The sequence below is a fragment of the Macadamia integrifolia genome, unplaced genomic scaffold (genome assembly GCF_013358625.1).
Source record: "Macadamia integrifolia cultivar HAES 741 unplaced genomic scaffold, SCU_Mint_v3 scaffold_260A, whole genome shotgun sequence".
Taxonomy (NCBI): domain Eukaryota; kingdom Viridiplantae; phylum Streptophyta; class Magnoliopsida; order Proteales; family Proteaceae; genus Macadamia; species Macadamia integrifolia.
The window spans coordinates 165,253-237,341 of record NW_024870658.1 but is presented as its reverse complement, the minus strand read 5'-3'; the positions used below and the strand labels follow the sequence as shown (position 1 = coordinate 237,341).

Sequence of the window (72,089 nt, the reverse complement as noted above, 5' to 3'; positions counted from 1 at the left end):
GCTCCCTAATCTACCTTCGGCATTGCCATTAGCAGAAGAGGAAGTCAAGACTAATGGAAAGAATATGAAAATCGAAATCTTGGTTTCCCAATTGCATCCCATTCTGTCTCTTCATTTGTGAATCTTGGTTGCCTATCCCATATTGTCGAGATTCTATTAGCCACTGCATGCTTTGCCAAATTATCAGCCACAACGTTCACTTCCCTAAAGCAATGCTGAATCCTCCATTAAATGTTGTCCAACTAGTTTTCTGTTGCAAATTTTCTAGGAAATTTTCGAGAGGAGTGCTTTTGAAGTGCTAGCTTCATACTTGACCTTAAGGGAAAAAAAAAAGAGTGTGATACTAATCACCAACAATTAAATCCATGACAACAACAATAATACTAGAATTAATAATAATAATTATAAAATAATAATAGTTGTAGTAGGACCAACTTATGTTTTTGAGCTTCAAACTAATCACATTTTATTCAAAACTTGCCAACAATTGGTCCTGACCATGCTTCGGTCATACATGGCTGAAACAAAAATTAACAGCCAGCTCCTCGGTGCTCTATATTCATGCTGAAGCTCTAGGGCTTTAGGTAGAGCCAGAGTATAGAATCATCGTGCTCAACTACTGGATGGGTGGAAACATCTTAACTATCAATCATAGAAAAGGGTGAGCCTGTTAGAACAAACACCAAGAAACACGAATAATAAAGAGACAATAGATCCGTACGACACAGAGATTTAACAAGGTTCACACACTAGGGTGGTGTGCTACGTCCTCGGGCGAAGAAGAAGATGATTCACTATGCAGAAGAGAGATTTACACCCTAGCAGCGGCAAGAAAAAACTCACCCTGAAACAGTAGCTGCGTGAAAACCCTAGAATACAATGACTTTCTGAACAAGCAACAGTACATTATATATACTCCAAAAACGTGGGTCGACCCATCGGGTCACGGTCGAACCATACAGCGGGGGCTACGCCCCCGCACCCCCATACGAGATCAATGATGGGCTCTAGGCTTGGGCCTATTGTTCCAACCCTTCTGCTTCCATCACAAATCTCAGAATTTTTTCATTCGGGTCGCCACCAAAAAATTTCGGATCGGGTCAATCTTCAAAACGGGTTAAGAATTCGAGACAAACTTAACAAATCTCCACCTTGCCTTGAATTCTCCTCCAACAGATAAACAAATAGCTAATATCTTCATCTTCTCCAATAGCCCTCCAAAGGGCTGAACTCAAACACGACAAACACCAAGTAAGTTCAAGCAATGCTCAAACTTACCAACACATAATGGCTTAGTCAACATATCAGCTGGATTGTTTTCAGTACCAATCTTCAACACTTGAATATCACCTTGAGCAATTATCTCTTTTATGAAATGATACCGAACATCAATGTGCTTTGTCCTCTTATGATACATTGAATCTTTAGTCAAGTGAATAGCACTCTGGCTATCACAATGGACAACAGTCACCCCATGATCCATGCTGAGTTCTCCCAACAAACCTTTAAGCCAAATAGCTTCTTTAATTGCCTCAGTCACTGCCATATACTCTGGTTCAGTGGTAGATAATGCAACTGTAGCTTGTAAAGTAGCTTTTCAACTAACCGTACTTCCTCCAAGAGTAAATACATAGCCTGTGAGTGACCTTCTCTTGTCAAGATCACCTGCATAATCTGAATCAACATAACCAGATAAACTATCACCATTCCTCCCAAACTCCAAACAAACACCAGAGGTCCCTTTCAAGTACCTAAATATCCACTTCACTGCTTCCCAATGAGCTTTACCTGGACATGACAAATATCTGCTCACCACACTGACTGTAATATCCCACTTCTTAAACCCGGTCTGATTTCGCGGTTGAACCGGTTTAACCATGCAGGAACCGAGCCAGAGGATGTTAGAGCGGGTTCCTTATGGGCTATGATGGCACGGGTGACCTTAAACATCGGCTGGCCCGACAAGTCCGAGCCAGTGCCGGAAGAGACGGGAGTGCCCAAACCGTGTACGTGCACCTACCATAAGGCTATGTACGGATAAAACAGGTATTATATCTATATTTTAAGATATATACGTTGGCTACAATGTATGCCTGGGGTGGGGTTTGAGCCGAGGTCCGAGCCCGGTCAAAATCCCAAGTTTTGACTCTCGGGTGGGTATGACAGGTGGGTACCCCACCCACCTGAGTGACCCATCCGACACTATTCATTTAAATAGGAATAGTATATAAAGCTTTATGACTTCTTTTCTTTCCATTTATTACCCCCGTACGTTTGGTGAGAAAAGTAAAGAGGAGAGAGAAAAAGAAAGGGAAGAAGAAAGGAAGAGGAAGAAAGGGAGGATTTCAGTGGCGCCGAAGCTCGATCTTGCCATTCCGGTGCCGGGAGAGAAATCTTCAACTCGAGATCTACGGTTGGAGGTAAGGAAAAGTTGGGTTTCATGAACATTCACCATAACCACGCTTTAAACCCTTGATTCGAGTATGGTTTCTTAAGATCTTGTAAACACCCTTTAAAATGATGAATCTAAGGTTTAATAGATGATTTATGTGTTGATCTTGAAGGATTTGAAGAGATATTGACAAGGTAGAAGGAGCATTGTGAGTTGGAAGTGATTTGGTGGGTTTGAAGTCATTCTTGAGCAAAGAAGGTAAGATGGTTCCCCTCACTTGAATCTAACTTAGATCTAAGCTAGAACCATCCTATAGGACTTTAAAGGTGTGAAGAATGGGTTGAGAAAAGCCCTATTTGGGTCCCCAAGGAATGGAGGAAGTTGAGAAGAAACTGGGGTTTTTCCGCCAAAACCGGCGGGTAGGACCGGTGGGTAGACAACCCACCTGAGACACCCACCTGAGAGGACCAGGGGGGTTCTGGCCAAACCGGCGGGTAGGACCGGCGGGTCCTACCGGTGGGTCCATACCCGCCGGTCCCAAACCGGCGGGTAGGACCGGTGGGTAGACAACCCACCTGTCCGACCCCCCTGTGTGGCCCCGAGGGTGATCCGGGGGTCCGATTGAGCCCAAATCGGACGTGTGACCTTCTTTCGACGTTCTAAACACGATTTTGAAGTCGGATTTCATTAATTTTGATTCTAAAATGGTGAAGTACTAACCCCGCTCAATTATGTTAGGTTCACCAAATCATACCCGATTCGCTCCGGATCTCGCCCGTACCGAACGAGACTTCGTGTACGCTACAAGTAAGTGGAGAGAGGACGTTTGGCCTTGTTTCAAGGCATTTGTTTGGCATTCATATAACTATATCCAATTTAGTCATGTCATCATGAATATGCTATATAGATTAGTCATTCCACTCATTGATGTGCATATATGCTATGTTTACTTTCAATTGCAAATTAAATGAGATGTTATATGTTGAATGTGGACATCATGTTGCATAATGTATTGATAGATTAGATGCCGTGGTCGGCTTGGAAACGAATGCATTGGTGGCCCGTGGTATGGGACACGGAGGCACTATGCAGTCGTACTGCATATAGGAGCATGCGGTATTAGGATTCTCACCATCCCGTGCTACGACCCTTCCCAACAGGGGTTGAGGTGTTGGGTTGCCATTTGGGGGGAAGCAGGGGTCGCGGTTGTCGGACACTGTGGCGGTTAGGCATTACGCCCGGCGAGTCGTGTAGGACAGCCGGCAACCCCGGTGGTATTTCAAGAGGGCCAATCGTACTGCTTTTAAATTGCTGGAGTCAGCACTGTCATTTAATTTATTTACATTTCTGTTGAGAGCCGGTGGACGGCATTGTCTTTATTTTTTCCGAGTACTCACGGTGGGCCTTCTCCAACAGCCCTATGGGCGTATCGCGGGAGGGAGTTCGCGGCTCGTACCCGGAGTATACGCGCACTGTGGTTGTAGTAGCACTAAAACCAAAGACTTAGTAATGTTGATTAGGTGTATGTGATCTAAAATGATTTGCATGGCATGTAGTGCATATGATGTGTTGTGTTGTGTGGACTGTTGTGTGTGGTCCACCTCTCTACTTATTGAGCTAGTGAGCTCATTCCACGTGTACACCCCTTTTTAGATGATTTTGCAGGTCATGCATCTGAGGAGCTTGGGGTGGGTCCCGCAGTCGAGTTTCCTGATGAGGACTGGTGGACCCCTGATGAGTTTGAGCACGACGTAGGCTGCGCGTGTGAGAGCTGTGTTGCGGGGCAGCGGTTCTGAGGCCGAGCTGAGCTCCAGCCTTGATACCGATGCCGGGCTGCGTACTCTGATGTTTTTGATAATTTCCTGTATATAATTGATATTCAAACTTTATTCTTTTTGTGTATATATATCATGCCTTCGGGCCCAAATGCATATAATTATGGTATCGCCATTTGGGTATCAGGTATATGGGAATTATTACAGGTAAAACTTAGTCTTCCGCTGATTTGATGAGTTGATGTTAGTGTGTGTATGCTGTGGTGGAATACAGTGTCTGATGATCCTGGCAGGTTTGGGTTAACCGGTGTTAACTCGGTCACCGCTCCGGTTCAGTGCGAACGGGGTGTGACACTGACAGCTTGTGAAGTGTCAGGACGAGTGCAAATCATAGCATACATAACGGAGCCAACTGCACTAGAGTATGGAACACGTGACATGTACTCCACCTCTTTATCTGTCTTAGGTGATAGAGCAGTTGAAAGTCTAAAATGAGATGCAAGAGGAGTAGTTACAGGTTTGGCATCTTTCATGCCAAAACGATTCAATACCTTCTCAGTGTACTTTTGTTGAGATAGCCACAGCTTCCCTGCTTTTCTATCCCTCTTGATCTCCATACCAAAGATCTTCCTTGCTACCTCCAAATCTTTCATCTCAAATTCAGAACTTAATTGTTCCTTCAACCTATTGACCTCATTCCTATCTTTTGCTGCAATCAACATATCATCAACATAAAGCAACAAATATATGAATGACCCATCAGAGAGGTTTCTGAAATAAACACAACAGTCATATTGACACCTGGAGTATTCAAAACTAGTCATAACTGAATCAAACCTTTTATACCATTGTCTAGGAGACTGTTTTAAACCATATAGGGACTTCTTCAACAAGCATACATGGTCCTTCTTACTTTCAATAACAAACCCTTCAGGTTGATGCATATAAATCTGTTCTTCTAGTTCACCATGCAAGAATGCTGTTTTCACAGCAAGTTGCTCCAACTCCAAATCATGCATAGCAACTAAAGCAAGTAGGACATGAATAGAACTATGCTTAACAACAGGTGAGAAAACATCATTAAAATTAATTCCTTGTACCTGACTATAGCCCTTTGCAACCAAACGTGCCTTGTACTTAGCATTTTCAACACCTGAGGTAGATTCCTTCTTCTTGAAGACCCATTTGCAACCAACAATTTTCTTCCCTATTCTCGGCTTCACAAGCTCCCAAGTCTGATTTTTATGAAGAGATTCCATCTCCTCATTCATGGAAATCAACCATTTTGTAGAATCAATTGAAGAAACAGCTTCAGAATATGTTGCAGGCTCACTATTTTCCATTGTATCTGTAACAGACAATGCATAAGCAACAAATTCAGCATGCCCATACTTTTGTGGTTGTCTAATATTCCTCCTTGGGAATGCTGTACCGCTTTTCTTCTTGATTCTCTTGAGCATCATCTCCTTCAGTAAAAGTAGGCAACTGGACTAAAGTAGATTGTGCTTTGTTTGAAGATGAATCACCAATTTCAAACTCCACATTCTCTCTAGATTTTTCTTGACCTTCATCACAATGAATAGGAGCTTCTTTCCTAGGATGCAACATAGCAGATTCATCAAAAGTAACATCTCTGCTAATAAGAAATTTTGGAGACTTTGGATCAGAACACCACAATCTGTATCCTTTCACTCCAGATCCATACCCAAGAAAAATGCATTTCTTAGCCCTAGGTTTCAACTTCCCTTCATTTACATGTGCATAAGCAGGACATCCAAATACTTTTAAATTTGAGTAGTCTGCAGGTTTACCTGACCAAACTTCTTCTGAAGTCTTGCACTCAATAACTGTGCAAGGAGATCGATTCACCAACAAGGTTGCTGTGTTAACTGCTTCTGACCAGAACTCCTTGCCCAATCTTGCATTTGATAACATACATCTCGCATTTTCTAACAAGGTTCTATTCATACGCTCTGCCACTCCATTCTACTGGGGTGTTTTAACAACTGTATGGTGTCTTGCAATACCTTCATTTTTGCAGAACTCATTAAAGTCACCTTCACAAAACTCTAGGCCATTATCGGTTCTCAACCTTTTAATTTGTTTCCCGGTCTGCTTCTCAAGCAAATTCTTTTATTGTTTGAAAGTGACAAATACTTCATTTTTGTACTTCAAGAAATAGACCCAAACCTTTCTAGAGAAATCGTCAATGAAAGTAAGCAAGTATCTTGCACTAGCCCCCTTTGAAGCAACCCTGGAGGGCCCCCATAGGTCTGAATGAATGTAGTCCAAAGTTCCCTTGGTCTTGTGAATAGCAGTACTGAAACTAACTCTTTTCTGCTTCTCAAACACACAATGCTCACAGAACTCCATTGCTCCTGTACTCTGACCACACAACTACTTAATGATGCCATCCCTCTTTCACTCATATAGCCTAACCTCATGTGCCATAAATTTGTGACATCTGATTCAGACATAGATGATGAAGCTGCCGCAACAGACCCAGTGACTGTAGTACCCTGCAACACATACAAACTGCCAACCTTGATTCCTTTCATCAATAAGAGAACACCCTTGCTAATCTTCATGACTCCACCTTCAGCTGTATACTTGCACCCATTTGAATCAAGAGTGCCTAAACTGATGAGATTCTTCTTCAAATCAGGGACATGTCTGACATTGGACAAGGTTCTGACAATGCCATCATACATCTTGATATTGATCGTTCCCATTCCAATAGTCTTACAAGAAATATTATTTCCCATCAACACAACTTCACCTCGAACTGATTCGTATGTGGAGAACCATTCACGATTGGGACACATATTGTCACACCCCGTTGACACCGAACCGGGCCAGTGACCGGGTTAACACCGGTTAACCCAAACCTGTCAGGATCATCTGATACTGTATTCCACCACAACATACACACAACTAATAAAAGATTTTTAGATTAGCGGAAGACTTGGTTTACCTGTGAATATTCCCATAATACTTGATACCCAAATTGTGATACAATAGTTATATACATGTGGGCCCGAAAGCATGATATTTACACAATAAAAGTACAATTCACATATCAAGTACATAAAGGAAACCATCAAAAATCAGAGTACACAGCTCGGCTCGGTATCAAAGGCTAGAGCTTAGCTCGGCATCAAAGGTCGAGCCCAGCTCGGCATCACATGGCAGAGCTCAGCTCAGCCTCAAAAGTGGAGCTCAGCTCGGCATCAGAACTGTGGTCCCACAGCATAACTCTCGCACGAGCAGTCAGTGCCGTGCTCTAACTCCTCAGGGGCCCACCAGTCCTCTTCGGGGAACTCGACTGTGGGACCCACCGCGTGCTCCTCAGATGTATGACCTACAAAATCATCTAAAAGGGGGTGCACACGTGGGATGAGCTCACTAGCTCAGTAAGTGGTAAGATGGACCACACAGCAGTCCACACAGCCAAACACAATCATATGCACTATATGCTATGCAATACATTTTAAAACACATCCACCTAAGCAACATTACTAAGTCTTTGGTTTAGTGCTACTACAGCCACAGTGCGCGTATACTCCGGGTACGAGCCGCGAACTCCATCTCGTGATACGCCCATAGGGCTGTCGGAGAAGGCTTACCGTGAGTACTCAGAAAAATAAAAACATGCCGACCACCGGCTCTCAACAGAAAAGTAAATGACTGAAATTAAAAGTGCTGACTCCAGCAATTTAAAAGCAGTACGATTGGCCCTCTTGAATATACCACCGGGGTTACCAACTGTCCTAATGACCCGTCGGGCGTTATGTCTAACCACCACAATGACCCGACAACCGCGACCACTGCTTCCCCCCAAATGGTAACCCAACACCTTAACCCCTATTGGGAAGGGTCGTAGCACAGGAAGGTGAAAATCCTAAACCGCATACTCCTATATGACAATAGTACGATTGCATAGTGCCTCCGCGTCCTATACCACGGGCCACCAATGCACTCGTTTCCAAGCCGACTACGGCATCTAGTCTATTAATGCATCATGCACAATGATATCAACATTCAATCACATAAGCATCTCATCACTTGGCATTTAGTAAGTAAACATGGCACACATGCATAACAATGTGAGGATGACTAATCTACATAGCATTTTTATGATGGCATGACTAGACTAGATACAATTAAATGAATGCCAAATAATGCCTTGAAACAAGGCCAAACGTCCTCTCCCCACTTACCTATAGTGTACAAGGATTCCCGTTCGGTACGGGTGAGATGCGGTGTGAGAAGTGTAGGATTTGGTGAACCTAACATGAGTGAGCGGAGTTAGTATTTCACCATTTTAGGATCAAAATTAATGAGATCCGATGACAAAACCATGTTTAGAACGTTAAAAGAAGGTTGCACGTCCGATTTGGGTCCAATCGGACGTAAAAATCACATTCGGAACCTCTCAGGGGGGTCAGACAACCCACCTGTCTGGCCCACCGGTCTGGATCGGCGGGCAGGTTGGCCCATCGGTCTGGCCCGCCGGTTGGGCCAGGGGGCCTGCTAAGATCGGCGGGCAGGGTGGCCCACCGGTTAGCCCGTCGGTCTGGCCCGCCGGTTGTGCCCAAAGGCCCTGCCCTCTCAGGCGGGTGCCCATCTGGCCCACCGGTCTTGGCAGGAAACCTGCTGTTTCTTCCCAACTTCCTCCATTCTTTGGGGATTCAGATGGGGATTTTCCAAACCCATTCTTCACACTTTCAAAGTCTTATAGGATGGTTCTAACCTAGATCTAGGTTAGATTTAAGTGATGGGAAGCCATCTTACCTCCTTTGCTCAAGAACACCTTCAAACCCCCAAAAATCACTTCAAATCCACAATGCTTCTCCAACCTTGTCAATACCTCTTCAAATCTTTCAAGATCAACACACAAATCATCTATTAAACCTTAGATTCATCATTTCAAAGGGGATTTACAAGATCTCAAGAAACCCTACTCGAATCAAGGGTTTATGCTTGGGTATGGTGAATGTTTAAGGAACCCAAATTTGCTTACCTCTAAATGTAGATCTAGTGTTGAAGATCACTCTTCCGGCGCCGGAATGGGAAGATCAAGCTTCGGCGCCGCTGAAATCCTTCTCTTCTTCCTCTTCTTTCTCTTCCCTTCTTCTTCCCTTTCTTTTCTCTCTCCTCTTTACTATCCTCACCAACGTACGAGTGTCATAAATGAAAAGAAAAGAAAATCATAAATGCTATATATATACTTCTTAAATAACTAAATAGTTCACATGGATGGGTCACTCAGGTGGGTGGGTGCGCCCACCTGTCCGCCCACCTGAGGGCCAAAACTTGGGATTTTGATAGAGTTCGGGCCTCGGCGCGAACCCCACCCTTGGCATACGATGTAATATACGTATACACCTTAATATATGGCAACATACCTGCTTTATCCGTACATGGCCTTATGATAGGTGCATGTACATGGCTTGGGTATTCCCGTCTCTTCTGGCACTGGCTCGGACTTGTCGGGCCAGCCGGTGTTTAAGGTCACCCTTACCATCATAGTCCATAAGGAGCCCGCTCTAACACTCTCCGGTTTGGGTCCTGCATAGTTAAACCGGGTCAACCGTGTAATCAGACCGGGTTTAAAAAGTAGGGTATTACATTTACCCCCCCTTCTGAAAAATTTCGTCCTCAAAATTGTGTACCTGGTTGATAAAAAATATGAGGGTACTTGGCTCGCATTTCATCCTCTTCTTGGCTCGCATTTCATCCTCTTTCTCCCAAGATGCCTCTTCAAGTGAATGATTAGCCCATCGCACCTTTACATAGGAAATGGAGCGGTTGCGAAGGGTTTTCACCTTTCGGTCCAAAATTTCAACTGGCTGCTCTGTATAGGTCATGTCAGCTTCAAGGTATTCTGGCTCCACGGGTAATACATGAGAGGGATCATGAACGTATCGCTTCAGCATGGATACATGGAATACATTATGAACATCCCCAAGTGAAGGTGGCAGAGCAAGCATGTAGGCTACTGAGCCAACCCGGGCTAAGATCTCAAATGGTCCAATGTATCTTGGGCTCAACTTCCCCTTTCTGTGAAACCTTTGTAACCCTTTAGTAGGAGAGATCTTGAGAAATACCTTTTCTCCTGACTGAAATTCGATGTCTTTTCTGCGGTTGTCCGTATAGCTCTTTTGACGGGACTGAGCTACTTTAATCCGTTCTCGAATAACGTCGACTTTGTCACAAGTCATCTGTATCATCTCAGGTCCTAACATTCGACGTTCACCTACCTCATCCCAATACAAGGGAGTTCTGCACTTCCTGCCATATAATGCCTCATGCGGAGCCATCCCAATTGTAGCTTGGTAACTGTTGTTATAGGAAAACTCCATAAGAGGTATATATTCTTCCCAACTGCCACTCATCTTCATTGTACATGCCCTGAGCATGTCCTCTAATATCTGTATGGTTCGCTCCGACTGACCATCAGTCTGTGGGTGGAAGGCAGTACTCAAATTCAACTGCGATCCCAAGGCATGCTGTAAGCTTTTCCAAAATCTGGAAGTGAACCTTGGGTCCCTATCTGATACAATGCTCACTGGCACTCCATGTAATCGCACTATGTTGTCCATGTAAAGCTGTGCTAATTTGGCCATGGAGAACTTGATCTTGATGGGAATGAAATGAGCAGTCTTGGTAAGCCGATCAACGATCACCCATATCGCGTCCATTCCCTTAGGTGTACACGATAGTCCGGTGACGAAGTCCATTGTAATCCTCTTCCACTTCCATTCTGGTACTGGAAGTGGCTGAAGAGTACCATAAGGTCGATGCCTCGCAGCTTTTACTTTCTGGCATGTGAGACAAGTCGCCACATACAGAGCTATTGTGACTTTCATGCTTGGCCACCAGTAATTTTGTTTGAGGTCTTTGTACATCTTGGTACTTCCTGGGTGAAGTGAGTACTCGGAGCTATGTGCTTCTCGCACTATCTTGTCTTGTATATCCAAATCATCGGGTACACACAATCTGCCTCGAAACATCAATGCCCTATCACTAGCTAAAACAAAATCTGGGTCATTCATTGTTTGATCTTGAACCTTAACTCTGATCCGCTGCAATTCAGGATCCAAAGGTTGTTTCATTATTACCTCTTTCCTAATAGCCGGATGCACCTGTAGAGCCGTCAATGATACAATCAACCATTTAAGGTTTTTTGGTTGACGTTCCAATTCTAAGGCTGCTCCTTCATATAAGAGGGCTTCCTCCATTAGCGTCGCCTCTTGTATGAGTGGTGGGCTGATTGCTAAGTATGAGTGACACAGTCTGTGCCTTCCGACTCAACGCATTTGCTACTACATTAGCTTTGCCAGGATGATACTGAATGTCACAGTCATAATCCTTCATGAGCTCAAGCCATCTCCTCTACCTCATGTTCAAATCCTTCTGGGTGAAAAAGTACTTAAGGCTCTTGTGATTACTGTACATCTCACACTTCTCCCCATACAAATAATGTCGCCAAATCTTAAGGGCAAAAATGACTGCGACTAGTTCCAAGTCATGAGTGGGGTAGTTCTTCTCATACTCCTTTAGTTGTCGGGATGCATACGCTATTACCCTACCGCGTTGCATGAGAACACAACCCAAACCAACTTTGGAAGCATCAGTGTAGACTGTCATTCCACTTGTGCCTTCAGGGATGGTCAACACCGGGGCCGACACCAACCTCTTCTTCAATTCCTAGAAACTCTTCTCACATTCCTCTGCCTAGTTGAATTTCACACCCTTTTTGGTTAACTTAGTCATTGGTGCTGAGATTCGGGCGAAATTCTCAATGAAACGCCGGTAGTATCCAGTCAAACCCAAGAAGTTTCTAATTTCAGTGACATTCTTGGGTCTTTCCCATTCTACCACTGCTTTCACCTTATCGGGATCTACTTCGATTTTGACCTTAGACACTACGTGCCCCAAGAATCCAACTTGTTCAAGCCAGAATTCACACTTGCTATGCTTGGCAAACAACTGTTGTTCTCTCAACCTCTGTAACACCATTCTCAAGTGTTGAGTGTGCTCCTCTTCAGTCTTGGAGTAGATCAAGATGTCGTCAATAAAAACAATTACCCATTTATCGAGCACATCCTAAAATACTCGATTCATTAGATCTATGAATGCTGCCGGTGCATTGGTTAACCCGAAAGATAACTCTAGGAACTCATAGTGACCATATCGAGTCCTAAATGCTGTCTTGGGTATGTCGCTGCTCTTTATCTTGAGTTGATAATAGCCTGACCGAAGGTCTATCTTTGAAAATACCCTGGCTCCCTGCAACTGGTCAAATAAATCATCAATGCGTGGTAATGGATACCGACTCTTAATGGCTAGCTTATTTAATTCCCAATAATCGATGCACATACGCAAGCTGCCATCTTTCTTCTTGACAAACAACACTGGGGCACCCCAAGGTGAAACACTTGGGCGAATAAACCCCTTTTCCAATAATTCCTGCAACTGCATCTGCAACTCCTTCAATTCAGCTGGTGCCATCCTGTATGGAGCCTTAGATACTGGAGCTGCTCCAGGAGTCAAATCTATGGCAAACTCCAACTCTCTATCAGGTGGTAAATGCATTAGATCATCTGGGAAAACGTCGGGAAACTCTTTAACCACCTTTACCTCTTCTAGAGGTGTAATCCTTGCATCAACATCAAGTACCGATGGTAAGTAACCCTGACATCCACTTTCTAGCAATTTTACCGCTTGAAGAGCAGAGACAAGGACCTTCCTCAGCCGCTTCATTTTATCTGCTCGGTATACCAATTCTTTCCCTTCGTCATCCGTCACCCTAATCAGCTTTTCAGCACACATCACATTAGCTCGATGAGCCGACAACCAATCCATACCCACTATAACATCAAAATTCTGCATATTGAACTTAATGAGTTGTGCCTCAAAATTCTTTCCACTAATTTTCACTGGGCACGGCCCATACACCTCCTTCAACTGTGTAACTTTACCCGTAGGCATACTAACAATCATTCCGTGATCTAGGATCCTGGGTGGCATCCCAAGTTTCTCTGAAAATCTCTTAGATGCGAATGAATAAGTAGCTCCTGAATCGAATAAAATATAGCCTGGTATGCCTGATATGGGTAGGATACCTAGTGTAACAATGCATATAATTTCAGCAGGTCATCAATATTTAACATAATGAATTTCTTAATTTAAAATGTACCTACTACTACTTCTGTACTGGCCTCAGCTTCCTCGGCTGATAGAGCATACATCCTTCCCTACAGTTGATTCCCCCGAGCTAAGGGAGGTCGGTACGCAGAGGGCTGACTGGAGGGCAAGGCTGGTCTGACCCGACAGTCTTTTGCATAATGCCCATATGAATGGCAGTTAAAGCAACGAATCTGAGATGTCAAAACTGGGGCGGGGCCCCTCTGCACTTGACCCGTTGCAGATGGAGGTCGAGGTGGCCTTGGAGCTGTAGGTGCCGCATTAGTGTTCGGGCAAAAAGCTGTGGAGCCCGAACCACCAGCTGGTCTAGGAGGGTAGCCAGGTGGCCTATAGGGCTGCCTATACATAGGCCCAGAACTGTACGATCCGCGGTATGCCTTGGAGGAGTTCCCCATATCCGGAAATGGGTTTGTTCTCTTCCACAGTCCAGGGGTGAGAGACTATTCTCCCCTTTGCTTATCCTCCATGGTCTTGGTCTTCTGCACAATCTGACCATAGTCAGTCAAATCCAAGACCTCAAGTACAGACCCAATGGATGCTTTTAGGCCTTTTAGGAATCTCGCAGCCTTCTCTTCAGCTGTCCTCATATGTCTTGGGGAAAAATGGAACAAGCTCTCAAATTGTTGTTGGTACTCAAGGACAGTCTTACCTCCTTGAGTTAAAGCCATAAACTCAGTCTCCTTGCAGTCTCTGAAGCTGTGCGGGTAATGATTGTCCAAGAACAATTCCTTGAACTGTTCCCAGGTGGGTTCTGGATGGGCAGCCAACAATATGGGCTTGGAGGCTTGCCACCAAGAATTTGCCTCCTTCTTGAGTTGCAACCCAGCACAAATGAGTTTCTATGCGTCTGTACACTCAAGCACCTCAAATATTTTCTCTAGTTCTTGGATCCATTGGTCCGGTTCCAGAGGATCACTCCCCACCTTAGAGAATACAGGTGGTAAGTTCCTCTTGAATGACTCCACTACCTTTGACGTATTATTCGTCGACGGGAAGTTAGGAGCATAAGCCGGATAGTAAGAGTATGGAGGAGGCACCCCATATTGAGGAACACTGAATGGTGGAATTGGAGGTGTACCTCCCACTTGTGGTCCCCTTCCCGACCCTACAGGCGGGTCCTATGGAGTAAGTATCCGGGGAGGATGACCCGATTGAGAAAGGTCCAATTGTTGTTGAATAGCAGTCATAAATGCTTGCTGTTGCTGAAGCATTTATTGCTGAAAAGCCTGTTGTGACTGTTGAATTATGGTAGCAACATCTCCCGGAGTAATAACCGGTGGAGGGTCCGGGAGTGTAGTCATAGGTGGGTCCCCATGTGCCCCACCCTGACCAAAGGTCTCTGGAGGTGGTGGAGGTGAGGTTTGCCCCACAAAGCGGGACCTCCTGGGATTCGGTGGTCGACCAACCGGACGAGGACCGCGCTAGGTACCTCGGGCATTGCTACAGGATCTAGTACGTACCATCGTATCCCTGTACCTGGAATATATCACGCACCACATTGGTTAGACACCATAGAATTGATTTCGGCACACAATTATATGCCATTACATGGGGTACTGTAGTGCATGATAGTCTGCAATTAACCTCAACTTAATTCCAAGATACAAGGCTGGTGCTCCGACAAGTATGTCAATGGTCCTACTTGACCATAACACATTAACATAGGAATAATAATAATAATAATCAATATAAACATATTAGTAATATATAAAAAGAAAATGTGCATTTCTTCCCAAGTTTCCATAACCGGTGGGCTGCACCGGCGGGCAGGGGCCCGCCGGTCCCAGAACCTCAACCGGCGGGTGAAGCCGATGGGCAGGGTGGCTCGCCGGTCCTGGCCGAGTGAAAAACATGAACATGGGCATAAGTGCCCTGTTCTGTCTTCCCTCCCGCACTTCCTCTTTCTCTCTCTCTCCCTCTCTTCCTCGGGCGATTTTTGGAGATCATTTCAACGCTTCCACTCGCGACTCCACTCATCAACTCGGCGCTTTTTGAGAAGATTCACATCTCCCACTTCCAAGTAAGTTCTCCTTCTCTTTTCTCAGAATTTTCTCTTGGGGGGTAAAAATGCATGGGTAGACTTTAATCTAGGCTCTCTTTCCATATTTTCTTCCATAGAATAGTGTTGCCATGTGATTGTGATGTTCCTCTTGTGGTCATTCCTAGTTTATTAGGATTTATCTTCCCATTTTGAGAGAAACCCCAAATCGTGCCCTAGTTTTCTCAAATTTGGGGATTTCTTCAATTCTCGCTCTTTTTCTCCAATTAATTATTCATTTGTGATGCATTACACTTGATTTGTGCTTAACATGCTATAGAATTCATGAAATGTCTCTTATGCTTGGAATCCCCATGTCTTCCCATGAAAACCCCTCTTTTGTATTGGGTTTCCTTGATTTTTCCTGTACATACTTGGTATTTGTAGACCTCCATAGTCTATTAGAGTATGTTTTTGCATGTTCATGATCTCGCTACCATGGCATTTCCGTCTTAGACCTATAGTTTCAAGTTTTACTCCATTGTGAATGAATTTGCGCATTGAAATTGAATCCTCTCATATTACATATGCTCCTTGCTATCATTTTGCTGTTTTATCATGACTCCACTTTGTCACTTACCGTGCATCTTGTCCATAGGCTCCCTATCATTCCTAGCTTGTCGCCTTTTCTATTTTGCGAGAAATTTGAGTTTTGGGGCTCCCCCTTATTGCTGTCATTTTCCTTTCCTTACTCACTCTGCTTTCCTCTTTTCTTGCTAGGATGTCATCTCGCACCGGTAAGGGGCCCTCATCTTCTGGCGCGACGTAAGACTACCGCTTCTAAGCGGAAGAGTGCGGGAACCAGCTCTCCAGCCCCCCGCATAGGGAGACCCAGACCTTCCTAGTTTGACCCTTCGGACTATGACGAGGAGCTCTTCCACAGTGCAGAGGCAGCAGCCAACTGGCCGGCTTTCCTGAAGAGGTCGGTGATGATGGAGAAGACCGTGGTAGTCGACGACTTCCACAAGGCTCGGCTTCAAGAGAGGTTCTTAGCACTGGGCTGGGAGTCTATCCTTCACGTAGACCGTCCATGCTACGAGCAGCTACTTCACATGTTCTACTACAACTTAGAGGTTTCTTATCCGTACGAGGAGTACACCATAGTCAGCTTGGTGAAGGGGGTAGACATCCAGCTAACCGTGGATACCTTGGCCAACATCTTGGGTATATCGACAGCCAGCCACCGTTACTACAGTCCTCCCAGGAGTAAGCCCCTGGGACCATTCATGAGTTTGGAGACACCGGACTTCATCTACGAGACCATCTGTGGCAGCAGTGCCCGTTCGAAGTCCGAGACATCCTTCTACCCCGAGGTTCGCTTGTTTGCCCGTTTGGTCCAGTTCAACCTGCTCCCCAGAGGAGGTCATTGGAACCAGGTGGGTTTCATGGCGGCCTTCATCACTTTCTGCATATACACGACCGTAGAGGGAGGTGTCGAGCACTTGTGCCTGTCGTACATCATCCTCAAGACGATGGAGCACCATACTTCCCACCTTGAGGATGGAGGATTCCCCTATGGCAGGATCCTCACTAGGATCTTCTAGTTCTTTGGGGTGGACCTGAGCGGCGAGGAGGGGAAGACTCCAGCTGATAGTTTCGACAGGGGTAACCTCTTGAGGATGGGTCTCCATACCCTCATGGATACACCTCCGAGAGCAGGAGCTCAGAGAGGTAGGGACAGGAGGGCTGCCCCTATGGAGGAGTCCACATGGAGTAGGAGTCCAGCGAGGAGGATGAGGACTATGTTCCTCAGAATGAGGAGGATGATCTGGTGGGTGATGACATCCCTGAGGAGGTGCCTCAAGAGTCGAGAGGTCCCGACCCTAGTTCCTCCAGAGCTGCAGCCGCACAACATAGAGCCCCACCACCTGAGAGTGGTGCATACGATTTTGAGGGCATGATGTCCACCATTCGGGCCGTGCAGGATGGCCAAGTTCAGCTACTGAGAAGGCTGGATGAGAGTGCTTCCAGGGAGGAACGCATCCTGGAGAGGTAGGCTACTTTGGAGAACTCCTTTCTCCAACTGGGCCAGGACTTGAGCACCATGACCAACGCCATGTCAGTAGATTTTGGCCAACTACGGAGGGCGGTACGGCTGGTGAACGCGAGGTTTGACTACTACGACCATCACCTCGACGTCAACTCTAGACCTCCGACGAACGTAGTGATCATAGATGACGACGACGATGACCAGTGAGGGCTTAGCTCGCCCACACCAGCTTCTTATCTATTCCCCTTTTTTTTTTTTATTGGACCTTGTTGTATATTTCATTTCTTTTCTCATTCCTTGTATTTGCACTGTAACTGGAATTATTTGTGGGATAATATGTTTTGATAGTGGTTTGTGATGCATTTATTTATTGAATTCTTGTGTAGTTTGGTTGTAATGTTTATTGTTACTTTTTTATCATTGTTATATTATATATCTGTTGTTTATCAGGTGTTTGTGTATAAATTTTTGGAAATCCCATTTTACGCCGTTATGTTGCCGAAATTTTGTCAAACTAATACGCGATAGGTTATAACACCAACTTAATTACCTTTTTTCTGCACTCACGCATGCCATGAATGCAATACCTAAATGCAACTCTTTTTATACTTTCTTTCTTTGGCTTTTAACTCCTTAAAGCTTTTACGTTAACCCAATCCCATTTTCTTATTATAGATTCTACGGGATTCTAATGGTATGCTGTGAGTGGAGCAGAGCATCACGCTCTGATACCACAGTTGTCAGACCCCGTTCACACCGAACCGGGCTAGTGACCGGGTTAACACCGGTTAACCCAAACCTGCTAGGATAATCTGATACTGTATTCCACCATAGCATACACACAACTAATAAAAGATTTTCAGATCAGCGAAAGACTTGGTTTACCTATGAATATTCCCATAATACTTGATACCCGAATTGTGATACAATAGTTATATACATGTGGGCCAGAAGGCATGATATTTACACAACAAAAGTACAATTCACATATCAAGTACATAAAGGAAACCATAAAAAATCAGAGTACACAGCTCAGCTCGGTATCAAAGGCTAGAGCTCAGCTCGGCATCAAGGGTTGAGCCCAGCTCGGCATCACATGGTAGAGCTCAACTCAGCCTCAAAAGTGGAGCTCAGCTCGGCATCAGAACTGCGGTCCCGCAGCACAACTCTCGCACGAGCAGTCAGTGCCGTGCTCTAACTCCTCAGGGGCCCACCAGTCCTCTTCGAGGAACTCGACTGTGGGACCCACCCCGTGCTCCTCAGACGTATGACCTGCAAAATCATCTAAAAAGGGGTGCACACGTGGAATGAGCTCACTAGCTCAGTAAGTGGTAAGATGGACCACACAGCAGTCCACACAGCCAAACACAATCATATGCACTACATGCTATGTAATACATTTTAAAACACATCCACATAAGCAACATTACCAATTCTTTGGTTTAGTGCTACTACAGCCACAGTGCGCATATACTCCGGGTACGAGTCGCGAACTCCATCCCGCGATACGCCCATAGGGCTGTCGGAGAAGGCCCACCGTGAGTACTCGGAAAAATAAAAACATGCCGACCACCGGCTCTCAACAAAAAAGTAAATGACTGAAATTAAAGGTGCTGACTCCAACAATTTAAAAGCAGTACGATTGGCCCTCTTGTATATACCATCGGGGTTGCCGACTGTCCTAATGACCCGCCGGGCGCCGCCACAGTGACCCGACAACCGCGACCACTGCTTCCCCCCAAATGGTAACCCAACACCTTAACCCCTGTTGGGAAGGGTCGTAGCACGGGAATGTGAAAATCCTAAACCGCATGCTCCTATATGACAATAGTACGATTGTATAGTGCCTCCACGTCCCATACCACGGGCCACCAATGCACTCGTTTTCAAGTCGACTGCGGCATCTAGTCTATTAATGCATTATGCACAATGATGTCAACATTCAATCACATAAGCATCTCATCACTTGGCATTTAGTAAGTAAACATGGCACACATGCATAACAATGTGAGGATGACTAATCTACATAGCATTTTCATTATGGCATGACTAGACTAGATACAATTAAATGAATGCCAAACAATGCCTTGAAATAAGGCCAAACATCCTCTCCCCACTTACCTGTAGTGTACAAGGATTCCCGTTCGGTACGGGTGAGATCTGGTGCGAGAAGCGTAGGATTTGGTGAACCTAACATGAGTGAGCGGGGTTAGTATTTCACCATTTTAACATCAAAATTAACAATATCCGATGACAAAATCATGTTTAGAACGTTAAAAGAAGGTCGCACGCCCGATTTGGGTCTAATCGGACGTAAAAATCACATTCGGAACCTCTCAGGTGGGTCAGACAGCCAACCTGTCTAGCCCATCGGTCTGGCCCACCGGTTGGGCTAGGGGGCCTGCTAAGACCGGCAGGCAGGGTGGCCCGCCAGTTAGCCCACCGGTCTGGCCCTTCAGTTGTGCCCGAAGGCCCTGCCCTCTCAGGAGGGTGCCCACAGGCGGGCCAGATGGCCCACCGGTCTTGGCGGGAAACCTGCTGTTTCTTCCCAACTTCCTCCATTCTTTAGGGATTCAAATGGGGCTTTTCCAAACCCATTCTTCACACTTTTAAAGTCTTATAGGATGGTTCTAACCTAGATCTAGGTTAGATTTAAGTGATGGGAAGCCATCTTACCTCCTTTGCTCAAGAACACCTTCAAACCCCCAAAAATCACTTCAAATCCACAATGCTTCTCCAACCTTGTCAATACCTCTTCAAATCTTTCAAGATCAACACACAAATCATCTATTAAACCTTAGATTCATCATTTCAAAGGGGATTTACAAGATCTCAAGAAACCCTACTCGAATCAAGGGTTTATGCTTGGGTATGGTGAATGTTTAAGGAACCTAACTTTGCTTACCTCTAAATGTAGATATAGTGTTGAAGATCACTCTTCCGGCACCGGAATGGGAAGATCATGCTTCGGCGCCGCTGAAATCCTTTTCTTCTTCCTCTTCCTTCTCTTCCCTTCTTCTTCCTTTTCTTTTCTCTCTCCTCTTTACTATCCTCACCAACGTACGAGTGTCATAAATGAAAAGAAAAGAAAATCATAAATGCTATATATATACTTCTTAAATAACTAAATAGTTCACATGGATGGGTCACTTAGGTGGGTGGGTGCGCCCACCTGTCTGCCCACCTGAGGGCCAAAACTTAGGATTTTGACAGAGTTCGGGCCTCGGCGTGAACCCCACCCTTGGCATACGATGTAATATACGTATACACATTAATATACGGCTACATACCTGCTTTATCCGTACATGACCTTATGATAGGTGCATGTACATGGCTTGGGTATTCCCGTCTCTTCTGGCACTGGCTCAGACTTGTCGGGCCAGCTGGTGTTTAAGGTCACCCTTGCCATCATAGTCCATAAGGAGCCCGCTCTAACTCTCTCCGGTTCGGGTCCTGCATAGTTAAATCGGGTCAACCGTGTAATCAGACCGGGTTTAAGAAGTAGGGTATTACACATATGGTAGGAACAACCAGAGTCAAGAATCCATTCATCCTGTGATCTAACTTTATCATCAGTCACCAAAAGCATATCAGACTCACTCTTATCTTCAGCAATTCTAGCTTCTGCAGAATCATCTCTTTTCTATTGATTTTGAGCACCACCACCTACCTTCTGCTTATTTAAAAACTTATAGCATTCAGATTTAATATGCCCCTTTTTCTCACAGTAATTGCAGGTTAAATTCTTGTGCTTAGATTTTGATCTAGCCTTCTTTTTGTCGCCATCTGAACCCCTTTCATTCGTTCTCCCTCTAGCTACCAAACCAACATCATCAGATTTATTGGTAGTTGTCAACTCATCATCAATCTTCTGCTTGCTTTGCAGATTCATTTTGACATCCTCAATAGAGATTGTCTCTCTACCATAAATCATGGTATCCCTAAAATGCTTATAAGATGGAGGCAAAGAACATAACAATAATAGAGCCAAATCTTCATCGTCTATTTTAACATCTATCCTTTTCAAATCAGTAACAATAGAATTGAACTCAGATATATGGGATTTAATAAAAGTACCTTCACCCATATGAAGGGTATACAGTTGTTGTTTCAATCTCAACCTATTGGTGAGGGATTTGGTGAGGTAGAGGTTCTCTAACTTCACCCATAACTCTGCAGCCGTTTTTTCTGAGAGAACTTCCTATAGAACATCATTCGAAAGACACAATTGAATAGCTGAAAGGGCTTTATCATCTAAATCGCTCCAATCATCATCGGACATAGTTGCAGGTTTCTTAGCCTTCCCAAATAGTGTTTTCTTCAAACCCTGCTGCGTGAGAACAACCATCATTCCAACCTGCCATAAACTAAAACTGATGTTACCGTCAAACCTATCAATATCGTATTTCATCGAACCCATGGATCGAAGTAACCCAGAGCTCTGATACCAGTTTGTTAGAACAAACACCAAGAAACATGAATAATAAAGAGACAATAGATCTGTACGACACAGAGATTTAACGAGGTTCACACACCAGGGTGGTGTGCTACGTCCTCAGGCGAAGAAGAAGATGATTCAATATGCAGAAGAGAGATTTACACCCTAGCAGCGGCGAGAAAAAACTCACCCTGAAACCTTAGCTACGTGAAAACCCTAGAATATAATGACTTTCTCAACAAGCAACAGTACATTATATATACTCCAAAAACGTGGGTCGACCCATCGGCTCACGGTCGATCCGGTCGGACCATACCGCGGGGGCGTAGCCCCCACACCCCCATACGAGATCAGTGATGGGCTCTGGGCTTAGGCCTATCGACCCAAGCCATCTGCTTCCATCACAGATCTCAGAAAATTTTCCATTCGAGTCGCCACCAAAATATGTCAGATCAGGTCAATCTTCAAAACGGGTCAAGAATTCGAGACAAAATTAACAGAGCCTCATCAAAGTTGAATTGAATGGGGAAGATTTACCAGCTTTTGATAGAGTAAGTAGCATTTTGGTCCCCGATCGCTTCCCTTTCGAGATCTATATAACTAGCCAGTTTACCCGATTGTCACAGTCAAAGGGCACAACAAGTAGGAGTAGACATGAAATGTAAACATGTCAACTCTCATTGGCTGTCATTGACCAAGAGCCAGTCGACGTCGATTGTGCCTTAACTAGGATCAACACAAGGGCATCCAAAATCGACTCTGAGGTTGTTCACTATGAGAATGTTTTGTGTGAGTCCAATATACACTTTAGTAGTGTTTTGGGAATCTTAGGAACTGGTTACACTTTTTTTTTCCCCGCTAAGAAGTCATTAGTATTAAAATTTGGAAAAAACGAAATACAAGTTGGGTCGGAAAGGACAACTAGAAACAAAGAACAAAATGGAGGGTTTAGAAAAACTGGGATCACTTCCCTATCCTTTGCATGGCCATCAGCAGGGGAAAATATCCACTACTCCATCAAATGAAATCTATGTGAATCGAAATCTTGGACTACTTTCAGCATCTATCCTAAGCTCTTCGTGAATTGAGTGAGGAAGAACAGAACAGGTCACTGAAAGATCACTTCGAATTGCCAATTTTGCTAGAAAATCCTCAATTGGATTAGCCTCTCTATAGAAATACGTTAGCTTCCATTGGATGGTTGTGAGATAAGGGTAGAGGTAGCACTCAATGATGAATTCACACTCAAAATTTTCATGCATTATAATATCTCATGGTAGGTATTAGTGCATGCTAGCATGTTGTTGTATGTTGGGTTGCATTGCGCCTATGTGTGCTGTAATTGTTCATAGCATGTAGTTTAAGTATAGTTTTCAAGCCTTTTGCAATCTAGGGTTTAGTTTTGCATCTTTCGTAGTTTAGGTTTGCATCTAATTAGGGTTTGTGTCCGTACCATGTTTAGTTTTTGTTATGAATATATATGGTCGTTGTCCATGCTAAATATGCATATGATTTAATGTTTGTCTTATTATTACATATCTTCATATCGTTTATATGTGTTCTAACCTTTTCGCTCCTTGTAGCACATTCAAGGTAACATCTGCATAAGTTTTATTTTTTCTGTTATTTCATTCATCATATTCATGTTAATGTTAATCGCAAAAAGACTCACACTAAGCTGGGCAGACCAGGGTGCATGCCTAACACCTTCCCCATACCATACTCTGACCTATTTCCTAATGATGGTTTTATGAATCCTCATTGAAGTCATATATATGGAGTTATTTATTAATGGATCCTTGACCCTAATCTATGTGATGACTTCCAAACCTTTATTTTCTCTCTTATCCTTTTGAGGGTTTCATAAATGTTGAATTTCTTGTACATTTTTTTCTAATTATATTATTATCTTTTAGCGAAAAACGGAAAGAGGGGCAACATGCGAAAAAGTTTTTACACAAGAAAAAGTATATTCATTGAACAGTTAAGATAATTAGAACATAATATGTGGACTCAACCACTTGAAGAGTCTTTTCACCAAAAGAAAAAACCAACGCATTAATACTATTATTATAAGCCTAAGCGTTGGTGCAATCTAACGCTAACAATTCTTCCATGTATTTTCTTAAAGGGAAAATTACGTCCCCCTTCCCTATAGTTTATTGAAATTACACGTGGATCCAAGGGTTTGAACGAATTACATCCCCCTCCCCTAGATTTTCTAAGATTCTTACAATTAGGTCCAATCCGTTAGTTCCTGTTAAATTAGGATTATTAGTTGATGATGTCACCTAATATCATAACATTTAATGCCCAAAATACCCTTATTATGGTGAGATTCCTTCTATGCCCTTACTATGATTTCTGGTTTTTTTAGCTCTTACTCTGTCGTACCCACATCGGAATCTGCCGGTGATAGGTGTTCAAAGGAAGAAAGGATACCAAGAGAGTGAGGAGTGGAAAGTTGAATGTCGTTGATCCCGGCGAGTGTAAGAACGTTATGAAGGATTTTCATGGCTGAAAGGAGCTTGGCAATGAGGTATTTATCACCGGTGGCCACGATTTCGTATCCAACAGCGATGTGGTTGATGAGGGTTTGTGGGTGAAAAGGACAATGTTGGCAGCGACCCAGGAGCGAGCAGTGGCAAGATTAGTGAGAGAAGGGGTGTCTCCGTTGCCGAAAGTGACTGTGACAGTGATTCCGGTTTTGACGAAAGCACGGAGGAAATCGGGGTTAGCGTTGAAGAGCTTAACCCTATCAATGATAGTGTTCTGTTTGAGGAAAGACATGACTTGGCTGAGAGATGGGATGTTGTTTCCATTTGCGCCGTAGTTTAAACCTATAGCAGCTGAGTCATTGTCGAGAAGGGATGCGAGGAGGAGAAGCCCACAAGGCTTGGACATGGTTTAGTTGTAGTGGGGACTATAGGTGATAAGCAACTCATCCAATCCATCCGCTGAGTCATTTTCAACTGCAATTGGATTATCAGGGTCGCTCTCCAAAATAGTGCAATCAAACATCCCCAGAGACCGGTTTCGCTCTGTCCATAGGCTTGGAAATTTGAATCTCGCCCACAAACACCACATCGTCAGAATCTTCTGTTTCACCGCCATCGGGATCAAGTAGTTCCAAAATCCAATCGAGATTATCGTCACTGCCTTCATCCTAAGTGCCGTCTTCGTCAAAGCTAATTTCAAGGATTTCGGAATTAGATCTATAATAACTCTAAAAAGCAAACAAGGGTCGGATAAAAACTAGATTTCCTTTCATGGGTATCCAGAAAAAATAAAGGGTTCTGCGTAATAAATCCTCCTTGAATAGAACACGATGGGGTTATAGAGATTCAATATTTTATTCAAAAAGCCACTTGATTTTTGGGCTTTTGATGCTTTCGAATTGCAAAACTATTCTCAACATCAATATCAGGGCTTTGATTTTGAAGGGATGCGAGGAGGACAAAGGTGAAGAGGAGGAGAAGCCCAGAGTCTTTTGGTTATAGGATAAAGTGGTCTTTTGACTTTTAAAATTAATGGTAGACTAACACCGTTAAGCTCAGGGGAGGGGGACGTAATTCGTTCAAACCCTTGAATCTACGTGTAATTTTGATAAACTACATGGGAGGGGACGTAATTTTCCCTTTCTTAAATATTGAAGAGTATTTCCTTAATGAGTCTTCACTTCTTTAAGTCATTCTTTAACTAACAAAAAGGGAATATTTCTCAAATTGGAGTTCCAAGTTCCAAAACATATTATTTTTAGTTCTCATTCATGATTAGAAGAGGGGCCCCTCTCCTCTTCTCTACTTATTTTATATATGTTAAAATACTCATTGCATCCGCAACTGCTAAATTTTTAACGACCCTCATCATTAATCTAAAAATATCTACTTCTTAGCCACTCTCTTTAACCACCAAGAATAAATAAATGCTTCTCCACCTTTCGCAGATCCAGAGGTCTAGAAGCATCTTCATTTTGAACCTTTAATCTGAACCGTTCCATGGAAGGGCCTCTAGGGTTTCTCTCGTCTTATGGTAATTTCAACGTACTTAAGTGAGGCAACTCTTTATCAAGTTTCACAGTGAGCCTATAGCAGCATAGCATTATGAATTAAGGCTTTTAATATTATTAATTCATCTCATGGAATCCACACTTTTTTTTTTTTTTGTTAGAAATCTGATGGAATCTACACGATCATTCTACATGGAGAGTTGAATGTTTTAGACCTTCACTGAAAAGCTGACTCAAGTGAGTGAGAAAGTGAGAGAGAGAGTCACATGCATGGCATCATGAGAACTTATATAAGAATAAAACAACACAAAGCCTAAATGTGCACCATTTGCGGCAGCAAATTGCCTAAGAATTTCAGAAGGCTCAAATTAATAGAATTTCTGAACCTATTCTTTGCTCACTAGGCTCAATACTGTATCAACTAAACTTCAATAATCTAATAAAGAATTCAAATCCAAGAATAATTATCAGTGAGCATATCTCCATAGAGATCTTCTGGTTTCTTGTCATATGTTCTGAACATGATGAAATCCTAGTGACAATCATTTGATCAGGAGATTAGTATGTCTGGTCAACATATTTCAGGGTCCGTTGTATTGCAATTCAGGAAAAAAAAAATAGAAAATATTTTAGTCTTTACAATTAGCAGAAAACTAATTAACTGTTAAATCTTATCCTTAGAACTCAATTTAATTGAATTTACTACCATTACATTTAATTTTCTAATTCTTATTGGGGATAATCTCCAGGCCTAGGCTGTACTATAGCTATATAATTCAAAAATATATCCATGAAGTACTTTTATATACTCATTCAAGCAAGAGAAATTAATGAGTGTTTATATGTATTATTTCTCCAATAGGTTACTTAGAAAATCCATAAATCCAAAAATGCCCATCAATTAAACATTACCTATGAACTAGGATACTGTGAATTGAAATATAAATTCACTTAAATAATAAAGTAAAAGTTTTATTTTTATTTTTTAGAGAAAGGGGTGGGTGAATCAGGAAGAATTAGAATTTAGGGTTATTGTATAAATTGTTAATCTTCATGATCCCTTGTGTAATTTCTTTGTTGAATCACATGTTACCATGGTAGAACCAACCCAAAAAAAAAAAAAAAGGAAAAAAAAAGTAGGGTTTATGAATAAGAAACTAATCAAAAACCCATTAGTGAAGGATAGTTTAAATGATTGAGCAAGCTCGAAAGTGGATGACCTCATTGTCTTCTGATTTCATTCCTTCTTCTGATCAGTTCCCAAAGATTAGATTCTATTAATAGGGTCGGTAGAAACGGTTTGAATGAAGTAATTAGAAGTCACCCTTATATTCTTCATCTAGATACATAGTCTCAGGGGCTGCACCTGGCACAACCATGGCCTTGCATGTGGCATTAATGTGTATATTTTATTTGAGGTTTTCAAATTAAATGGGATATCTTACCTCTAGATGCCGCCCTTTCCATGCCTTTAGCACGCAAACACACACATAACACATCAGATTTTAGTCCTTCAAGTAGGAATATAGGTAGATTATTAACTACACAAATCTCAAGTTGGGGCTTGATTAAAAAGGAATTAGGGAAGAACATGTGGTACTTCTTAATAAGATGTGTTTAATTTTTATAGGAGTCTTCTAATTAATTTATCTAAACCAATTTACTATGCATCTCACATGGCTTTAGGAAAAATAAATAAATAAATAAAAATTAAAAAAAAATTGAAACAAAGAAAGAATTCTCAGGTCGTGTGGCTTCTACATTAGTATGGGAACCAATGAAGTGACATATAAAAGCATTCATAGGGACAGGTATTTTCTATTTCACAGAGACAAGGCCATTATTTCATCAACTATATTTGGGTGTAGAGGGCCACTTTATCAGGGAGTATTCTTTTCCCAAAAAGGAATTATGGCAGAACATGTGGTGCTTCTTAATGAGATGTGTTTAATTTAGCGGAGTCTTCTGATTATTTAACTAAACCAATTTACTATGCATCCCATATTGTTTAAAAAAACCACAACAAGAAAAAAAGATGATGCTCACTTAATTAACTTCATTCGCCATAAAAACTTGCCTGATCACGTGGCTTCTATATAACAATAGTGCACAAAATTACCACCCTACCTCATGTGAAATAAAACATTACATTCATATTGATGTCCTTAAGCATGCTCTCATTGGTTCTTGTACAAATGTATGGGCCACACAACTAGGCATCAATCTCTTGCTTAAAAAATAATTAATGTTTTGATTTGTTAGAGTGATTTCGAGTCGTGTGATACACCAACAACTAAAGTTTTTTTTATTAGTCCATCAGTTTCAGTATGAGAGCTATCATCTAATTAGAACTCAGCTAGCAATCCTTGAAGACTACTGGATGTGATACCTTAGCTGCACCCTTTGGCCATATTCAGTGGTCAAATACAGAAGCTTCAGTCATAAGACTCATAACACATTTGACAATTTTAATCTATACATCAGTTGAGATTAGGGTTAAGGTGCAACCCTTTCAAGACTTGTGTACTGACATTCTCATAATAGGTTAATGGTTTTTTCTTGGGATTTGCTGACCGGGCTTGTGACTCTCATTGCTTTCACTTCTTTTTTTCACTGAGGATTCAAGAAATTTTATTAAAAACAAAAAAAAAAAGGAAAAAAGATGCAAGAGTGGAACTGAAAATTCACCAACTTTGGCATTGCGATTAGTAGGAAAAACCCAAGCACTAATCATGAAATCTGGACCGAGGCACTAATTTTGTTCATGAATGTATAGTTTCCTTCTTTGTGGTTCCCCTTGCCTTTTTTTTTTTTTTTAAAGAGACCTTTTTGTCCCTATGCTTTGTTTAATATATTGATTATTAAGAGAGAAATAAAATGAAAATATAATATATGAGAATGTTATAATCAGACCACTAAGGGTGGAAGATTTAACTATGTCATAAACAAAAAAAATAATAAAGGGCAAGAGAATCATATCCACTTGTGTGACCATTACACCAATGCTCAAGCCAATGCTGTGCGGAAGCGTCTAGGCTGGAGGTAATATTGTATTTTTTATATTCGCTTATGTTTGCTCATAAGAAATGAAACGGACAGATTTTTTTTGCTAACGATGGGTATCCATACCTTTGGCTTGTCTACTCCCATGGGCCCATACTGACCCCAAATCTGCATAGACCGGGTCATACCGGGGTTGAATGAGAACCATTCAACTTTCACTGAAAATAGTGAAGAGCACTAAATACCCCCGTGTGAGTGACCCCAATGAGGTAAGAGGAGTCGAACTCAAAGTTCTTTTTTCCATAAATTAAATATATGAATCCCAATGTTCCTTCCTCTAAGTGGGAGCAATGAGGAGTTCAAAGTAAACACGGGGAGTATCTATGCTTATAACTTTATGTTGATTAGATTCATGCATTTCGCATAGATTATATTAGAGCTCGATTTCCATAAGTTGATCCCTCCAAAAGATGGTACATTTAGGAAGTAAATATTTTTCACTATACCTTGTTCTTGAGAACCTAACTGTATCAGAAGAAATGTTTGTTTGGAGGTTTACTTCCAATGAATATAGCTATTCTATGAATAGAGACACCAGATTTTTGAACGGTTGGGGTGCCAAACAGCACATGCTCTGCACTAAGGTAAGTGACGCGGCTTCTTGAAAAGTGATCATAACAACCATCTTTAATTACATTTGATGATTTGGTGTTTTGATGATCCCTATCTTATTGGCTCTATGGGTGATATTCTCATTAGTTCGAGTGAATATGGAAATGTGTGTAAAAATACTAATAAATGTGAGATTTTTGTCTTTCATTAGAAACGGGGTAATCATTTTATCCCATGTTTGGGTACAGGTTCCATGCTTTCAGACTTATTCTTCCATTTACTCTTATAGATATTGATTGATGATATTCGTGAATGTAAAAAAAAAAAAAAAGAACTTAAAATGATCTAAATAATAATAATAATAATAATAATAATAATAATATAATAATCACACAATACAAAATAGTTTACGTAGTTTGACAAGATTATTTATGTCTACATTGAGATGAAAGGTTGATTACAGAGAAAGAATCCTCGCTAGAAATTTTTAACGAAACTTTATACAAGCAATTTACTAATATACCCATATCCAAGCAATAAAAATACAAATCATATTCATTAACAAAAAAAAATTAATAAATAAATAGAAGTCATGAACGTTGCTGAAAACAAAGGATCAGAATCCATGGCACACTGCTATCTAAGTGATCATCAGTGGGAATCACTCAATGAGGGTAGCAAGTGTTGCACCACGTGGGTGTGCCAACAACCTAATATACATATATATATATATATATATATATGAGACCGACCAAACAAATATAATCACTCAAATGTGGGTAACTTTCATCAGCCATTAATCTCATCTTGCTCATGGTTGGTTCTGATCAGTTTGATTTTGTGCTACACCTCATTAATTAATATGGAAGCCCATGATCCATGGAACAGTTTGGATGACTCGGTCAAAGACTACCCACGTCCATGAATCAAACAATAAATGCATCTCGCTCTCTCTCTCTCTCTCCCCTAACTAACTAACTTTCTAACTGTCATAACTATAAGTGTATAAATAATTCAAGAATATTTCCAGTTCGTCCCACACTCATTCTACAAGATCTTAAGAACATGCAGAGAAGAAACCATAGAATCTTTCATTTTTGTGTCAATGAAACAAAAATTTGACCAAAGCATATATATCGTGAGAGGCGAGCCATTAAAGAGAGAGGAATGGAACACATGAGACCACATGGAATGGCCATCATAAATGCATCTTAAAATAATACTTCGGAATATTTAGACCTTATTGAGACCGTTAGAGAAAACGGTCAATGACCTCTTACATCAAATATTTAAATAGCAGACTAACATGTGCACCAAATAATCTGATTAGGTGGTTTGGGTTCACTGAGATATCTCTATAATAATACTACTCTTGAGTCTCAACCATATTAATTTATTTATTTCTCTTTGTTTTTTTTTTTTTTTTTTTTTTTTTAATTTATTAATAATCACCATGCAACAAAGAGCAATCATCTCTTATAGAAACAGAAATTTAAAACGATGTAAAAAAAAATTAAAAATGTAATAAATATTTATATAATATAAAATTTATGTGATTCGGTAAGATTGTATATATCTATGGTAAGATGAGATCTACTTCACTATTAATTGAAAATATTGTTAGAATTACTCATTCTCACACTTTTTTCAAATTACAGAGAAAGCCAACTTGTTTCAAATATGTAATGAAACGGCATGTATTATCGAAATACCCATGTAACCTTAAAAAAAATTCCTAGTCTTGGGCCTTTCAGGCCCTATAGCCTCTTAACAACCCTCCAGAATCAATCCACAAATGCAGACATCGGAATACAAGACATTGCACCCGCAACACTATCAACTACCTCCTGCTTGTTCTTGGAATCCCTTTCCCTCTTTTTGACATGTCTAAAGGCGGTTTTCTGGGATTGCCTCTAATTGTATTTTATCTTTTTCTTTTCTTTTAATTAATAATACTTACCTATAAAAAAAAATTAAAAAGTTCAGACGCTTATGGTTTGGTGTCTTGATATCAAATCAAATATTGTTGTAGTGCTACATGTATCCATTAATCTTGTAATTATTTAGAGGGTAGGCCAGATTTAAACTCACAATTGTAGATTATGACCTTGTATGCAACATTTTTTCTTGTTGAAGTTTGGACATATGGCCTCTATGGCTAGCAAATCTTGGTTCAAACCACCTATCCACTATAGAAATACATATCTAAAACGATGTAGAAAGGAATGGAAATCAGAAAACAAACAATCACACAATTGATCAAGGATTTAGGTGGTTTAGCAAGATTGCCTACGTCGATGGTAAGATGAGATCTGCTTCACTATCAATAGAATAAAGTTATAGCCACTCGTGCACACGCTTCTTTTAGACTAAGGAGAATGAACTCGTTGCAAAATCATAGAAATATTACATAGGCACAGTTAACTGAAGCACTCATACAACCTTAAAAAATTTCCTCAGGGCTTCCGCCCCTGAAACCAAACCCCCAATTCATCAAAGCCACAATAACAAAGATTACACAAAAGGTAGACCAATTCCTTTGACCCTCGAAGCCTTTTAATAACCCTTTTGGACCCTACGAATTTTTAAATGACTCTTCAAAATCAACCCATGAATCCATATGATGAAATCCAAGATATCATGACAACCGGCCTCCACCCCCCCCCCCCCTCCACTTGGTTATTTAACTTAGAGCGTGGCAGATTCAGACCTAACAATTTCTGATGCATCCCAACACATTGGCAATCCTTGAATCTAGCATTCTGGCTAGAGATTAGAAGTGGTTGATGTTGGACCTGACTATTATGACATCTTTAAAATTAGTTTTGGCTTCTTTCTATATGATTTTCTATGTACTAAAGTTTCGAACATAATCGTACATGAATGCATGTACAATTTCAACAAAGCTAAGGAGCACCTTGATTCTGGTAGAGTACTCTTTTATCATCTTGATGAAGCATCTCTGGTGGCAGTGAAAGACATTTGTTTGGTGACAACAGTGACTCACTTCTAGAAAAGTGGATTTCTAGGGTACCACATCTCCAATGCATTCCCAAGTAGACCTGATCGCATCTGACAAAAGAAGAAATCCATCTTAAAGGGTTGAAATCGTCTGCAATTCTGATCTCGTACAATTCCGTACAATACCACCTTCAGGCGGTGACACGTGTATTGATACCAATACAATGGCCCAGATCTGGTACAACTAATAAAACATTAAATCAATGAAAAGACATTTAAATCAGATATGGACCATTGTATTGGTATCAATACACGTGTCACCGCTTGAAGGTGGTATTGCACGGAATTGTACGAGATCGGAATTGCAGACGATTTTTTTCCACTATATTGCTCTCTTTTCTTGGCGTAATGATGATTTAAAGATCAATCACAAATTTGTCTGGATGAAAAATCATATTTGTACCTGAAGCAGGATAGTCCATAAAATTAGGGTTCTATGAAATAATGGCCAAACTGTGTCTTCTTGGCACCAAATTCTGGAATTAACCTCTTTATGATGAAAATATGTTATCCTAAAAGTTCCAGGAAATTTTGATGAGGTCTGGGCATCCAATTCACCCCAAGGACAAAATGGTTATTTTCTACCATAAAACTTCCTACGGCAATTTCAAGCTTTTTTTATTGCTGCCAATGGGATCTTTGAGGTGAAAAAATTCAGTATAATGTGGAAGTAGAAAACAATGCAACATTGCATAAGGCTAAGTACCCTCTAAGGATGATGGCTCCTTTTAGCTTGCACAATTGTTTGGCATATAATTATGTTTGATTTCTATCATCTTTTTTGGTAATGAATAAGGGTGCTCCATAGTAGTGATCATAACCCCAAGACAAGCCCGCGTATGGCAAACAACACTTCCGCAGGACCAATGAGCGATAGCATGCCAAGGCTTGAACCCACAACCAGCCGACTCAAGCGGTGATGGATTAAGGGCATTTTCACCACTAGGCTACCAACCCCATTGGTTTGATTTCTATTATCACTTACATAGAATCTAAAAAATTCAAACATGATTGCAAGAGTTATCTGTTTGCATAGATGTAAAAAGTAACTAAGCAATGGAGCTTTGTCAATTGAAAGTGTAATTGAATCTAGGGACTCCTGGTTGTACTTAAGAGTTCACTGCAATCTTGTTTCAAGCTTCCTAATTAAGTCACTCCTTAGATGTTAATGATAAATTTCTATTATTACTCATGCATTTGAATAACAAATCCATATACAAGTGAGTGAATGAAATAACACAAATGGATGTGCAGCCAAAAGGGAGGATATATAACTCAACACATTAATGGTAACCCTAATTAATCCCCACTACTTGGTTCAGCCATGCAAACCTTTTCTGCTATGTCCCATGTCTGTGGGTAAGTAGTACTTGCAGGAAGTACATTAAAATCTTAATAGAGCTTCTATAATCCCTTAATTTTTGTTAGAAATCAGCAAAGAGAGTATTAAAAGAAGAGAAGAATGATAAACAAAAGAGGTTTAGACAAAGCTAAACATGAAAACAAGGAAATTTAAGCATGGCTCCACCTACAACATAGCCATACAATAGAAACCAAAATTCCAAGACAAAATTTTACCTCATCTTCGATATTGCCATACAAGAAAAAAAATTAATAAAAACTATTTAAAATGAAATCTAGGTCTTGAGCGTGAAAGTCATCTATAGCCACTGCATCAGTGTAATGAGCATCGGGTGGCTTGGAGCTCCTTGGAGTGTATGCCTAAATGCTCTCAGCTGCTGAATGTTCATTGTACCTCAATGTTCACTGCAAACAATTTGAACTCTTTCCTTGAAGGTCTCATTCGCCTAATTACTCTCATGATTTGATAGGGATCGAAAACATATTTGTCAATCATATCTTGGTACTCTTCATTAGGTAGATGACAAATGACTCACTGCTAACAACTAATGGCTGTAGCTTTTTGTGATGGAGACATGTAGGGGAATTCATTTCTCGTGCAGGAGAGACATTGATCTGCTCGGATTATTAATGATGTTGTTAGTAGCCAGTTCCTTATAACTAAGCAAAAAATTAATAAATAAAACAAAAACAGAGAGAACCGAAATAAAGATAAAAATATTTCAGAAGGTTTCTCTATTCCTCAAATTTGTCTTGAATACTATTTGTAGAGAGGCAGAGACTTAAGATACTCCACTACCGTTTAAGTTGTATTTTTTACTGTAGGTGAAGGATATGATCCTCCAACAAAAGGGCCCTCTGATAGATCGGATCATTGAGTTAAGTTGGAGTGCGCCATCAACAGGATATCATAAGCTCAATTTGATGTATGTTCCTTGGGAAATCCAGGTTGTTTAGGAGCAAGCGGTATCATAGAAATGAAAATGGAAGAAATTAGGGTTTCTATACAATATATGAAGGTATGGGGACCAACTTCATGGCAGAGTTTGCAGCAAAGTGACCAAATTATGGATCAAAAGTGATTCTCAAGCAGTGATGACTTATATAAAAAATCAAGTCATTCCTTGGTGCTATCACCAACAGTGGTGTTCTTACAAAGGATACTTGGATAACATTTCATGGATGATCTCTCACTGCTACAAAGAAATAAACACGGTGGATGGCAACCTGGAAGCATCAAGAACTTCAATTACCTAGGATTTGGCTCCTACATTCATCACTTTTGATCTAGAGTGGGATTCCCAGCATAGGCCAAGTTTTCGTTTCATGTAATTTTTCGATTTATTTAGTTTTGGATTTTTGTTCTACTGATGGCCATGCGGAAGGTGGATCAGAGATCTAAAGGCTCTTTTGTAATCTATTACTTTTTTTTTATAATATATTTTGCTGTCCTTTAGAAAAAAAAAATGTAGAAAAAGAAATACCCTTAGGAAAATTTTAAGCAATCAGAAATTAGCTGGGATTCATGCCTGAAAATTTAGAAGCCTTGAGCTTCAATGGATTTGTTAAGATCTGAACCCAATTATTTGTAGAAACATAAACCCTAAAAGAGATGCAGAAGGTGATGAAAAAAAACAAGAAAAAAAAAGCAAACAGATTTATGAGGTTTGGCAAGATTGTCTACGTCCTCAGTGAGATGAGATTCTGCTTCACTATCAATGGAGAATAGGGTTACCGTGCTAATCCTCACACATCTCAGAATTTCTTATAGAGAAAATAACTCTTACTACAAATATATAGAGAAAAACCTTAATACCAAAAAGTACAAAATTGTCCTCAAATAAAAAGAAATCAGTACTCCCTAAATTAAATTGTGATAAAATACAAGTCAACGTAAAAAAAGAAAAAAAAAATTGTGAATTCATTTCTTTTGGATGGCTTAACCTTGGAAATAGGATATCATACTTTCACTACATCAACTGACGAGTATAGTGGAATTATGTCTAATTCGATGAATTAAGGCAAGTTTTGCTTTGGTAATGTGAAGAATTCACTTTCAAGCAGGCTATGTACGTTGAAAGAATTTTGAATAACATTGTCGGCTGTTCCAACATCATACAAATATAGTATTGATATGAAAGAAGTCAATTTTTAACAAAAGAGAAAAACATGAAAAAAAGTGAACAAGTCTTATCCCATCTACTTGTGGTTCATGTTCTCCTATTTAAAGCCATATCTAGTAGCTATTATTGCACATTTGCACTTATGTCCTTACAGGTCATCTCTGGCCTTCCCCTTGTCCTTGCAAGGTTAACCCCGTGTATGCCTTAAGTGTGCATTGATAAAGAGTTTGATCATCAAGTCGGCATTGGATTTTCTGTCAATCCCAAACTTGGATAAAGGAGGAAGGTTAATGTCTCAAGTCGGTAGTCGACACCAGAAAAAATTCTAGTCAAACCCTTTAACATGAATTTTAGAATCTTATATTATCAATATTATGCTAGAGTGTTCCTTATCATTTTTTTTCTGACCCCATTTAATTGGGGTAAGACTGAATGATTGTTGGTCCTTACATATTCATCCCGTTGAATGGATCACTATTGTCAATCATTCTTACAGGTCCTATTGACATAGCTAAAGAATTAATATGGCCCATCGTTCTTTTTTTCACTAAAGATCAGGATTTTTATTGAAGATAAGATAAAAAACACAGCTCAAAAAAACAATTTATAGACCTCCATCTTTAGCAAGGCCATCAACAGGGGAGAATAAATTGAATAAAGATATAAATACTAGATAAACCAAAACCTAGGTCTCAATTCTACGTCATGGGCAATCTCAAACCAAATGTGAGATTGGAAAGAGATATTAACATCTGAAGACCTTGATTTTGCTGCCTCCATCTGAATATGGCCCACCATTCACCTATGCATGCCATTTAATAAAAATCATTGAATCCAACTAGTTAATGACTTTGGCCTTAGATCAATGTGTCTGACAATGGAGTGAACCTGCAGGTTGGGCACAGAGATATTCATACTCATGAAGAAATAGAGGGGCCAAGAGGGCAATTGGTGTTTTTCACTATCTTAGTCAAAACAATGCAACCTTGACCACAACTTCAACAAGAGCATGATAATGTTTTTTTGCTAAAAATCCAAAACTTTATTAAAGAGAATAGAAAAAAATACAAGAGTGACTTCAAGTCCTTACCTACGGCATTGCCATCAGTAGGGACCTAAAATCATATTAATCGTAGTGTTTTTATCATTCACTAGCTCTGCTCACATATGACGGGGTAAGATTGGATTATTCTCAGTAATTGACATCTTTGCTGTTACATTTGCAAGGTAATTCACAATTGGATTTGCTTCTTTATAGCAATGAGAAATCTTCCAAGCAGTTTAAGAAGGGCTCAACCACATACTAGTCCTGCAATGCAAACCACATAATTGCTTTAACCTGAACTGTTGTCACAACCACTGCTGAATCCGATTTGATCCGTAAGGCCTTAACATCATATTTCATGGTGTAATAAATTTCCTCTATCAGACCTCGAAATTCAGCAACATAGGTAGTCTAAATTCCCAGGAAAGTCTTGAATGATGCAACAATTTCCCCATAATGGTCTCTTAATACCGCTTGCATCAGCTTTCCCTGGATTACCTAGCCGATATCCATCCACATTTAACTTTATCCATCCAACCTCTGGCTTACACAAACAAATTTCCAGAATCAATTCCTTTGCGACCCGGATTGACTTGCAGCCCAAGCCTTCTACAGCAAATTAAATCATTCACTGACTTCAGTGTACCCTTCAAATTCATTTAAACATCCTGCAAGTCTCCAATGACCATTTTCCAGATTTGACTGCTGAATAGATTGCGACCATCAAATCTTCTTCCATTCCGTGCCCTCCAGATATTGTCCGTCACAATGATGAAACCAACTGCCTACGACTCCTTGACCGCCAATATCCTTCTCTTTCTTATCCACCATTGCGCGCCATACAAGAGCATGACAATATATATATTTTTTAAAATATTTTGTTATAAAAATCAAATAATATTAACTTATCATGTACATCATGAGAAACAATACTCATATTTAGTTTTTCTACTCTTACTTGTCTAGCTAATTTATCAGCTACCGACACCATTTTCCAATCCCTTTAAACAAAAACTATTTCTCGAAAAGTCTTGATCAGTAGATGTATATCATGGATGAGATTAACAAGATCTCAATACCAATACTATCGCCTACCCTCCTTAAACCCAGAAATTAAGACCTCACAATCGGATCGGACCTCTACTTCTTCCCAACCTTGCTCTTTGGAGCTTTGTAACCCTTTGTAATTAAAGATCTCTGGCTTCCGACTCCTATGTGCATTCTACAATACCATGATCCATAGAAGACACAAGGAAACAAGAATTGTGAAACAACAAGGAAGCCCATCATGCATCTCCTATGCATGGTCCAAATTACAATCAGAAATTAATACTGGTCTTTCCCCAGTTTGAAGTTTCTGGTATTTAAATAGAGTCATACCAGTCTTCTCCACAATAGGAGGGACATTCAAAGGTATAGAGACAAGAAAAGAATCGTAAAACCAATGGGCAATGATACATGTCAAAGCATAGTGACCAGGTTTAGAACTAGAAAACATAATTTTATTTTGGTGCATGTTGGATTCTATAGCTTTTATCTCGACCGATTGAAAGTTTGGTTCAATGGCCTAGATGATTTTTTGAACAAGTCTCCAGGTGACTACAATAAAAGCAAGGTGGAGATTGTTGGCTTTGGTGGTTTTTATCTAAACTAGTTGATGTGTTTGTTCAATGGTCGAAATGAGTTTTTCAACAAGTCTCCAGGTGGCTACAATAAAAGCAATGTGGAGATTGTTGGGTTTGATGACTTTTATCTAAACTGGTTGATGGGTTGATATGGTTTAGATGAGCTAATGAAGAAGGTGGAGAATTTTATTGTGTAGTTCAGCCAAGTTGAGTCTAAACCAATGCGAAGTCAAATGCCAATGAATTGACATCTACTATCTATTCTTCAATGGGTTTTCTCTAAGGAGAAAGAGTTAGTGGGTTTTCTCTTCCATGAAATAAGAAAGAGAGTGAATGGAGGAGGTTGAAACCATTAGAACTAGATGGGCTAACAAGGTAGAGAAAGAGGGAAGGTGAGCGAGTAAACAATGAGAAAATGGAAGAGAGAGGGGGTGTACAAGGGACTTGGGTTTGGTTATCAAATTGCAACGTTGGAATATTTTTCTTCTCTTGTTCTTTAGTAGAAGATCGATCTCATTCCATGGATGTAGTCTGTTTTACCAAACCACATAAATTTCTTGTCTCTTGATTTTTTTTTTTTTTTTTTTTTTGATCAAGGTGTAAGTAGAAAATTACATCTAATCCCAAATCAAACGGTAAGTAGAAAATTACTTCTAATCCCAACAGTGCATCCACACAAAGTAATGTATTTTGGATGATAGGTTATGGATAGGAAGGTGGACACTTTGTAATACTCCACATAGGATAGAAAGTGACCAACTTGTACCCCAACCCCCTAGGAGTCCTCACCACAAGCCGCTAGAAAAAACAAATGTAGATTAAGATCACAGACAGCTATATGATAACGGCAGCACCAAGGATACATGGGGCTTGTTCAGCCCTAATAGATAAAGACTAATGGATTCACATGCAATTTAGGCAACTCCCCAGTACAATAGGTAGAAGAAGATGACACCAGATGAGGGGACCTTTAGTTTAAAGTCCAAATACTGGACCAACTAAATGTTGTTTTCAACTACTTAATCAGGTGAAGCTTCTATGCTAATTAACCATGAGGACCCGTGTCACTGATCGGTACGACGGGCTAATACGTCTTTGACGGCGGCCGGTGATAGTAACCAGCAACGGCTCAGAAGAAACAGAAAGGTCATCAACTGAGTAATGGAGCTGTGAAATTGCAGTTGTACAGGTTTGAATTAGAGTGAGGATTAATATTGGGTAGGGTGGTCCAGTAGGGGTCCTTGAAACAGTTGTTATTGCTTCTCATGGTCCCAAATTGATGATCAGTTGAAGACTTCTTTGGTTATGTAGTACTATGTGCATGCAATGACCTTGTGTTCATAGTGCAATGATACAGTCACTCCATGTGAGCTCCTCATGGGATATGGCAAAAGAAGTTTGCCTCAGAGAAAGGCTCAATATGGATGAAGTTGGCTTTTTTAGGTTCTTGTCAATTCTATTCATTAAATGGAGCTTCTAGCTACCAGTTAGAAAAATATTATTGACATCTCTATCCTAGAATATTGATGTTCTTTTGAAATGAATGATTGGGTTTGAAAGAGATGGAATGGACCCTTTGGACTTGCTTCTATTTTTATTGCCTTTTGGGTTTTCATTTTTCTAAATGATTGCCTTTTTTAGTTCTTTCTGCAGGCCTTTATATGTCATTATCACCCCATTAATTTCTATGAATGTGATAGTCCAGTGGTATATCTTAACGGCCTGGAACTAATTATGACTATCACGTGGCACTTTTTTTTTTTTTTTTTATGAATAATATCAATTTATTGAAAAAAAGAGGAAAAAGGGGTTTGGATCTCTCTTCTGCTGGAAAGAGCCTAGCGCACATTTGATAGTTGGAAATTTCTTGAGATGTATGCTCTGACTGCTCCCAACCGTTGGATATTATCGGGTTTTTTCTCACACGAAAATATCTGAAAAGAAGGGAGGAAAAATATACAAACCCAATGGAATGGTTGAAGGGCAGATGCTAAATTAATTCTTGTCATTTCTCTTTATGCTGTTGGTTGTGTGGTGACCAAAAGTTGTAAAAACGAAGGTTAAGGAGATCACAAGTTTCAACCCTCAGAGATAAAATTATGAACTGGGGTGTGCATGCTGTCTAGTCCACTTGCCCTTCAAAGGGTGGATGAGAAGCTGTTAGGTGGGAACTAGTTGCCATGGTGAATGTAGCTTGTTTGCTGTTTTCCTTTTTTTTTTTTTTTTAGATTGCTCCCTAGTGAGCTTCTGCCCCTTTGTTGAGAATTCTTTTCTGTTTGGGATTCTGCACGAAATTATAATTCTCCATGGAATCTTCTCATTGTCATAGAGAAGCAAATCCAGTAACGGACGCCATGGTTAAATGTTCAACTAGACCTTGAGCTTTTTTCCATTGGGTCGGTCTCCCATCTTTTGTTACTAATGAGGTTTATTGGGATGCCCATTCAAGAGAAATATTTCGATTTGCAGGTTACAAGTTTAATTTTTGATTTGTCCCTCTACTAATGACAAGACGAAAGTGAAATTTCAAATCTGTTTTGCAAGTGTCTTTCTGTCTAGGTATGCTAGCCGTTAATTTTATAAATCTTTTTTATATTTAATATATGGGAAGAGGTTAGGTATGCCATCAGCTTTTCTAGAATTAACGGCTCAACTAATGAGAGAGCTGGGATGTGAGGGGCATATGGGATTTTTCCAAAGGAAAGAGGAGAGATAGACACAGATTTAGATATACCGACGATATAACTAGCATTTTTCCTTAATATATTCTTTAAGGCAGGAATGATTGTCATTAAATCGATACGCCTATCAAAATGAAAAACGAACAATAAATGATACAATTTCTTGGAAAAAAAAAAACTTTTTGAGATTCTAGCATGTGTCAGATTAATTGTAAGAACCAGAAGGAAACAAATCGTCTACAATTCTGATCTCGTACAATTCCATACAATACCACCTTTAGGAGGTGACACATGTATTGATACCAATGCAATGGTCCAGATCTGATTTAAATGCTTCTTCACTGATTTAATGTTTTATTAGTTGTACCAGATATGGACCATTGTATTGGTATCAATACATGTGTCACCGTCTGAAGGTGGTATTGCACGGAATTGTACGAGATCGGAATTGTAGACGATTTCAACCCAGAAGCTGAAGGTTGGTCAGGAGGCAGTCTTATTGGAATTTCTCTTCCTAAACCAAAACCTAACCAATGAATCTCCAATGGTTCAAACCATTTATCAAATGCACTAAATAAGTACCAACCAACAACTGCATCAACATCATCTTCATGTACTCCAGAAAGTACTAACAAGGTAGAAAAGTTGATCATGTAACCCTACCTGCAGTACTACTGGTAGCATGGTCCCAATTTTTGGCTACTTTGGCTTTTGATTCTCCTTAGCCAGCTCCACACATTTATCTGCATATTTGGAATTCTCCCAGCCAAAAGATCTATATTAAAAAATATGTAACTGAAAAACTCTCTATATGACTATGAGCCACACAAACTAGGGCAGGTTGTGAAGAATCATCTACTCTTATGTATTAATAAACCATATTTGTGAGACCATGAATGACTTTCAACTCACCCATACTGGGAACCCATCTAGGACGTATTTAACTGAATTGAGTTTGCATCAACCTGGAGGACAATCAAGCCCCTGAGCTGTTCAACCAAGGGACCTTTGTCCTACAATGATCAATGTTAGCCTAATAGTGACCCTTAAGAGAGTGAGCTGACAAATCAATGGCAACCAAGATTGAACTAACAGCCAGTCCTCTCAACCCTGACGGTGGCCCTCAGGCTGGCAAAATTCATCGTCTTTCTGACTATAAATGAGGTAAACTAAACAAGCCTATTAACACCATTTGTCTTTGCCGACACCTATCAAAATATAACATCCAAGATCAGGACTTTGGGTGGGGTTGGGGGTGGGGTAGGGGTGGGGGTGGTCATTAGAAATATCTGGAGTTTTGAGACCCAAATTTCTCCCCTTGACTACTAGTTTCAACCACCACAGTTGACAAAATCTATAATTTTCTGCAAGTGTTGGAGGTCCAATCCAAAACCTTTTGAAGTATTAACTGGATATAGCTCCTCTTTACAAAAGAAAAAAAAAAATGTATATATAGATATAGATGAATGTAATCACTCGTGCCGCAGCCGTCTTTTGCTTTCAATATATCAGATTGATCATGAATTTAGTACCAATTAATTTTCAAATACGTTTGATACATATGTATCCTTAACATACTGAAACAACTACATTATTGTAATCAACACCCAATAGCGATTCATACAAGCTAAATTCTCTCTAATCGATAGATTAGGTCACAGAAAGAACTTCATTTAATGTTATTCACTTTCTTTTTATCAACATCTTTGTTCCTCATTCCAAAATTTACCACAGTTCCCTTACCGTTGTCTTCCATTCCAAAATATTAGATTTCCTATCCAAAAGCACATTTTCATTCTTAAAAATTATGAAACAAATTAAAAAGTTCTCGAATTCTCTAACAACGTCTAGGTGGGGATAAAATAATTTCAACCGAACAAGCAAATCATAATAATTTTCACTCCCATCCCCAACCATATTTTTATATCTTGCAATGGATCCATCAAAATCATTCTTATCAATATATCTTTTTTCCCAGTATCTTTGATTAATTTGTTGCTTATATATATATGAAGACACCAATGACCTGAACAAACTGATGTCGGACTATATCTTTACAACTCCCCTAACATCTCGACAATAAATGCAAAGACAAATCTCTTGTTTTTATCAAATTCACTCCCCCCCCCCCCCCAATTCCTTTAGTTAGGGTTCATTCAGTATGGAAAAGCCCTAGATTCCTAAAATATAACAATTTCAAGGACCGATCCGAATCCTGATTCCTGGTTCTTAAACCTTGTTACCTTTGCCTCAAACCCAATGTTGGCACTTTTGCCAACTAGAAAAGCTACATCTTCAGAGGACTGAAGTTTGACCTGGTAAAATCTCCTAACTTCAACCCTTTTAAAAGTCACAAAACTCCTAAATTTGTTGTGGCCTGAAAATTTTCAGCATCCATTTTTACACAGTTTAAGAGGTTTTGTTACTCGTCCTGTAATCCCCTAGATACATGAAAGTCTAACGCGCGAATGATCAAATTTCAGCATGAAACAAGCACAAGATGAAGAAAGTTCACAAATACACTGATCCACTTTTTCTGTATCATTTTATTTGAACTTCCCCCACCTTGTTTGTTGACCCTACACCATCAGGATGCATATTGGGTCCTCATATACAATCCGCTCCCCAACTGCTGGCACTTGCTAAAACGAGTTCCGTAATCCCCCTCTATTGGATCGACTCTATATGGATAAACCCTAGATATCTGAAACATACCAATTCCAAGGCCAAGAGTGATGAAAATCACGATTCCAGGTATTCAAACCCTGTTGAAATTGAAGTAGAAACTCTACACTAGATCTATTCATCTAATCAAACTGATTTATCATTTTATCCCTTTTAAAATTATTAATGCTGAAACTGTTCATATTCTAAGCTTTCAATCGTGTAACAGAGAGGAGACATCATGATAGAACAGTAAACATACTTGTCATCATCCATAGGAAACAATGGCGAATTTAATCAACAGCAAAGAGAGGAAAAATCATAGAACGAATAATGACTATAGATCAACTCATTGTTTCATTATTTTTCTATTCATCGGTGGTAAAGAGTAGCATAATAATAATGATACATTTCCTTCTGCAACTCTCACTTCACTCAAAATCTCAATTTAGATTGTCTACAAGGGGTGCACAGAAATCAATCACCAATAAATTTCCCCTCTAAATGTTCACATATTTTCTTGTTGCTTTATACATGAAAATTGGGAGGGGGTATGAAAGTAATAACATCTCCTCCCAGCACACTTCATTAACAATATGCTTGCTTAACTCCTAACCTCCCTATAAAAGAATGCTGGCCACAGAGACCCAAAAATATCATAAAATGAAGAATAATAAAAAAATAAAAAATAAAAAGGAAATGGAGATATGCACTTGACCAAAAGGAAAAGCCATCCCTGCCCCTCTTAACTACACTGAATTTCCCTAGGAAATTTTACAAAATCTAAATGGTAAAATAATAATTTTACAGCCAGGGCATGGATGTGGAGAAAATGTGATTATATGAAAACATATATGAGGCGAATTTACATCACATGATGGCATCAAGCAGAGAACTGGGGTCCTGTTGTCTACCTTCGCAAATAATGGACCCTGTGTCTACCTTGGTGAATTATGGAACAAGGGAAAAAAGATCAATGTTCCAAGCCTCTCTCACGTAAAAATTGGAAGGCTGGATTTTCGAAAAGTTCCGCTGCAGTTTTTACATCCAAGAAATCCTTCTCTTGTAAAGTGTTTGACAAGTCATCAACAGAGAAGGGAATACTGCATCCAGAGGAACATGCATTAGTAGGAGGCCATGGTGCATTATTTTCACAACAATAGAAGGGCGACAAATTTTCACCTGGAATTGTCATCCAACAAAAAGGAATTGCTAACAGCACTGTGAGAATCCTCGGTCATTAGCACTCTCATACTAGAGATGACCTGCGGCAAAAATGATAGTAGCAGCTCAGAATTGAGATAGCGTTTGACAAGAAAATGCAATTAGATCCTTTAGAAGAAAATAGTGCTCTTTTGGACTTACATTGGGAGACACACTGCGAGTGTTGTAGTTATCATCCCAGTATAGTGTGCAAATTCTATAAAGCTGTTGGACGCTCAAAACCTGAAGACAAGAAGCAATCAATGGAGATGCTGGGGGGCCGGGGGTTGGGGGCAGAGAGAAAGAGAAAGACAAAGAGACTTACAGGGCAGAGGTCATTGGTAATTTCATCATATGAAATTCTGGACTTCTGGTGTATAACCTGTAGAAATTACCAAAAAGTGATGCCGAGTCATATAATATGGCAGAAAGTTCAACATCAAAAAAGAATAAGAACCACAAATGATGATTGAGCAAAGAGTAAGACATATGTACCAAGAATCCAACAGCTTGCCTAATGTGCTTAAGTTCATCCCAAGATGAGCCCGCATACTGCAATGAAAAGAATAATCAGGAAGGAACAATATAAGAAACTCAACTCAGCCTTATCCCAATTAAATGGGATCAGCTACATGGGTACTTTTTCTCCAATCGCAAAGCCATACCCAGGTATAGACAATACAAAATTGGCATATGACATGAATATTTAGTTCAAGGTGGAGTGCTTTATTATGCAAATCTTTTTCAGCTTTTCAAAATCCATCTAGTCATCCCTACAAAAACAATCCTTTTTTCTTCTTTTTTTTTGGGTTGGGGGGGGGGGGGGGGGGGGGGGGGGTTGGGTTGCAAACACAATTCAAAATTATCAAAGAAAGACCATACAACTATGGTTTTCCCTATCCAAGACAAGATTCTTAGTGTTTCATTTCATTTACTCTAGCAGATATAATTGGATAAAGAATGAAGGATTGCATCAGTAAAAATTCTGGACAATCTGAATTGGTGACGGATAGAAGTCAAAACTACACTTCCAAACATTCTCAAGTACTTCAAAAAAAATACCCTTTGAAAATCAACACAGAAATGTTAAATTTGTATTGAAGCCATACGTCAAAGCGGCTATCTTATTTCATTGGTCACCAACCCTTCATGAGAAGAAAAGGGAAAGCACTTCAAAGGTTCCCTTGGTGAAGGGCCTGAATCAATACAAGGTACTGAAAGGCTGAGGGAAAGGCTGAAGTTGATTTCTTTTTTAAATTCTATACCTAGAAATAAATTAGGTTCTTAGAGGGTCTCATGTATTTTGGGGATTCTCCCCAACGTTGCATATTCTTGGCCATGGCCTGAAAGCTTCACAAGTCATATGCATGGAAAGTACCTCTTCTTTTGCTTGGCAACACCATAGCTCCAATTCAGCTAACCCAGCCTTCACATATTCCCCATTACTGAATGTACAACACTCTCGTCGTAGCAGAAGACTGCAGCAGCATAAACCCACATTCCCATGTCACCATTTAAGTGTATGACCAAAATAATTAAAAAAAGAATGCTGAAGTAGACCACCCATTTACCTGTTAAAGAGCTGTACATTGATATATGAAAATACTTGAGTATAGATCTTCCGGACAAGGACAGTAGGCACCTGGATGAAAAAAGTGAAGGCATAAAATTTCATTGCTTATGAAAAATAATATAGTTTCATTCCACCTGATATTTCAAGGGGAAAAAAAAAAGCTAGATTTTTTTTTTTTTTTTTGGAGGGGGGTGGGGTGTGGGGGAGATGGAGATGCATCGGCAGGAACAGAAGTGACATACAAAGTTCTCTTTCAGAATACTTAGAAGCATATTGAGGGTCTCAATGATGCTCTGCCAGTGATTAGATGGAGAGTTATTGCTCAAGGACCGCCCAGATGTCCTCAGCACATTCCCCCTTGACGTTCGAGGTGCCTGAAATTTCAAGTTAGCACATAACAAGCATCATCAGTTTAAGATATTTCCAATACTAATTTATTTAGTAGGTTCTTTGCACAGAAACTAAAAGAGCTAGGGGCAGACCTAAAATGACCCTAGGAGAAGTGGTGAGGAAAGACATGCATAGCTTAGGCCTTATATGAATTATGTCCTTGAATAGAAATGAATGGAGGGCGAGGATCCATGTAGCCGACCCTAATTAGTTGGGATAAGGCTGAGTTGTTGTTCTTTGCTCAGAAAAGCTTCATTATTTCATATTGGTGCAAAGGTAAGAGGGTGGGCCTTGGTGCTCCATTACGACCAAGTGATCACAGGTTCAAGTCAGGAAACAGCATTTGCGTACATTATGAGGCTCCCCAGACCCCACAGGAGCCTCATGCACTGGATAGTGGATACGCCCCCCCCCCTTTTTTCTTTTGAAGAAATGTACAGACACTGAGGAAGCGCAATGGAACTTCAGAGACAGAAATCCCACCATCACCAGTCTTGAGATTCTAAGAAGTATCATAAAGTCAATGTTCTAAAACCTACAAGTTTGTGTTTATCCAAATCCTAATCATTACTCCCTGTATTTGTATGTCCCACCATCAACTCCAAGCAACTACTGAGGCACAACCAACATTGAACTAATACAAATGCATAAGCAGCACTGCAGAAAAAGAAAATCACGTCGAAGTTCATCATACCTGGATACAGAGGGAAAGCAGTGATGACAGATCCTTCTTCACGTTGTCTCTAATAATTCCATATATCTTCTCCACATATGCTGTGAGCTGTTGCTTGAAAAGCAATGCTGGATATTTGGCCTCAACTTGGCGTACAACATCCAGCCCACCTAAATTAACGTTGGCTGAAGATGGAGACGAGCGGAATCCCTGAGAAAAATCAATACGACATTTCCATTAGACATGAATCACATGCTCTGGTAATTTGCATTGCAGGGTAAAATGCAACCAAAGTCACCAGAGGAAAAAAAAAATTAGAAGCATCTTATTAGTTATTACTTGGGTCATCCTCCCAAATAATGATGTAGCAGGGGGAGGTTTCCTGTGTGGAGTCGAACCAGCAGCTTTCAAACTCCGTTGTAGCAAGAACAACAGGGTAGAAGTATTTGACAGCCAATAAGCCATGTGCTCATTGTTATCCTGATTCTGCAAAAAAAGAAAAGAATCAAAAATGATAAATGACAAATCAGTGAGCCTGGCAATAAAAAATAGGATATAGGAAATTCTAGCAATGAATTTTACGATTCATACATGCGGAAAGCATGATATATGGGAGTTCAAACTTCCAGAAGAAACAGAAGGGGGGGGGGGACAGAGAGAGAGAGAGAGAATAGAAAGATGAGACAGATGCAGGCAGACACCCATAACAGATAGAAGAGAATTAAGCTGTCATTGATATCAGCAAAAAGAAAAAAGCATTCTAACAGTAAACCAGAATAAGAAAATGAATAAATACCAATTGGAACTGGCACCGTTATTAACCATCTTTAACACTTGCACCCAAAAGAAATATATATATTCAACACTCCCTGGAGCTCCGCATAACTCCATGCTAGAAGTATTTGCCAGAAAACAGTCTGTCTTTGTTTCTTTATCATCTTCAAAGATAATTCATAATAGAATAGCTTTTGGACAAGACCAATCCTTCATATATGTATTTATTTATTATTAGTTTGGGTACTTCCAAGTCACTCATGTTAAAGATATAAATGTGGCAAGCAGTTCCAGACTGGGAAAAAAATTTTGGGGCAGGGGGCAGGGGGGAGGGGGGAGAAGGGGGATCTGATTTAAACACAATAATGGAGACTTTTTAGGTAGACTCCAACAACCAAATACTCTTCAGTTCCAAGCTATGTTACAAATCGTATTATTCAACTCTACTAATAATACCATACCATCATTGTTCAATCAAAGGAGTAATGGATACCAAAGTACCTCGATTGCAGAACCTATCATCTGAATAAGACGATCAAAGACACTAGTCCTTTCAGCTTCGAAAGATTTCCAGTGAAGCAGACATTTATATATAGTAAATGCAGCAACTGGCTTCCCTTGACTAAACCCAAGGTCTTGCATGACACATTTGATAAGAGCATCAACACTCTCCTGCATCAATAACGTAAAACATCCTAGGTCAGAATGAATCCACATAATTTACCTAAGACGAAAGAGCAACAGAAACAATGAAGAAAGAGGATGAAGTATATTTCAATTCGAGGAAGCACATACATGCTGTCTTTCAATATGGGATCTCCTCAACTTGTTGTCAGATTCTGCTCCCAACTTATTAGCAGGTGTTGCACTCTGTGGTTCCTGCAGAAAAAGCTTTTGTTACAATAACTATCATACCGTAATACACAGCAATATTGGGGACCCAAGCCAAAAAACTGATAAAAAGACGCAGTTTGTAAATTACATTAGCTCTAGTTTCTTCACTCTCATGATGACCATTTTCCAAACTCTGCAAGGACAATATTAAAGTAAACAAAATATGGATAAAGGGTTAAAAAAAAAAAAATTATATGTACATACATACAATATAATATAATAGAAAACAAGTATTACCTTATTTGTAGGAATTGCTAAATGTTCTGACATCTTTTTTACAGGTGTATTTAACAAGGACTGCTGTCGGAGGATTTGATCCTCATTTTCCAGGTCAGAAATTTTTTCTTCAAGCCTGCAACAATAATGATATGGGAGGAGGGGAACATATTAATACCAAATAAATAACTGAAGAAAATCAAACACTACGTAACCATGTCAGACACGAACACTCATATCACTGTCTTTTCATACTAAGGAAAATTAGTATTATCAAGTAACCACAAATTCACCAGGAAAAAATAGAAAGCAAACAATTTAGTTTCCACTTTCCATTCAACATTCATTTAGTTGAATAGACTAACTTCAAGCTTAACCTAAGTCCAAAAGAACAGCTCAGTCACTAAAACAACCTTTGCATTGCAGTCTTCAACTGAATAATCTTTGACTCGGCATCCAACGCCTGCTTTAACCTTTCTTCGCTAAGCTTGTTTGTTTCTTCATACTTTTTCTCTGTGTCATCAATTTTATTTTCTAATGTACTCACCAATACCTGCAATTAGAAATAGCAGACAAGATAAAGATCAATACATATGCATAGTCATGTTGCTGCAAATGTTTTGCAATGACTTGCTTGAAAGGCTGACTTAGTCACTACATGAATTAGCATCATCAGGCGATAATCATATCCTAGGGTTTCAGCAACATTACCTTGAGTTTTTCATTTTCCTTAGTGAGCCTTTCCAACAAGGTATTATCAACAACTGGGACCTCCTTGATGACAGGAACTTGCTCCACAGCCTTTTTTGCAGCTTCGCGTTCTTTCAACAGCTGTGCCTTAGTTTCTTTAAACTGAAGTTGCATCTCTTCCAAAACAGACTGTAGCTTCACATTTTCTTGCGTCTTAGCTTCCTCCATGTCAGCCTAGAAAACACATAAGAAATACACAAACTATTAGTACAAAAAAATACTAGTTCCAACATTTAACTGGAGTCAAGTGGGTAAAATGCGAAATGCAGTGAGAATGTGAAGAATGCAGTAGTTGGGTATGTGACGAATAGTAAATATTTTTCTTTGTTTTTCCATTTTCCTCTTTTTTGGGGGACTGAAGGTGTTAAATAAACTTACATAAGCTACAAGTGGTCATGATCTCTAAAGGACCATAAAATTGAACACTAGATTGTACACAAGTATTAATCATGTAAAACAAAAATAAATTGGCGTATTGTATTTAGTTAGAATTTTATAGTGGGAAAGCCTGTGGCACAAACAGTTACGTTGCACTATTAAAACATGCTGGTCACAGGTTTGAAACTTGGATACAGCCTCTCCTGCAAAGCAAGGGGTAAAGCTGCATACAGTTGCCCCTCCCAGGACCTGCAATCGCGGGAGCCTCGTGCATTGGGTTGCTCTTTTTTATTTAGTTAAAATTATCATGTCCATTTGTGAAGATCAACGAACCAAGAAATCTTTAGCTCTAGCCGCAAACCCTATCCTTGATTTCTTTTTATCGTTGTTTGTTTGCCCAGCTGCATATGAGGGTTTAAAGAAGCTTGTCACCGTTGCTCTTTGTCTCTTTTTTATTTTTTTTATTCTGACAAATAACTAAATTTTATTAGAAAAGAGGAAAATGATGCCACAAACAAGATCTCTATGCTTGGGAAGAACCCCACACAAGATTAAATACAAGAAAACCCACAAGACCAACGATAGAAAGCTTATCCCATACTAATCTGCCAGGAGAATAGAGATCTCCACACCATCCATGCCTAAGAGTACCATGACAGGCCAAAAGGTCTGCAACCTCATTAGCTACTATTGACTTCCAGCTGAAAGAGCAATTCACCTCAGAGGCAAGAAATCATATGCACATAATGATGTACACAAATCTCCATGGATCCTCTAGGAAGGAAACCACCCAAGAAATAATCATAGCTTTGTCCCTTTCCACCAGAATATGATCAAACCACTCTCACAAGTCACAATGCAAACTCCAGGCCCATAATAAGTGAGAGATGCTCCGGTTTTATGGAATTTTCCATAGCAATTGGACCCATATAGACCTAAGCAAGAAATCTGATGCACCTAATGATGTGCACAAACATCCATGGATCCTCCAGGAAGGAAACCACCCAAGAAATAATGATAGCTTTGTCCCTTTCCACACAAATATTATCAAAACACTCTCACAAGTCACAATGCAACAAACTCCAGACCCATAATACGTGAGAGACACTCAGGTTTTATGGAACTTCCTATATCAATTGGACCCAAATATCCTTTAGGGCTATGCCCATGCTAGCTCTGATAACTCCCCCCACTCAGGAAGGACCCAGGCTACCCAGAGAAGATCCATCAAGTTCAGTTTCTCAACCCATTGAAAGAGAAAGGGGGGTCCATCAAACTCTACTCCTTGCCTTAGGAATGCTCAACCTGATGACATTGTTCCAATCATTGAAGAGGAAAATAGAGGGGACATCTTTAAAATTCAATTCAGCACACTCCTTGATTATGAGTTCTGAATGAAGAAAGGAAGAGAAGGATTACTGAACAAAATTGCTTTGATACCATGTTACCAAATCAGAGACAATACTCACCAGTAAATAGAAACTAGATTTAAGAGGGAAGGATCCATGAAAAAAACAAAAAGAATGACAAAAAATCCAAATCGTTAAGTTCTGAACCCCCTACTATATCTCTAATACTATATAATTATGTCATAAAAAATATTTAATTACAATAAACACCCCTACCTAATTATTAATTGCATATAAGTTCCCGTCGATAATTTTAATTACCAAGAAGCCCTACGATATATTCTTACACCACCAAAGAAAGATTCTTACTCTCTACACTTCGGATTTCAGTACCCCTTCACCATCGGCATGTCCATGATAGCACATCCAACAGGGTAACCTCTTCTATCTCTCCCACCTCCCTCAAAAATTCCCTAATCATCTTTTCCATCATTTTAATTGCTCTTTGGTTGCCAAGCTGCCTAAGAATTCCAAGGGCATATACACACACAGGGATAAAGAGATGGGGGGAGGAGGTCCTTGGTGAATGTACATGTATAATTAAATAATAGGGACCTTAGAACAAAATCACAATATATATATATACACATTCATACTGGTAACCAAAACCTGCTCCCTGATTGTAGGGAATTATGAGGTGCTCTCACCTATGAACCAGAATCTTAAATTATTAAGGGGGGAAAAAACACGTAATCAAAAACCTGGGGAGAAGACAGGTAAATAATTTCCACCTATACTCTGGGATAATCACTGCTCAGAGACTAGAAATAAACAGGAACAAGCAACACCCAACAGGACTTGAAAACGAATTGATCAAAAATACATCGCTTTGCTGTTGCTTTCTTTGGTCAGATAAACAAGGCAAATTGTATCATAATAAATTTGTTTCGTCCACCAAGGGAATTACTAGCGATGGTCATAATCTTATAGCTATAGAAGAGGGAAAACAATTTAATGTAATAACACATCGTAGTGTTCTTAATTAAAATATTTACCCTCATGCGCTTCTCCAGTTGTAACCGCCATGTCAATTCTTCAACTTGCTTTTCCAACTTATTCTTGGCAGCCTGCAGAGCACCAGTTTCTCTTGCCGACTGCAGACAAAGTCATGATAAATCAGATCCAAAATCTTCAAGTTAAAAGCCAGGATAAGGGACACAAAGGTTTTCACTTCAATTGACCATGAATTTCTAAAATCAAATGGAAGAATAGAGAATAATTGACTTTCATGAAGTAATCGGCAACTTTCTTTTCATTTATTATCTTATTCTCTTTTTAGAGGAGTGTTTACAATTTATTCTTGATGAAATTGCTGCCACCCCTGAAACTAGCATGCTACTTTGTTAGCCTACAAAGATTCAAGAGTCAAGTATCTAATGAAATTATATCAATTCTTTAGCCTGAAGTCTAACCTAAGGTCCCGAATAACTAACATGGAAATTTATCAGATTTCAAGCTAACCATTAGTAACCAGTGGTGTTATGCCAACTTTGTTTTAAAAAGTAACCAAAATCCAAAAAAAAAAAAGTAAAGGAATATGAAAACAATAGCCCATACACCTTCAGCAGATAAGCTGTAAAGCAAGTACAGAATATAAAAGGAAAAGAAGGCCACCATTTTAAGCTTCCGTAGTTCTCTTCGAGCAACCTTTCCTCTCCAAGCACATTGAGTGGTTATGGAAGCTTTCTTTATCCTCATATAGTGCAGGCGAGCCAAGTATTGCCGGCATCGACTCTGGACCAAAAGATATATATCAACCAAAATTCTGGATCAGCGCAATAACATTAGGAAATGAAAACCTTTAGTGGAACACATAAGCCACGTACAACAGGATCAGATCCACTGCCGAATACTAGTCATGTATAATGCATTCAATAGAAAGAAATGGTTTACCTGGATGGTAATTGCTGCCTTAGTCTGTTGTAGAAAACGAAGTTCATTTCGAGCAGCCATCCCACGAATGCCAGTTTGAATTGAAATAGCCGATGAATGCAGTGCTTTGTAAGCTTTCCTGGCAAGATGCATGCGCAAATTTTTCTGGATCCTTAGACATGCAGCTTCTCTCCGCATGTTTTCATAAAGTTTTCGGGTAAGTTCCCCTACAACCGATTCACCAGTTAGTATCTTACTCTCCCCCAAAAAATAGAATCCATGAGAGCTTATCTTTCAGGGACGAAAGGGACAGATAACAGAGACAACAGATTCCAATAAAGGATGCATTGATCTCTGAAAACAAATATAGAATTCGACACACCTCTGCATGCAGCTTGAATCTGTCTGACAGAACGCCGCAACACAATGAAGCTTTTCCTAGCCAAGTAAGATCGGAGTTTCCTCTGGATAATGCTTGCAGATCTCCCTAAAATCTCAGCCCTACGGGCATCTAGTTCTGGCATCTGGCCAGCCCTCAGAAACACCTTTGTTTTTCCAATCTGCAACATCAAACTAGATCAGTTAACAATTCAACTTTTCTAAAACCCATCCAATAAATGTACATATAAGACACTGTGATACATGCATGTATAGCAGAACCGGAGTCTTTTCCATAACCATGACTGGCCTAACTCAAAATAAAGCTAACTGAAAAGTTGCCTAAGAAGACTCTCACGAAAAGAAACACGACAAGAAACATAGCCTAAAAGAATATATTGAAGAAAAAAAGTAAGGATCTCCATCTAAATTATTATTAATTGACAGTACCTGATAGCCTTCAATGTTCACCTTCTCCAGCAGCCTCCTAGTAGCAGTAATCTCATCACAGCTACCATGAAATTAATTAAAAGCAGAGTCAACACCTTTGAAGCTTAGACATGGTTATCCAATACGTGCCCCAAATATTAAAAAGATTGAATCAGTTACCTTCCATCTAAAACCTGAGGGGCAAGGATGCCAAAACGGCTAAGAAACTCACAAAATGTTCTTCTAGTAGGATAGCCTGCGCAACTTATTCTAATTGCTTCCATGACTCCCTGAAATAGGGGAAATGCAAAAAAAAAAAAAAAAAAAAAAAAAAACATTTATTGTGGGCACTAAAAAGAGCCAAAACTAATGAAAGTGGGAAAAGCAGTCTTACCCCGCATCGAAGTTGTTGTAGAACATTAGCGTTCTCAAAAATAGCTGGCTTCAAAAGATTATTTGGTTTCACACAGCGAATATAGTGTGGCTCAGTTGCACTCAGAGTTTCAAGCAAAGACTGCAGTTGTTGCTGAATAATATATGAAAAGATTTAATAACACGAGCCCCATTAAGCAAACACGCATTGCATATAACAATCAAATAATAAGCATATCATCATACCTTGAACCGTGAACCAATTGATGAGAACTTTGATGATTTGGATGACTCCTCAGCCAAAACTGGGAACAAACCTGAGACAAAAGAACACTTCGAAGCACTCAAAAGTGCCTGATGCTCAGCAACAACATAATCTTTGTTCTTGTCCAGGAACAACTCCGTTTGATAAGTAACCTGAAAAAATAAGGGAAATCATCATCCACAGAAGAGATTCACCTTTTCGTCTTTCAGGTACAATGCTATGACTAAAAATCTTAACAAGAAGCAGCCACATGGATGCAGTATACTTACATCACCAGCATAATGGCAAATGGTAAAGTCCGACTTGGATAATTTTGGCTTGCTGAAGCGTTTATGGTTTTTGAATGTCTGGTACAGCTTTTGGGCAAATGTTTCATGTGTTGATCTTGGAAACATACTACAAAACACAATCCACAGCTATCTCACCATCTCAAACAACCATATTATAACATCCTAGTCTAACAGTAAAAATAAAAATTAGTTAACATATAAATGAAGAAGGAAAAATGTACATGCATCACTGATTAAACATACCAAGCCTCATCCAGAAGAGCAATTATGCCACCAGGTTTCTGAAAGCCATAACAAATAAATATTAGAAAACAAAAACCTAAATTAACAACTACATTGAAACCATTGACCACCATATCAAAAACTAATGCACATCATTAACTAAGAATTTTGTGCAGACACAAACCAAAATTAATGCAAGAAGGAAAGGCATATGTACATTATGGTGTCTATAAAAGAGAGAATAACAAATAGAACTAATAGAGTAATTTCTTGACAATCTAACACACCACAAAAGTTATCATCCTACGAATGCATTTACAAATACCTAGCACAAGCAGATATCATACCCTTTTCCTGCATCGTTATAATCTTAGTTCATCAAATATCCCAACAGACATAATCTTCACCAACCTCTTTTTAACATGTTTTGAAATAGGAAAGACTAGTGAGAGAAAATTGGAGTAAGGGATGCAAAACACTTTTTCCTACAAAGGTTTGCAAGGAAAAGGAGTGTTAAACTATCTCATTTCTTGGTCCAGATGACAATGAAGTCTTCACAAAGGTAATTTGAGAGCATTATGGGACGGGCTTCCAATGGATAATATTTAGATCTGAACCTGACTGGTCTAACCAAAATCAACAGCTAAGTATGAAATTCTCCACATTAAACAAAATATGGAACTTCTCAAAGTTCAACACAAAACACCAGTGCAGCCTTGTGAAAGGGAATCCAAGTGTAGACAATCGAGATTGGAACAGAAATAAAGGGATCCATGTGGATTCCGCATTCACAGAACCAAAGAGGAGAGAGAATTATTAAAGGTACTTGTAACACCATGGTATGGAAGAAAACTTATTAAAATTCCTCTTGTTACATTTGAGCTTTCATGCTTTCACTCAGCAACCCAGGCCACAGTCGGGTAAAGAAGAAATATTTAGAATATCTAAGGCAGAATGACTTATTCATACTTGTACTCGATGATATTATTCAGTCAAACAAATCCAGAGTACTGAATTTGTTCAAGAGCTGCAACTCACCAAAAGCCTAGGTTTATCTACTATTTAATTAAAGGCTGATTCAAGCAATGTTGCGTATGATTTCCGACACAAAAGGAATCCTTGGAGGATAGAGATTTCTTTACATTGTTAACGAAATATGATAGCATTGACAATGAATATCTTGCTCCCAGAAATCCAGCTTTAGAAAATAATAAGGCAGACATTGAATTTCTTAGTGGATATTTGATTACAATCAATGCAAGGGGGACCTATTCGTTCCGCCCGAAGAAGAACAGGAGGGCTTCGGGCAATATGGAATCCTGTTAACCACAAGGTTCCAGTTTTGGGATGGCAGAGAGTGAGACCTTCAGTGGAGAAACCTTACTTTCCCATGACAGGACTACACATGGAAACCTTAGGTAGTATGGGCCCAGGAGTGAAGGTTGGATTCTTGGTGATGAATCTTGAAGGTGACCTCATCCCTAGATCGGTGCAGGTCAAATAGAGCTTAAGCTCAAGCAGCAGATGCCAGAAGAGCGAGCCAGGGTAAGCGGTAAGGCGCCTGTCGTTTATGATAATTTGTTGATGGAAAATAAGCCTGCCTTTGATGGTTTCGTTGTTCACCAGGAATACAGGATTCTCAACCACGCTTAAGGCACCATGTCAATCAGGCTTTAAAATGGGTAGGGGCTCGTCAGAGTAAAAAATATTTCAAAGCAAAATTGATATCCTATGAAGACTGTTTTGTGGCGTCTTGTGACTCTTGTCACTAATACAATTTATTTATTGCTTCGACGCCTTGACCTAAATAATGCAAAAAATAAGAACTAGAATTTAAAAAGGGTCTCGATGCATGTCATAGGGTATAAGACTACAACAAACTCAGCCTTATCCCAACTTACTAGGCTAAATGGACTCATACAAAACAAAAAAGGGAAACTGAGGTAAAAAAAAAAAAGGAAAAATGAAAGTAAAAGGAAAGAGGCGCAACCCAACAAAGTCAGGACAATCTCAGCTAAATGGTGTTGGCTACATGGATCCTTGCCCTCCAATTGGCTCAATCTGAGGTCATACTTGGGATCAGACCTAGGCTATGCATGTCACTCCTCAGTACTTCTATGGTCATTTTTGGCCTGACCCTAGCTCTTTTAGCTCATTCAATTCGAATCAAATCACTCCTCTTATTGGGGCGTCCCCAGGCCTCCGTTGAACATGGTCATACCACCTCAAACAGCTTTCTCAGAGCATGCCATTGATAGGCAACTCCCAAATCAACTCTAAAACGTTCATAGGGTATAGGACTGTAGGTGACAAAAAAGCCATGTCTTACAATTTGGTAGGCATGGGTGGGTCCATGTCGTAGAGGAACCCAAACTCACCCTCAATAGTGAAGTTTCAGCCCCAAAAAAACAGGATAAGTGCCTCAAAATGAGTCCAAAGTCAAGCAGTCAACAAGGTTATATCAATGATACTAGATTCCATTCTAGCGAAATGACATTCTTTTAATTTTATATTAAACTTCAAACACACTTCAACCAACATCATGGGCTCATATCAAGTTGATATTTGACCTAACGAGATGGATGTAAAGTCCTCTATCACATGGACCCACCAAAATCCATCTATGTATGCAACATGCCAAGCAATATATCAAACAAAAACGAGCCAAATCAGCCACAATGGAACATAGTATTTTCTTATGAATCGTCCATGGCACAAACAAGCTGATTCCATTTTTCTCCACCCACATTTGGTAGAATGATGTTTTGAAGCAATCTGAAGGCCATCAAAATTAGGGAAAGAGAGAGAGAAGGGTCAGGGGAATTGGTAGAGGCAAAGGGAGGTCATGGGACCTTTTGTTGGTAAAGATGATCACAGATTCTATCAGACAGCTAAGTCCTGTGGAAATTAGATCCATCGAAAATTCCCCATTCTTCGAGAATTATCCACAAAACACAGATCTTTGAAGATGTATGGAGTCCTTGAACAAGAAATGATCATATCATAAGAAAGCAGTCTTTTTTGTAAGAAGTCTAGCAAATAAAATGAAGGTCTGGGAATGTTAAGAGAACTTGCAAACCACAGATGCTGGTCAACTATATCCTACTTCCATCGATATACTTAGACAGAATAGTTGAAATTAAGTATTGATGTCTTGAATGAAAAGCCCTTGCAATCAAGACAAATACAGGTAAAAAAAACCTAATAATTGAGAAAAATCAATTAGTGTAATTACACACACAAAGTTAATTCACTTTTCTCAAACAAAATGTCTAAAGGACACTAACTACGCAATGGTTCCATTGGATTTACATTTATTTATCTAATAAATCATATTCATTATCATTTTGCCCCTAAACTAAAGTCTGACGCAAGTTAAAGGGGAGATGGATGTAGAGAAAAAATAAACCTTTTCAATGAGATCCAGAATATCCTGATTGTCAATGAATTCTATATAACTCCAATCAATTTCCTCTTTTGTGTACTCTTCTTGCTCCATTTTAAAAACATGCTGTCAAAGCAACAAATATATGATATATTCACATCAATTCATACTTAAAGAAAAAATAAAATTTTCAAGTAAAGGATTAGAGAAAAGATAAGATTTCTATAGTAAAAACCTGGTTGAAATGTTGCTGCAGTTTCTCATTTGTCAAATTTATACAAAATTGTTCAAAGCTGCACAGAACCAACCATTGTTTTAGAGATTAATAAGCCATCATCTTTGCCAGGCTTCACAATCTAATACACACAATACCCAGAGTTCTCAACCTGTGAATATATTCTTTCTCTAATAAGCAATCTCAGACCATCTTATATAGGGTTCAAAAAAGCATTTCCCCCCGGTCATGAGGAGTGGACTGGAGTCGGTCCCATCTGCAAGCATTTTTGCACGAGTTTTCCACTCAGACTGAAGCCCACATCTCCATGCAGGCAGGTTGAATTTATACTATCACGCATGGTCATGGCCCCTAATTTCAGGGATATAAAAGAAACTAACAATACCACAAAGTCACACTTTATGATGGTTCAAAATTGTTAGCCCAAACACAAGATAATTACCTCCAGTCTCCAGAAACGGATGTCTGCCTAGATATTGTTTTACTAACAGAACCTCAAAAACCCATTGGATCGAAAGAAAATGGCATAGTGACTACAGAAGCCCAATGCCACCAGGCACAAGATAAGATGCCCTTCCATCAATCAAAAGGGGTTTTTGTGCAGTTCCCTGCAAAATATTGGCCTCTGAACATGATCAAACAAAAAGCATACCGGTTAAGCACCTGTTTGTCTTGAAACTCTCGAATCCATAAATATCCAGCACTCCAATTAAGGACTTTGAATTTGGGTCTTGACCAATTGAATTGTTGATCTTATTCACAAGCCTGTAGAAAACAAAAGAAAATAGGAGAAAGACAGGAGTAAAAACAAGACCTGACAAAAGTTATGTCCGAAGACAGTAAATTACAGAAGATGTGAGTAAAAGCAAGACCTGACTAAAGCTATGTCCAAACAGAGTAAATTTCAGTACTCTCAGAATGACAACTCCTTAAAAGGATCAAAACCTACCAGTCAAATAATCTTGAATACACTATCTTCGCCAAAGCATCTCTACTGAGAGTCGCAGAGGCTGGATCAAGGCATTTAGTAATAGTCTCATCACGAGTCACAATAACACGCTTGCATAAGGAGTCTTCAAGAGCCTTTGCATCACACCTAAACAAAACTTAGAGATTAGCGTGCATCCATGCATGTGATATTAAATAAGCACACATATTTAGTTCATATACATGAAAAGCTCTGCTGCAGTTCTGAGATGAAACCAAGATTTTTCATCTTTGGGCTCAGATGAATCAGTCTCTTGCCCCTTTTTAAATTCGATATTTCCCAAATGGAGGATTGCAGCCACAACCCGGAAAATGGCATCCTATGAAATAAAACAGAAAATTCATTAGAAAATTCAATATTTTAAGCAACAAAATTTACCATCAGAATGACTCTAAAAAATAGCACCTGTTCTTCAGAGCTAATTCCAACCACATCCATTGCACTTCTAGTTGCAAGATATTCCTTTGCATCATCTACTCCATCCAACTCATAGCAATTCGTTTGATTCAGATAATGAAAAGTTCTTTGATTTCCCAACTTGAACCTCTTAACATCCTATCCCCACACAAAGGAAACAAAGAGAAAAAAGATACCACACTTAGAGGTCCAACTAAAGAGATTGTAATCAAAGATCATCTTAAATCTACAAAAGAAGAAAAAAACAACAGCCATGTGAACTAAAGAGAGATGAAAGTTCCTGTTGTTGCAAAACAATGCCGCCAGGGGAAGTTTTATAATAGAAGACAAAAAATCAACTTGGAATTGCACATCAAAGAGATTTCCAAACACCATAAGCAACAATCTTAAGCCAAGTGTGGTGCTAATGCAAGTAGACCTACTATACAAGGAACTTGGATAAATTACAATGCATCAATACAGGAGCCAATACTAGAGAGTGTAATCAATCAATGATGGAAAGGTAGTATCCCTCCACGATCAATCTCTAAACCCCCAAGTATCTGCGCTTTATCAATCTAACTAAGGCCACAAGGCCAGAGTATCAATAAATGACAGCCGCAATTGATAGACTTAAGGCACTGTGGCAGTGCTAGCACTGGTTGTGTATGTATGTAAAGGAGTTTTCATTGTTGGCAACATTCTGATGATGATGTAGCCAGTGGAATGTTCCTGGTGATATGGGAGGTGTTTTTGATGAGGTGGCAAGTGTGCAGTCATGTCAGATGAGGTTGCACCGCATTCTGCTGAGGTGTACAGAATTTTGGTGATGTGGACAGTATCCAAGCACTAGTAATAGTGACTAAGAGTGTATTACTATGTTTGGCAGTCATTGGAAGCATGTGGAAGCTTTGGGGGATGTGTGTGTGAAATTTTAAAAAAATGACTTCACAGGATCAAGCAGATGAGTCAAATTTGGAGCCAATTTGGGTAAGCCAAGTGGCAGAGTTGGAAGGTGGCATGCTCATGAAAGTTGTAGTATGTTGAGTCAACTTTCCAATGCAACAGGAATCGTGTCGATCCAAGTTTGTATTAGGTAGATATAGTGATTTCAGCATAATGACGTGAAAACAAATGCAACCTAAGTAGTTTTGGTCCTTGGAGTGTTCACAGCACATGGCACAAGCCTATGGGCCTCCCACACAAGGGCGGCACCAAGGGCCACAGCACTCACAATAGTATGCATGGGTATGATCATGATGGCATGGATGACGTGGGCAGATGGCATGTGGTGGCATCTTGGCTGGCCAGCTGTAGCCCAAAATAAGGCCACACAGCCCAGGAAAGGGCCCTCAGCAGCAAAGCAGGCAGCACAATGGACAGCCACAGCCACAGCATATGCAACGAGGCCAGGCCCCCGCATGCACGCAGCAGCATGTGGGCAGAGGCCCCTACACACAGGAGCCAAAGCCACAGGCCTAAAGCCCAGCCGATCTGTTGAAGTTGTAAAAATAACTAAGGCACAGAGCCCCATACACTTGTTCGACCAAATGCCTAAAAGAGGAATTAATTTTGACTGCTCTCAGCAATGATGCATCTGAGCTTACGCTTTGGTCGATATATATGTTATTTTCAAAATGCTTTCAAACATCGGATGGGGATCGTATGGTAGAGATCCAATCAAAGGATCCATAGCACTGTGCTTATGTTGTTTGTCAGGAACGGATCTGATTCTGTCGCGGGGCTTTTGTGTTGGATCAGCACAGAGAAGATGTCTTTGTTTGCAGTGCTACATGGTAATGGGATTGTTACAGTGCAGGCTACTATACGAGGTGTTTCAGTTCGATTCCATTAGAAAGGACAGAATTCAACCTGGGTTTTGTAATATCCCGCCAGGCGTTAGATACTGATGGTATGGTCAGAAGTGACCCCGCTAATTTAAAGTGATCTGACAGTCATGATAAGAGACATTGGCTACGGTGTTGGGCGCCTACTCAAGATTCCAAAATTCTTGGCCCGTGTTCATCCCGAGATTCATTTGTTCTGTCAGATGGATCTAACGCCCCACAGCTCACGTGCACTTTGAACTTGGATCTAATGGCCCTAGTGAGAGCCATCAGACTTGTTAGGCATGGAATTGCACGAGCATTTAATAGTGATTTTTTCCGTTCATCAAGATCATACACCGGCGATGGTCTCCCTGTCACAAAAACTATGTAAAAAGACAATTATGCCCCCAGAACTTCAAATGGCCATATTTTGGTCTTTTTAAGTCCAAATGAGGTGAGGCTTTTGCTGTGTGTTCATAAAAACGATAACACATTGGAGATTCTTGTAGGAGCTGAACACATCCCCAAATGGGAAAAATTTGCTTGTGATGTTTGTTTTATACATTTGAGGTTTTGGGATTGCAGTCAAGGCATTGGACTTCATCAATTGGAAATCCAAGAGCATGGGGAAGGTGATGTTGATGGTGGAGTGTGGAGTTCGGAGTTCTTCAAATGTTAATTCACTTTGGTAATTTCTTTAAATCCCCAATTGTATTTGGCTAGTGCATGTTGATTTGAGTTGTATGCATAGCTATGTTATGTAATTGAGCGGGGGATTTACCTTTTGATGTTAAATTTAATTGTTAAGGGACCTTCGAGGCTTCGAGTTGGGGCTCACAAGGTGTTTGACATATTGACAAGTAGAGAGATTGACAACAGTTATGGTTGTGGGTGTTGGGAGTTGCTGCTCCTTGTTTTTGTATGGACAAGGACAGAAGAGGGAGAAGTCCTAGCTGTAGTAGAAGTTGAAACTACGTACTGAGAAAGTATGGGACCCCAAGGGTTATTGCTCTGGGGATGTAAGAAAATTGTTGAACCACGTAAATATTGTTTTGTGATTCTGGCCATTGCATTAGAAGTGTTGTGGTGTGTGCAAAGTGCAAGCGCATCTCCTGGTAAGCCTGACCATTCTTGGTTGCAAGGCAGGAGTGCACACGAATTGTAGCTGGTAAAATTGGGATTGCCCCAGCCAGTGGTATTTTGCAAAGTCTGCTGCAGCTTGTGGGACTTAGCAATTCAGGACAGTAATTGCAGAGTCAGATAAAGGGAAAGTTTTTAGTGCCTACTGATTCAAACCCCCCCCCCCAAAAAACTCTCAGTAGTGAAGCCAGTTCATCAACAGTAACATCTAAATCAATGATCTGAAATTATTGCTATAGCCCATAAAAGATTTCTGGGTACCGATTCTCAAGTGCTGGGTATTGTTTCTGAAGTGATACCATACAAAGGGGGGAAATTGGAAAATATCAAGGTCATGAGAAAGAAATGCCAAATGCCTAAACAAGAATCAACAACACCTGATTTCTGTATGATGAAATACTGATAAGGGCAGAACTTAGACAATTACCTCAGATGGGGCAGCACACAACATGTAGAAACAGTGGTAATTTCTCTCAGGATCAGACACTTGACAAACACGTGATCGCTCAAGCAAGTAAGTTCTGATGGCAGCTCCAGAAATCCTCCCATGTTGGTCAAACTGAATCTCCACAAACTTTCCAAAACGACTGCACTTTTCAAAAATGTCCATGGTAAACAGAATTAGAAGGACTACACGAAATAAATTTTGCACAAAAGAGGAAAATTTGCAATAGAAGGTCATCCAACCTTGAGTTATTGTTTCTCACAGTCTTTGCATTGCCAAATGCTTCAAGAACAGGATTGGACTGCCAAAAGGGGAAAATTATGGAATATAATATTAAAATAGACATAATCTGTATTGCTAACCATTCAGATATAATAAGTCTCAAGGTGGGAAAAAAAAAATTAAGATGCTTTGGGAAATATTATTATACAATCATTACCTCTAATACTTTTTGTTCCACAGTCCGTCCCTCAGCTACAGCTCTCCCTCCCATGTAAGCAAGATAGCGCATAAGCATTTTGGTGCTTTCAGTTTTACCAGCACCACTTTCTCCACTAACTAGAATTGATTGGCTAATCCCCTCATTAATCATTTGTCTACATCACAACAATAATGTGCTTTCATTGGGAAGGAAGTAGGAAATCTTCTCAACTTATCCAAACCAAAATCAAAGTATGGCAGAATACCTATATGCAGCATCTGCAACAGCAAATGGATGAGGGCTCAGCTCACCAAAAGCTGCCCCCTTATATTGTTCCATCATATGGATGTCATACAAATGAGGTAATCTTCTAAACGGGTTCACAGCAATCAATATATTTCCTGTATATGTCTGGAATAATCATTATTAAATTAGCTATAATATCCAGAGTTCACACACACACACACACACACACACACACACAAATGTATCACCAATGAGTACATACTATTTTAGAATGACATATATGAGAGTTAGGATTAAGAATCTCTTTTCACTTAAACAAAACCACTGATCACTAAGCAAATCCTAAATTCACCAATCCTCTAATAAATACTTACATAAATTTCATTCATATCATATCTATTTCTTAAATTGTCAAGCACTCCCGGTTCATGCAAATATGCCAATTTTGTCATATCATCCACTCCACATGGTGGTGCCTCAGCATCTTTGGGGTAGACATTGGATCTAATGACAACAACCTGCAATGAATAAAGCACCCAATTGCCATAAATATGGGTCATAAATCTGACGTTTCTGGAACAAACAACTAAAAGGTAAAATGGAGAACATTTCAGGTTGAATTCCCACTCATTCACAGAAACGCAAAGCAATAAACATAACTACCAAATTAATAGAGCATCCAGTAGTCCCTTAACAATGACAAGCTAATCCTAGCCATAGGATAGAAAAATATATTAGAAAAATTCAAAACAAAACAAAAACAGAAAAAAAAACAAATCACCCCTTCAAGTCAAATAAGAAAAAGTGTATCACAACAAATGAGCAAAACAATCATATAGAGACAACCATCACCGAATTCTAAGGATTTTTATGGACAAACAAAAGCCTTACTAAAAGCACTCACCGTTTTCCCTGACGTGCAGCTGACCTTAATTTCTTCACCATTGACCTCCAAAACTTCTCCATCTACCCAAGCTACATCAGGGTCCTCCACCCAAACAAAAGAACCTACAACAATATTGACAGGAGCAGCCTGCAGCCAATGGGGTTGGAAGATTACTAATCAATCAAGTAGATTATCCGAACAAGCATCAACAAATTCCTTTCAACAATGATACAAACATGTGAACCTCGATGTAACTGTAATGACATCTCAAAACATAAAAGGTAGAAAAGTTAATTTCAGAACCCAATGGAGCTGTGAAACGTTAACATAAGAGTAGACTACTGAACCTATTGCAATACCAATAAACAGGTACTCTGGAAATGCTAACACAAAAAGACCAGTATTGTCACAGTTCAACTATAGCCACAATTAGACACATAAGTCATTCAAGTCCTATTCATTATGAAAATATATCAATGGAATCAGAATGTTCAAGCTTCTGTAAAAAGAGAGAATTAACAGAATCGGGTTATATAAATGTTTCAAATTGTATGATGTAAGCTCACCACCTCTAGTGCAAGTATTTATAAAAACAAACCAGTGTAAGTCGAATATACTGAAATACTTAAGACAAGTTGTTTATATGCCGTCTGGAAGACCACATAATCAGAACCTATTGAGTATTTACTGAAGTTCCAATTGTTTTCTCCCCCATGTTTCCCCTCTATCTTCATGTGATGCAATTGAAGGAGCGAGTGCAGGTGAGAATGGGTTTCAAAACCACATTCCATGTCAAACTCATTTAACCAGGTTGAAATGAAGCTAACGAGAATTATTTATGCAATTATAATAGAGATTAAAAAAATACTGCAAACACAAATATAGAACACTGCCCATGCCAACAAATTATCTTAACCATTTCATTTCGACCAAAAATTAAGCAATGGTTACTAAGAAGTACTCTTAACTTTATTATAGCTCAAAAAAAATGTCAGTAGGAAATCAATGAACTCAGCAACTTGATGACAGACCTAACTATTTTAGGTAAACATGTTGAGTTTCTAATGAACTTCCAAGGCAATTCTGTAGCATGAACAAAGAACACTAATGAAACCTTTCATTTTTCCTAATTACACGCAAGTGTGGATTTTTTTATTTTATTTTTCCCCCTTCGGTGGAGGAAAGAAGTTCTGCCGATTTGAATGATATGCGCATCCAATGATAATTCAAACTTCCCAGCAGTACATCTCAAACAAGAACAAGCAAAGAGCTTCATTGATGACGAGATGATAGGACCATTTCTCCAGCCGTCTCCAAGTACATACAGATGGGCATCTCGATAAACAGTGGATTTTCTGGTTTGCAGTTCGGTCATAAAAGAAACTGCAGTGAAGTAGGTACCCCAAACCTCCCATTTCCGTTTATTAAAACTAAACCTTCAAGCTTCCCCAAAACCAAGCACACAGATCCAAGGATCAGAATCACAAATCGATCCCAAAAAATCCTTCCCAGTTGTCAGAAAATTACAATCGACCAATACATTCAACAAAAAATCCCAACCAAAAAAAATCTAAAAAAATTGTAAATCCGTACCATTTCCACACAGCTCGATCCGATCGAAACTTCAGCTGCTTCTCGATCTACCCCACGATTCCTTTCACGATAACCATCCAATGCCCCTCAAAAAGTCGATACTTTTCTCCAACACAGCAGAATGGCGGCACCAAGATCCAATCTTTCCAGAGCCCTAATCCCCCTCTGCTTCAACCTGTTCAATCTAACTACTCTTAATTTCCCTCTGCGTCTTCCCTCCTCTTCTCTTCTTCTTCTCCTTCTTCTTCTTCTTCAATGAAATGAAATGAAAAATAAAAGAATTAAAAAAAGGGTTTTCTTAAGCTTTGAAGGGTTTAATGACAGCTAATGGCGGTGGTGAAGCACTGAGGTAACATCACACATGAAGTGTCGCAGAAAGCTCTTTAGATTCAGAAGAACAAAGCCTTTCAACCCTTCACACCTTCACCTTCACCAACACGATTGCCGTTAAAACCGTCCTGTGTGAAGAAGTTGAAACCCTCTGCTCTTGCTGCTCTCTCTCTCTCCGAAACCTTTCTCTTTCTTTCCTTTTCTTTTCCTTTCTTCCTTTGCTTAACGTCAAATCACACGTAAAGGAAAAAACATTGATTACTTAATTTACTAAAATAACCCCCACGCGCTAGATTTACTCAAAATTTTACTCTTTCTGTTTTTTACTTTTCCAACTCTCATATTAAACACTAGTTCATTACTGCAGTTTTTTTAGACTCCTAAAAACTAAAACAAATAGCAATTGTTTAATCAACGAGAAACTTTACTGTGCATCTCCCCATCGCCACAATTAGCTTTAAAGTTTATATTGTGAAAGGGGGCGTGGATGCTCTTCTAGAGCGCATCAGACAGCTAGCAGCATCAGCATGGCACTCACCCTAGTAATCCGATGCATGGTGGACTCATTAGCGCACTCGACATGATCTTATTCTTCGTAAAAGTGCTAAATGCGATAATCAATGAGAGCACCCGAGAATGAGTCAACAGAGTAAGATTTTTATCTTCAAAGGGAATGAGTCAATCATTTTATAGGGCCTGTGTCTTGAGGTATGAGCACATAATTTAAAAAATTAGATTGGATGCTCAATGTTACTTGGATTGAATTGGTATTGATTGAGACTATGGTTTCAAGTATCAGTATCATATTGGATGTATTGTATTGATATTGACTGAGATCGATCCCTGACTGATCCGGATCGATTACCCATATCATTTTGAAGTGAAAACAATAAAAAAAAATATATACTTTAAAAAAAAAAAATAGATATTTATCGATCCAATCTGACCCGGATCAATATTGATAGATACTGATACCGATATCAATATCAATACCAATATCAATACCAATACCAATACCAATATGGTCCCCTAAATCCATGGCTGAGACTGATCCCCAAAATCAGACGGTCAAAACCTCACAAATGTTCCCATGTATTATGAGCATTTTAAGTACGTGACTAACACTCTATCATTTCCCTTTTATCCGTCACGTTGGTTTTCTGCTTCTTTTACGTCTTTGAAGAAGCGGAGACGTTAACAGGAAGAAGCCGTGACCAGGTCCGTGCAAAGCTCGTGATAAGAGGGTAATTTCGGGAAATCAACATAGAAATAATAACTAAAATTAATAATTCCTTACTTCCCAATGGCAGTTCCGAACCAGGTCTTATATCTGCTACCTTGACTCTGGTAAACCGCTAAGCCATCATCTTGGAAAAGGTCAATTCTTTAACGGTCAACAATTCATCTTATAATGGGCCCCACAAGTCCACCCAAGTGTGCGAAACACCATGACATTTCTCAGCTGTCTGAACTCTGAACTACTCACAAGCACGTTCTTTTAAAAGAATTAAGAATTAAAAAAGGATAATTGAAGTCTGAAATCACGGAGTCATATGCGGTGCAGTTTCCACCGTTGGATCGAGAGAAGAGCAGCGGTTGTGGGGCCTTGAGGGCTTGAGGGTCACCGCTTAACCGACTTAGTTAACTAAGGATAGGATAAGGGTTTGATTCCCGCGTTGACGATTAGTAGAATGGAAAGTGGAAAAAATGCCTCCAAAACAAGAAAGAAGAAAATTCTTTCCCAAAATTTCCGGATATTTTTGGTAGGTGTGAAAGACTAAAAGGAATGAGGACTAATGATTTTAGGTGACACTTCGGTGGTCCATCTTGTCATGTGAAAAGGTAGGGCCCACTAATCGGATGGACACGATGATCCATCACTGAAACGCATGGTCCTTCTTCTCTTGTTTTGGGTCCATTCAAAATTGATATATGGATAACAGCGTAACGATTAGTTTAACCTAATGATAACAGTTTCGACTTGAAGAATTAATGTCAAAGGGAGGAAGTCGTAGGATCAAATTCTATCATATGTGAATGGATGTATAGGAGTAAATGGTCATTGGCCCTAGCATCCACTAAGTTGACCATTGTCCAGTGATACTTAGTAGGACAAAGTAAACAGAGGTAAATCTATCCGATCCTAACCAATACCAATTTGATCCATTCATGGAAAATATGATATGAATTTCTTGCATGAGCTCCCACTTAAAATTGGGGCAATAGATGAGACCAAGCTCATCCAATGGACATGACGCCTTCATCAATGGGAGACTAGCCTTGGCCCAGGTCCACTTACGTGATTCTGGTCATATGGGCCTAACCATAGTTTCAAGCATCGATATCATATTGATTGACTGTATCGGCGATATCATATTGACATCGACTAAGACTGATATTAATACTTTATCGATCAAAATTGACTATCTGTATCATTTTCAAGGTAAAAAAATAAAAAATAATAATAATAAATTAAAAAAAATAAAGGTAAAAATGATTGATATATACCAATTCGATCCAATCTAAATGGATATCGATAATGGTATCACAACACCTAAATTCATGGCCCCGACGCTCTCCCAAAATATTGCGAATTCCGCAAGTGGAGAGGTATGTTTGGAAAGAAAGAAAGAATTCGAAAATTTTCAATTTTGATCAAGCGGGATTGATTCTTCACAACGCATAAAAGGACGAAAGAGAAGTTAGCTACTAAGCTTTATGTCGGGTAAAGTGGGAGGTATCGAGAAACCTCACCTTGTGGGTGCTCTATCTGGAAAATGATTGAAAAATGTGTTCTTGGAATGCATATGATGAGTTACACCTAATAAAGAAAAATAAATAAATGCTACAAATGATGATGACAATATGGCCAATTGAAAGTTTGAAACTGCTTGGGATTTGAAAAAAAAAAAAGGTATTAGGGAAAAGTGGGTGATGCATTTTACATGGGGCCTTTGGCTATATAAATTTTTTCTATATGTAATGGTTGAGGTGGCATTTGAATCTATGGATTAAAAGATTTTCTCTTTATTTTGGATAAAAGAAAATTTGATCAAAATATTCGGATCTTCTAAAATAATTATAGACTTCTAACAACATATGAAAGAGCATTAATATGGAATAGGGAAATAGGGTTGAGTGAATGGTGTTGATTTGAATGTGATGTTAGATATTATCCAATTATTAATGACCTAAATCCTTGAGAGTTGAGATCGAATTAGACTAAGATATTTGACGGCCAATGGAAAATGAGTGCAATTAATTGGATGTGTCCTCCCTTCAACTTATGTGGTTTAATTGGGTCCAACATAATTAATCTACAATATAATTGGGGAAAAAGACTGCTACATTGTTCTTGTACAAATTCCTTTATACCCTTATCACATAATAAACTGTGGGACTCACACTACATACTCTCTCCTATTCAGACTATGTGAACCCCATATAAATGATATCATTTTCCAACCTCTCATTCATATAGCTTGCAAATTCCTTCTTAGACTGTCTATCCTTTAGATCTACAGCAATTGCAGGTATTGTTTTTAAGGAGCATTTTTAGAGAGATCATACTCGAGATAATCTTAGTTGCGTTTGGAATCATATTGGAGAAAATAATCAAAAGATTCAAAATAGCCCTGAAGAGTTGATTAGGTCAAAAGTGATTAAAAGAACTCAAAATCAAATTCAAATAGTTTTGGATGCAATTGATACTATATGAACCTGAGTGATAGAATAACACTCTCATGCATGCTACAACAAATAGGGTATAGGTTTGACAGAAGGGTATAAGTTATGTTTAAAACACCTTTTAGTGATCTTAAGAAGAGTATTAGTTCTTAGTGTACAAGAGTGTGCTCTTGTGGAAGAAGCTGCAGCTTGCTTTGAAGCCTCAGATTTTGGTTCTCTTGGTCCTTAGATAAGTTTAGTTTGATTCCTATTGCTTTTAATTTATTTAGTTAGGCCTTGATCCTTAGATAAACCTAGTTTACTTCCTTTTGAATAAAATTGAATTAGTTAGGCATCTCTTAATGTCATCATTGTTTTGCCCATAAAAGTGGTGGCATTCTTTCATCTTTCAATTTTGATTGTAAATTGAGTTTTATAATCAGGTTTCCA

General features: G+C 39.6%; 1 protein-coding gene across 1 annotated transcript; it reads right to left on the bottom strand.

The window, feature by feature from the left end:
- Nucleotides 1-44,325: 44,325 nt before the first annotated feature.
- LOC122071546 (myosin-6-like) lies at nt 44,326-68,185 on the bottom strand. Its single transcript, XM_042635915.1, has 39 exons — nt 67,644-68,185; nt 66,069-66,197; nt 65,539-65,682; nt 65,184-65,329; nt 64,937-65,093; nt 64,740-64,798; nt 64,480-64,639; nt 61,093-61,242; nt 60,870-61,006; nt 60,649-60,795; nt 60,363-60,464; nt 59,700-59,757; nt 59,489-59,590; nt 56,101-56,138; nt 55,837-55,963; nt 55,549-55,719; nt 55,325-55,456; nt 55,111-55,220; nt 54,952-55,012; nt 54,506-54,683; nt 54,145-54,350; nt 53,866-53,985; nt 53,247-53,345; nt 50,426-50,638; nt 50,128-50,267; nt 49,736-49,850; nt 49,587-49,631; nt 49,400-49,483; nt 49,106-49,276; nt 48,170-48,316; nt 47,852-48,040; nt 47,010-47,141; nt 46,766-46,836; nt 46,573-46,672; nt 45,690-45,746; nt 45,520-45,576; nt 45,357-45,437; nt 45,174-45,256; nt 44,326-45,094 (listed from the first exon to the last, which is right to left on the bottom strand). The coding sequence occupies exons 1-39, from the start codon at nt 67,644-67,646 to the stop codon at nt 44,965-44,967; spliced, it is 4,551 nt and encodes a 1,516-aa protein (XP_042491849.1). The 5' UTR covers nt 67,647-68,185; the 3' UTR covers nt 44,326-44,964.
- Between the last annotated feature and the right edge of the window lie 3,904 nt (nt 68,186-72,089).

Bases quoted from the DNA above. Each gene is read 5' to 3' on its own strand.
- LOC122071546 (XM_042635915.1), bottom strand. The intron at 64,799-64,936 runs GTAATGATTGTA...CCCTTTTGGCAG, and splicing joins TGGAACAAAAAGTATTAGAG to TCCAATCCTGTTCTTGAAGC. The intron at 60,796-60,869 runs GTATATGAACTA...AGTTTTGTTTAG, and splicing joins ACTGCAGCAGAGCTTTTCAT to GTGTGATGCAAAGGCTCTTG.